We start from the raw sequence: 71358 nt of genomic DNA on the forward strand, positions 1-71358 counted from the left end.
ATTTCAGGTAAATTACAAATACAGGCTTCTGCTTTGCAGCAAATAGGTCAAAAAGTTGTTCTGCACAATGAATGAGTGACGTAAAAATTGCACCAATAGCTAACGGAGTAACTATCTATAGTCCCGCCCATATCATGTCACTTGTCCAATCACAGCACTCCGTCCGGAGAGGCTGGGCGGGACGGTTACATCCCCGACAAAGGTAACAGGTTGCAGTCGCCGCATAATGAACTTGTTGCTGTGTTAATTTGCGTAGGAGTCGTGTTTTTCCACCCACTGTTTCGTGTGAACTTTGATGGAAAACGCTTGAATTATCATCGACATCAAGGAAGCGGAGTGTCAGAGAGGAGAGGAGGAAAAACTTCAGAGAAAGAGGTAACTTTGCGCTTGTTGTGTTGGACTTCACATAGCCAGACAGCTAAAACCAGACAGACACGACCTGTCAGTCAGTTATGCTCCTTGTGGGATGTTTTTGTGTACTTTATGACGTTTATTACTTCATTTAAGTTACTTATTTTATCATTTCTAACAGTATTGTGTCACTATACATTACCTGGTTGCCAGTTTAGCTTAGTAGCTAACGTTAGTTTTATAATGTTTCGAGGGCTCAGCTAACGTTGACTCAGGATAACTTACCGCTTTATGTGATGTGAAATACACGTGAAGGATGTCTGCAAATACTTCTGCTAAATGTGTAAGTACTCTTAGGTTCACCACACGTATATGCAAGTTAAATGAAGACTTTTAAAGGCAGTTTAATGCTGAAATACTTCATATTTAATCGCTATTTACCAGGTAGCCTAACGTCACCTGCTACCAGGGGGACTGTGCTCCTAGAAACGGCGTTAATACCTCTGAGGCAGTGTTTAATAACCATTTAAAAGTCTGAGCAGATTGGCTTGATTGCTTAAAAGTTAGTATAAAAAAAAGGTACAAGAAAATTTCCTGAAAATAAGTAAAATAAAAAAGAAAGCTAATAAAAAATATAAAAAGGAACAGAAAAGACCTTCAAAAATGCTTAAATGATAATTATTCTGCAACATTTTTAAATATGTAATCTTGAAAATTATATATAAAGGTTTTCATTAGCTTTTCAATTTGCAATTTGTGGAAAAGGTCCTACCATGTTCCTAATTGCCTTTTTCCCCCATGTTTTTGAATTCAAAGGTTTAAATTCTTGTAAAAGCATCTGAATGCAGTACAAGTACAGTCCACATTTTAAAAGGGTTAAACAGTATGTGCATTCAAAAGTATTGTCAGTACATTGTACTTAAAGTATCAAAAGTAAATTAACTTGTTTTGCAGTAAAATTTCCCGTGTGACTGTTAAAATATTAAGACCCAAGAGGTTATATGCAACCTCATTTCAAATGTTTTCAGGCTTTTAATCTATGCAATATAATGATAAAATAGCCTGACATGTATTCTGTGCAACCCCTCAAGGATATTTCGAAAATGAGAAAGAGATGCTCTCTTCAGTATTAATCTTGACTCAGATGAAACTGATGATGCAAGCAGGAAAGAAGTGCAGATTATAGTTTTGAAGTGTGAGGAGAGGCTCATGCATTGTGTCATGAAATTGAATAATTACAGCATTGCACCTGCTAAGCCACTGACCATGCTGACAGTGCACTTTTAAAACAGAATGAACATGGGAGGAAAAACTGGTAGCACAATTTAAGGGGCAACTTTAGTATTTTTCTACCTGAAGCCTTTTTTCCCATGTTTTTCGTGTCTACATTTGCAATGGAAACAGTACTTTTTGAAACTGGTCCAGTGTGGTATACCACTTTTAGGATATACCGTGATATGAAAACTGAAGATTATCATAATGTGAACATTTGCTTATCTACGATATTGAAAAAATGCAACTGGACAGAGAACTTCACTTTTAGTTATTTTCAAAATTGAGATATTTTTCATATATTTTCATTAAAAAATGTCAGGTTTTTATTATAGTGATATACCGTGAAATTTTCTGAGACAGTTATCATACCGTATAAAATATTATACCGTTGTGATCCTGGTAATGAGTGAAACAGGCTGCCATGTAACCACTCTGGGCATCTGTGCACTGTTAGTGTACGTCCACCAAAAGTGGTTGTTTTGCCACTGACAGGCTCACATTGTTATTCCAAGTTAAGTTAAGTTAATCCTACTGAAATAATACATTTTTTTGTAAAGAGCAGGATTCTTTTTGTTCAGCCAGAAACAGCCATAAAATCACCACCGCCACAAACACCAGACTCTATTTAAAGGGCAACTTTGTTTTTTTTTTGTAAACCTGAATCCTATTTTCCATGGGTTTTTTTGTGTCTAATGAATATAATATTTTTTTTTAACTGATCCAGTATTGAGTGAGACAGGCTGGAATTTACCCACTCTGGGTATTTTTGGACGACTAATCTACGTCCACTAAAAGTGCTTGTCTTGTCCACTGACAGGCTCAGATTGCCATTCGAAGTGTCTGACAACATTATAGAAAGGATCCTGCATAATTAGACCTTTTGTTCAAGAATAAGATCCTTTTTATTTAACCAGAAACCGCCTTGAAATTACCAATGCCAAATCCACCAGTCCTTTTAAATAAGTAGTAATTTTAGCATGTATAACCCAGTGTATTTTCACATCTAACAGGTTGAATTAAGGGTTTATTTCAACCAATCGTTTGAATAGTGGAATAACTATAAGATGGTTTCTGTGAGTTTTATTATGTCTCTGTTGACTTTGAATGAAGTGTGTTGTACATTTTTAAAATTACTGTTGTTCTTTTAAAATGGAGACTGGTGGGTTTGACAGTAGCTATTTCTGTAGGATCATTTCCATTATGTTGTCAGACACTTAAAATAACAATCTGAATCTGTCAGCTGCTAAAACAAGCACTTTTACATGGTGTACATTGTTGGTGCCCAATTGCCTGTTAATGTTACTGGACCAGTTTCAGAAATTCTTGTCTCCATTAGTCAATTATTCACAAAAACATGACAAAATAGGGTCCAAGTTGGAAAGTAACAAAGTTACCCTTAAATTCTGGACAAAGTGTTTAGTCTAATGTTACAGGTACAATTATGTATTGTGTAGATAAGTTCCCATAAATTAATCTTTCTTTAACACAGATGTACTCTGGGCCTGTGTGTGAAAGGACAGAGAGAAACAAGTGTCTGGAATGTGGGTTACGGGAGGGGTGTATTTATGTGCTCCTAATATGGTGTCATTTGTTTACTATTTGGTAACACTGAAGTATCTCTTTGTTATGCCAATGAACTTCTTTGGATTTGAAAAGAGGCATAAATGGCCGTTTGTTTGAGCGTGAAAGAGGAGCAGTGGCAAGTTTGGTGGAGAGATTGACCGCTTTAGAGAGGAAGAGGGCCTGGTTTTAAGTCAAGAATGTAATAGAGACGGAGAAAATACCCTGAGGACTGAGAGGCGGCCTGCCCTTAAAGGACACAGGAGGCTACTGCTTCTGTCCATCGCTGTTACTAACACCCTCTATTTTCTAGGTCATTATACCTGTACAACTTAATGATTGAAGTGGAAGAAAAGGAGCAAACTACTGTTTTACATCATTTCCATTTTGGCGTAATATGCTGTATGCTAAACAGTTGATGAAATAATTATTCAACCAACTAAAATTATTTGAACTGTTTTGGGGATCAATTTAATTTTAAGAAACTTCCCACAGGAAAGGAAATTTCAAAATAATTCATTGTCCAGCTTATATCTCCTAGACATAACTGAGCTCAGTATAATATTAGTATTAGATTTTTTTGAGGTGGGGTGAGGAGCATCAGATCAGAATTTAGTCATCTCCAAGTAAATAGCTGATTTATTTGTCAGAGACAAAGACAGAACTATAGTGAGCAGCAACATTAACCCCTGGGTTGTTGAGCAGAAATAGAGATAAGATAAGACTTTATAAATCTCACAACGGGGAAATTCACACATTATAGCTGCTCAACAGAAAGCTGCTCAAGAGAAAAAAGTGACTGAAGTGCTAAGAATTGTAAAAATATCACAGAAATATAAGTTAAGTTAGATAAAATTAAATGAAAATAATATGAAATCTGTGTACACCTTTCACTTAAACAGATACTGCATGTACATGATTGATAGTTACACTGGGTAACTGAAATACAAACACGGTGTGTTGTATATTTACTGGAAAAATGTAGAAATATAGCCCATAAATATTATTGTATTGTATTGTATATATAGGAAATTGGTAAGCCTTGTTGAAAAGTATAATACAACGAATATGGATATGTACGTACAGTATATATTCAAAAATGTGTGACACATATTAAAGGTTGTTATTGACCTTGAAAACAGCAGTTTGACATAAAAACCTTGACTCAAGGTCCACTTACTTGCTTTTACCGGCACTTTCACACTTATTTCACTCCATCATTTTCAGCAGACACAAGATGACAGCTTGAGAAATTATATATAATGATTTAAAGGTCCAGTGTGTGTGATTTAAGGGATATGTACTGGCAGATATTGTAATTAATACTCTTAACTTTTTTTTTTTAAAATAATCACATGAAAATAAGAATCACTGCGTCTTGGCTGCCTTAGAATGGTTTGTTAATATCTACATACAGAGCAGTTCCTCTTCCACAGAGTCCGCCATGTTGTTTCTACAGTAGCCCAAAATGGAAAAATCTAACACTGGCTCCAGATGGGGCCGCTCACGTTTTCATGTCTCCACCGCAAATTTCCTACACGCTTGGCACATGAGAGAAGTTTCAGCTCTGCAACCTCAGTGCTAGATGCCACCAAGTCTTACACACTGGATCTTTAACTATTAATTAACTGGAAAAAATAATAACCAGCAAGTTATTAATAGATAATAATCAATCATGGTCAATTTCCATATTGTTAATTCCATACTAACAGCTCAGAACGTACTGAATATTACATAGTGTAAGTACATACAGTTCTGTGTGTTTTATTTTCACATTATATCAAATGAAGCACAAACAACAGTTTAGACTCGGATGACCTCCAGTCCAGCCTTTTTAGCTCTCTCCAGCTGTATTTGTTTTAGTCCAGGCCTGAGATGATTTGATCACATGAGCTATGCTGTGAGTCAGCAGAGGCACTTTCATGACTCCACACATTGCTGTTGTTTCATTTCTCTCCACACCCGCTCTAATCTCCTAATTATATTTTCCATTCCATCTCGGATCTTAACAGGGAAGCGGCTCCAATTCAATTTACTGTGTGGGAATTCAATTTGAGACCCGAGGCAGAGACCCCGTCAGCATAACTGCAGGGTAACATGACTGGCACCAGAGTCAAAAGGCACCAGATAGCTGGGCAAGCAAGCCAGCAAGAGCTTGTTGTTAAAAGTCACATCCTATTAATGACACAAGCGTGGGTCATAAACCTTTGCTTGTGAGCCTGTAGCCCACTGAAAGAAAACAAGAGCTGCAGTATTCAATTTATTATTCCTTTGATCTATAAATGTTCGAACATAACAAAAAAATCTTAATTTCCCGAAAGCCCAAGGTGACATCTTTAGATCACTTGTTTTGTGTGACCTACAGTCCAAAACCCAAAGATAATCATTTAGGCCTGTTACATAACATTACAAAAGCAACAAATTTGCACAATTGAGAAGCTGGAACATGAGAATAATCACGATTTAATTGGTATTTGATAAACCGACTATTGTTTCAGCTGTAAGGGATACAGGGTCACACACAGTGCTTCTTTCACATAAAGAACATTAGGCGTGACCAACATGTTAATCTGACAGCACTGACTTTGTATAATCAAATGAATTACAGAAGAACTTGTTTGATATCCTACTTATAATCTGGATAAGGATATTTGTTCTACAGAGGTGTGGGAAGTAGAATTTTGGAGAGAAACCTAAAAAGGAAAGTGTAGGGTTCAAAGTTGCCAGAGTGTGGGGAAGTAAAATGTCCCGTTGGGTTAGGAAATCTAGCAACTCACTTGCCTGATCAGGCAAGCAATAAAAGAGAATTAAACACATTGTTTTTTCTCTCAGAAATGATGACGGTAGAAGCTATGTGAGGAGTTAGGCCTCGATTTGTCTGCAGCTCCAAAGAGTGGCCTGAAAGTCAAGTGCACTCACTCTGAGGCAAAATCTGGGGACAAAAACGTCCCCAAAACTCTGCACAGCATACAAATGACTGAGGGTGTTTGAATTATGATTCAAATCTCCAACTTTCAAGGGTTAGCCCTACAATTATCCAGGAAACAGGAGTTTACTTAGGTGGCCAACTATGTATTGCGCAGTTTGCCACAAGTGTGAGAGCAAGGTGGATAAAAGGAGGTCATTTTTTCAAAGGAATGTGAAGTTTGTATTTGTTATCTTCCAAAAGATTGAATACTTTGTACAGGGGCGAGTAATAATTGGCTTTGGACAAGTAGATTTCTGACTCACTTCCTGCACCAGGCAAGTGAAAAAAGAAAACTTTAGCGATAATGTGATGAGGACAAAAATGTCAGTGTGGAAACAAACTTGTTGTTATGAGATAAACAGTGTAAGGGATGAAATGAAAGACCATCGGGATGGTTTTGGCATTCTCAGAATTGCTGCCCTCATTTTCCGCCCCACATCAGCAGGATAATAGGATGGGTCCCCCCCACGCCTGCCCCTCTTCGGTGTTCTTCCTCACTGACAAATTAAGCTGATGAAGAGATGCAGATTAACAGATATTAGAAGAGAAACGTCTTCTTACTGGAGGTCAGTTTGGCACTTATACAACAAATCTCCCTTGTTCATATTCCCATGAAATCAATAGACATCGCCCTCATATGGCACGGTAGTCAGTGCATGTCATGCTTGACCTTGCAGTGAAGACAGTGGGCTGCAGACTTCATGCTCGACTGCACAGATGCGTTGTGACATGGTGCTTCCTCTGTGGTTCCCAAAGGGTGGGGGGAAAAAATCGACTAGCTGTGCACATCTGATGAGCAGGTTTATCTGCGGACGATGCTTACGCACCACAAGCACACAGATATCCTCAAAGGTCATTCATGTCGTGTTGCTTCGCTCACTGCCAGCCCAGACATTTTTCCATCACCTATTCCTGGTGTTTCATGTATTCATTTTCGCTTCCACAGCAGACACATATAAGATTATCCGTCTTGGCTCACTTTGCTGACTGTATGTTATTCTTTGCTTGGGTCTGTGCTGCGTCAAACATCCTCCGAAATCTGTATGGAAATGTAAAAATCTGTGTAGGCGTTAAATAATGTATAGGTGCTTCTGTCAGAGTTGTGTAGTTGATGGTTACTTTAATAGTCAGTTTTGTGTGTGTGTGTGTGCAGGGGGGAGGGTTGTGCACAGAACAGTTTGACTTTGTATTTTATCACACAATGCACTGATAAGAGAAGAGTGTTTTCTCTTTCTCTGTTTCTGTCTCACTTCGCCCTCCCTTTCACTCTCCCAGCCCATTTTCTGTCTCTCACCTTGGAAAGCTGTGGAGAGGAAATAAAAGGTGCAGAGGTCACGGAGGGAGTGTTGTAACAGGTTTGATGTGAGCTTAATGAACCATACCAGTGCAGTGGACATGGGGTGAGATCTTACAACGTGACCTAACCCAAGGCATGATCAGTCAGTCAGTGTAGCACCAGGAATGTTCAGTTCACCACTTTATATTACTGACAATGTAGGCTGACAGTGACTTATCACTATACAGTGACGTAGGTGTTATCGGTTGAAATACAAATAGTTTTAGAATTACTCATCAAGGGCAATCAGAGTATAGAAAAATGGGGGATTAGGGAGTCAAGAAAAACACAAAAGTTGAGTGAAAAAAATGAAAAGGTCTTGTCCCTGGTCTGTATTCAAGCTGTCACAGTTTTGAGGAGGGAATTAGGTTAGGTTTAACTTCCAAAAGTTGGGAAAGGCTTTGTTGGTCCTTACAAGTGGAAAGTGATATGTGGGTGTGTGCTTTCAGGTTAATGACTAATAGAGTGCACGAAGGACAAAGTCCACACAAGCAGTCAAAGAGACAGAAACTAAGTGTTACTGCCTATAAATCTGTGTCCTCGTTTGTGTTCAAAGCGTTTTGTCCGACAAGGTTTTGACATTTCAGGGTTGCGTGTGAATGAGTATCTTGGTATTGTTTGATTTCTTAGCTGTTACTGAACTGTTTTATGCTAATCTGGCTACTGATTGCAATGTAGCATTCCTGAACCTGCTATTGTGAGTATAGCTTGAGCGATGGATTTGTTAGGCCAGTACTTGTCTGACTCACCAGATGTAGACTATTACTATGGGCCTGCCATTGGCCAGTTATTGAGGCTGGCATTTTCCCCTCCATCTGCTATCTATTTGTTACTGTTTTCAAATTCCCCTTTGCTACAGGAAACCTCCAAACTTACAGCCTACTTGCTGAAAATGGCAAGTTTTGGCTTAGATTTTGATCATGCTTTGTTTGTTCAGTGAACTGTTGTAGAAATCTGCAACAAATAGTCTAAAACAACTTGATTACACACTGCAAAGCTCTGTCTTGCAGGAATCCTCTGCCCGATGTTGATCCGTTTTCTGACACAGTCAGTCGGAGTTGATTTGCCACATATTTTTATCCTGGCAACGGCATACCTCAGTAACACTGACTCCACAAATTTATCCATCCACTCCACTTCACAAGAGATTCGTCTTGTGTTCTGCAAGAGCAACACAGAGCTAGCAAATGGACTGTGGTTTTAATGGGTCAGTGACCTCCTCCAGAGCTAATATATAGCACAGCTTCACCCTTAGGGCACCGATGATCAAATTATGTTTCTCTGTTTAACAGTAAAGGTTGAATCAAACAGTCAGCATACATCTGTTAGGCCCACTGTTTTTGTTGATAATTTATTTTGCGGAGACTTAGCCATTTGAATGACTGTGCTCACCTCCCCATGTGCCCTCCTGACCAAGACAATTCGGTTTAAAGAAATAAAAACAAACTAGAGCATTATTCTCCTTATAGCAGAATTATAATGTGTTTCCAAACCTGTCTTAGTCTTAGTGTCTGTCTTAGTGCTCACACAAAGCTATGGAAATAACAAAACAAGGCCAATACTTATATCAACATATAGAATTTTTAAAAATTGGATAATGATATCTAGGCAAATAGTAACACATAAACAAATGTTGGTGCAGAATTGTAACCAGGAGAGATACTAGGTAAGGAAAAAATAAATTTGGTGTCAGTGGGCAGACTACGTGACACTAATTAAAATGATCTTAAACCTGGTTTCGCTTAGCTGTACTGTAAGTCTTTGTTCCTTAGCGGCTGAGATAGACACAAAGAGTAATTGTTCTTTAAATTCAACCAAGAAATGTTTAAAATAACCAACTTATTATTTTCGTCTTTCATTCGGACTTTCATACAAACAAGAAACCAACTGTTTCACGTGAGACAGCACTTGAGTTAAAAAACAAAAGACTAGAAACAGTAAAATTACTTGGTTGAATGCAGAAAACTAACCAAAAGCTCTCTTCTTATGTGTGATCTAACCACAGCGTTGCTTTCTTCCTCTCCTTACTCTGCTCCCTGCTGTGTAACCAGCATGAGCACACCATCCTCAGGTCGGAAGACCCCAGTGGACTACGGTGTCCAGATCCGCTTTATCAATGACCTGTATGACACTGGCGGGGGGCAGCCAGCGCCCCAGCCTAAGACCAAGACCCAGACTTCCAAGTACGGTGTGGCGGTACGGGTGCAGGGAATTGCTGGCCAGCCGTATGTGGTCCTGAAGGACGGAGAGAAAGGAGACTCGTATGGAGTTCAGCTCAGGACCCAGAGCCACTCTGGTTACAGCAGCCTTCCTCGGAGGAGAGACAGGGCCGAGCCAGGAGCAGAGGGGGCAGATTTAGGAGGAGGAGGAGGGCAGGGAGGGGCGCTACGCCGAGCCCAGTCCCATGGGTCACTGCTGGACAGGGACGGAGAGGGAGGGGCAGGTAATGGGGATTTTCAGCTGTCTAGGCCACCGGGGGATGGGAAGTCTGGGAGTTATGGGAATTTGGATGGAGGAATAGGAGTAAGGGGGGAGAGGGGGCAGGTTCAACATGTCGGTGGTAGAGAGGGGGTTGTGGAAAGGAATATGTGGGATGGTTCATACAAAGCAGGGCTCAACGGGTCAGCGGGGTCACTGAGGAGCAGTCAGTCCTACCCTGATCCTCCTCAACATACAAACCAGAGACAAACTCCTGTCAACAGACTGATAAACAGGTTTGATGATGGCAACACTGGAGGCCAACAGAGAGGACTCACTCCTGAACAACAAGATCCCAGATCTACATCTCCTCTTCTCACCCCCAACCCCTACACCTCACCTCCGTCCTCAACTCATAGCAGCCTGGGACGCAGCCAGCCCGCTGTCACCAAATTTCCAGGACAGTCTGCTACTCAGTGGACTTCACCAGGGAGATACGCCGCTGCGGAGACACTGCAGACCACTCTGACTGAGGCACAAGTAAGAATAAAATATTTAATGTGTGAGCATTACCGCTGATTTTTTTAGTGAGCTCCAAACACCACATAGCATGCAACATTGCAAGAGTAGTTTTCTGATCTATGTCTCAAGGTGACTCCTGACCTTTTGCTGGACCAGGGTCAGAGCGCAGAGACGAGCAGTGAGGAGGAGCAGCTCATGCAGACTATATACAACATCCTGAGACAAGGGTATGGACCTACATGTTATCCTGGCGTAGCACATAGCGGTTTTATTTAGTTGTCAAAATGCAGTAGTAACAAATGATTACACCTTTCCATCTTTACTCAGGAGCAGTGAGAGTGATGTTGTCATCAAGCACAAAGTCAAGGTCATCCTTCAGAAGATCCAGACTCTAAAGGTTTGTCGTTGTTGAGATGATATAATTCTGTGAGAGTTTGTTCCTTTGTATATGTCAGCTAAAGAAAACTGCGTATATGTATGTTTCCATTTATCTTTTTCTTTAACAGCCCAAAGAAAGACCTCAGGGGGAATGGATGAGAGAAAAGAGAGAGCTTGAAAGAAAGATGGCTGAGCTACAAACTGCTCTGCAGGAGGAGAGAAGGGTAAGCAAAATAGACAAGGGCACTGATATTTTAATGATAGCTGCTCAAATACTTAAGAGAGTATTTGCAATGCAAGTTATCTCTGTGCATTTCTTTACTGGATGCGACAATTTTACATTTACACTAAACAATTGTGGGTTTTCTAATTTTGATACAGTACCTTAAAAAATATAAACATTCAATATCTTGTTAGATCCTAAAGTTGAGCTTTGATCAGGCCCAAAAAAACAGACCTGACCTGCACGGTTTCTGTCCAAGCCTGACCCCGGTGGAAGCACTTTTCTTCCTCCTGTTATTTCAATCGTCTGTCGCCTGATGCACGACAGTATGTCTGAGTGAGTCTCCATATTCAAGTACGCCCGGTGGTCAATGGTGATACGGCGCACAGATGGTGATCAAAGCTCTCCCACTGCCGAGGAGGCAAAGGCAAACACTACCAATCAAGTCGCCTTGCAGCCCCTCTGTCTCTTTTAGTCATTTCCGTCCTTTTGGCGTTTGCGCTTTTCCTCTCTTACATGATTCTCCACTATATCGTACCATTGTTCCATCAATTTTTCTTTGTTTTTTTCGCAAGAATTTGTTTATTTTTTCTTGGTGGAGTTTTGCCTTTTTTTGATATCACAGCATTAGTATGAAAGGGGGAGAGCCAAAAAATCAGCCCAATTCAGCCCAATACAACTCCTGCTGCTTGTCATGGAGAACAACCAGTTTCATTTATTAAATAAAAAAAAAAAATAAGTAGACTATTACAAAATTATGGCCTGGCCTGAATGTGGCGGGTTGGGCTGGGTCCAGCTGTGCTCGGGCAGAAAATCAAAGCTCTATACCACAGGAAAAAAATTGACACCGAGGGCATAGTTAAAACAAAAATCTTTATAGATAATTAAAACGAGGCTATAACATGAGAGTGCTGACATTTCTTTCTTATTTAGTAGCAGACAACAGCAGAGCCACTGTTGAAAACATAAACAATGGGAGAGCGAGAAAGTACAGCAGGTACTGGTGTATCGACACTGCAGAAAATGAATCGTGAACCGTTTAAAATAGTCAGAATCAATAAAAATCAATATTTTACTAAACTAAAAACATGACGAGAATGAGTGCAAGAGTTTTGGGTTGCTGCTGTGTGCTCCAGTGCCTTGGATAACTCACCAAACCCTTTTTAAATTCACTCGGCTGATTGGAACTGGCTGCAACCAGACGACGTTAACATTCAGAGAGTAACCTGCCACTTTAAATCAGCTCTGATTACACGGTGAACATGCAATACCACACACATCCAAATGCTCATCCAAGTCTCCTGAAAACGCTTCACACTCCTCAGCTATCAAGTGTAGGGAGTAGCTGGTTGGTTGAGAGTAGGAAACTGTCCTCTGTGTTTTTATTGCTTTGCTAATCTAAGGAGGAGGGCTGGGGGTTCCTTGGAGTGCGCTTCAGATTAATCCTCACATTAATCCTTAAAGCCCTGTGGCCCGGTCAAAGGTGCATGCACACAATAATCTAACTTTAATAATGACTCATTATATGTTGGCTTAAGGAAGGTGGGCAGGTCTTAATCTCTAATAGCTCCTAAGAACTTAATCCCTTACGCATATTGATCGGTGGGCAAATGCAAGCTCACTTTAACATTTCCTAAAAGCCTATTGTTAATGCCACCAGAGCTACCTGATGTCTCATGTTTCACCGCTCTCATTTATTCATCGTGTCTGCTTGTGCGTAGGACTCTGTTAGCAATTCTGATCCCACTCTGAAAGCCGAGCTGGAGTCCTGTCTGGATGAAAATCTGCAGCTCCGAGAGATGCTGGACCGGAAGAAGAAAGAATTAAATGAAACACAATCAGAGTGAGGACACGGCAGCATACACACATTCACACACACAGAGGAGAGCAGGAAGGGGCAGGGTACTATTGTCTGTGAGTGTTGGTGGTCGGGGGCGAGAGGGCTGCCTGACAAGCTCACTTTGTTTTCAAGCTCATCGCAATTTCATAAAACAAGCAGTTACTGTAACTTACTCACAAAACAAACAAGCATGCCTCAGTCGTGTTAATTCAAAGAATCATTCAGTGGTGTTTATGTCCTCTTTTCCTGGCAGGCTGACTCAGCTGCGTATGGACAGGGAGAACGCAGAGGCACGGGTCAGAGAAATGGAGGACCAGCTGGCTGAGCTTCAGGATGACCTGAGAAGGGAGAATGGCAACAAGACGGTATCACAGAAGCACACTCGCACAAATGAACCCACACAGAAGCACAGGGAGAAACTGTCTCAACCCACTATTGGATTTTTTAAAATTATTTGAAACTTAAATATAGACTAAACTCAAAATCTTTTGCAGTTAAAATCAAGATTAAATGTGTATCAAAAGAGCAGGTCAAGCCCGAAATTAAAAATACATTTTTTTCCTCTTGGCTGTAGAGCTATTTATCAATCTAGGTCTAGCCGAAGATAGACTGCCTTCTCTCCAATATAAAGGAACTAGATGGCACTCGTCTTTTTGTGCTCCACAATGTCTCTCTCCGGAAATCATGACTCAGTTACACACTCCAAAGACTTTGTTGTAAGCAGTTTTATGCTGGAACTATTTTCTCTCTACTGAACTATACCCACCAACTGAATCACTGTGCCGAATAAAGCATGCATCTACTGCTAGTTCACCTAGCAGCTCAGCTGAGGAGGGTGCCATTAATGTTTACATCTCGCACTGTCTAGAGCAGGAGCCTCTCATCCATAAGGAGATGCACGCTTCCTTCTGCGTGGTGATACATTTAGTGGTTGTAATTCAAAGAAATTAGTTCCTACATAAATCTGCTCACAACAAGGTCTGTGGATTATCTTGAGTAACTGGGTCATGTTTTCTGGAAAGAGACATTGCTGTGGAGTTTTTTAAATGTAGTTTTTGACGCTTTTTAGCACCAAAAGCCATGTGCTCTAGTTCCATTAAATTGGATAGAAGACAGACTTCATAGGCCAATATCTCCAACACTTGATCTGAAACTCATACCAAAACAATTTAGATTGATAAATAGCACTACAGGTAAGAGGAAAAATATGTGTTTTTGATTTTAGAGTTAACTATCCCTTTAAAGAAAAGCTGTATAGGATTTGTGTAAACAAATGAGCAATGTTGTGCAAATGGGAGGCTGAGAGATCAAAAGCATCAAGTTAATATTATGCGTACTCTGTGTCTGCAGGACCTGATATCCTGTCAGGCACAGCTGATGGAGGTTTGCCAGCTGAAACAGAAGCTGGAGGACACACTAAGACAGAGAGAGAGAGAGCTAACAGCTCTCAAAGGAGCTCTGAAGGAAGAGGTGGCCACTCACGACAAGGAGATCGAGGCCCTCCGAGAGCAGTACAGCGCCGACATGGAGAAGCTCCGCAGCAGCATGGAGCAGGTGTCTCAGGTGTTTTACGCAGACACCAGCTCATCATCACTTTCATTTGACACGACAGTGTTTTGAAGTTGAGGACAAATAGGGAAAGCAGTCTCACAACAACAGACCCCATCACCAAAAACCACAAGTTTTTATGAAAATGTTTATATTTTCTTATTGAGAGCGATTCCATGAGTCAGTCTAAAGAGCATCATCAGGATACATGAGCGCTGTTTAGAGATAAATCTGAGCTCTGCAGATAGAAAGATGGATTGATAGATAGAATAAAATATGCTTCATTTATAACTATATAATTTCTGTCTATAAATACCTGTCTCCTCCTAACATTAAATGAACAGTGTGTAGGTTTTGGTGGCACTTAGCAGTTAGGTTTGCAGATTACAACTAGCTGCAGCTCCTCCCATGTTTGAAGCTTGAACTCCTGGTTAGCTCAGCTAATGTGTGCTCACCAATTTTTCTTGTTATCCACATGTTCAGGAGGTTGGTACAGAGATACCATATACAAAAATAAAGATTTCACTACCAGTGTACTATGATGAATGCAGAGGAGAAGATGCATGCACAGGTGCATTGAACATGCTCAGTCTGAATCTAAAGCAGCAAGAAACAACATTTTAAGCTTGATCTCTTCAATTAAAAGATGCAGATGTCTATGAATCCACATATATATTTATGTCTATGAGATGGTCAGGATTTTTTCGACATGCCCCCAATTGTTCTGTCTCCTGTTTTAGTCTCACGCAGGGATTGAGGCAGAGCGATTGCGTGTGAACGCGTCCGTTCGCTCCCTGCAGCAGCAGTTGGAGGACTGTAGAGACGAGAGCAGCCACTGGATGGAGCAGTTTCACACCACCAGAGACGAACTGCGAACAACCAAACAAGAGTGAGTTTATTATTATTAATTATAATGTTCTCAAACTGTATTAATATCACCCACCTGGATTTTGGGCGCTTAAATGCGTACTTGGACATGGTTTTTGTCACCGTCTTGTCATGGTTTCTCTTTGCACCTGCTGTACTACTAATGTGTGTCCATCTCTTCTCCTTCATTCTACCTGGTCACTGTTTCTCCCGCTCTCTGTCAGAAAGCCACCCAGCAGCACTGAAACACCGTGAGAGTCACTAATAGAACAGCATTTGTGTTTAGACATGCAGCATGTAGATGTGGCTAGCTGTGCTAACAACTGTCTGACTGTAGTTCCAAGGACATCCACACTTACAGCCCTGATTCACCACTGCCTGTATGATCCACATTTAAATATGTACCATGAACCCCCAATGGCAATATGAACCATATTTTGTCCTGAGGTTGAGCAGAAATGGGACTGAAAAACAATAAGCAGGGTTCCTACAGGTTCTTGAAATCCTTGAAAGTTTGTGAAATTTGGCATGGAACGAACTTGAATGTTTTTAGACGTGAATATACATCAGTCGCTGAAAGTGCTTGAATTATTAAATTTTGTGCAAGAATAAAAAATGTAATTTTTCATTCTTTTGATATATTATTTTTGCTAAACGTTAGTAAATAGACTATGTTCCGCTTTCTGCATGTGTTGCTCCTGCAGTTGCATCATTTCACGCTCCGCCTGCCTCGAGAATCACAGTGCACACACGTGTGTGTGTGTGAGTGATTGAAGTCAAATGATGCTTGTTAAACAGCTGCAAGCAAGCGAGAGAGCTAAAATTAAGTGAACCTTCAGCATGTAAAATGTAATATTCAGGACTCGTGGCTAACATAAGAGATTTACAAAGACTGGCTTGTCAAAGAGTTATTAGTCCAGCTCCAAAAATCTATTTGTCATCCATATGGTCGAATGTAGAGACTGCAGCAGATCAATAATGGTTCAGTCCATGGGTGAAGCAGCTCTGATGAGCTATGCTACTGGAGCATCACAATGGACAGCACGCCGCAAATTAACAGTAATTAACTTTGATCCATGTCTCAAACTGTGCTGTGTCCTTGGATTTGAGGGAATTGGGCCTGAAAAGTCCTTGAAAAGTCCTTGAATTCGACATTTAAGAAGGTGTGGGAACCCTGAGTCACAATCTGGACGTTTTTACATTTGGCTGTTTACACCTCCATTGTGACAATACAGTGTAACACTATATGTAAGCAGAAACTGTAGGGATTGTGTGGATGATCTTAATTTCTGTGTTTAGCAAAAACGTGTTGTTTTCTGTGAATATGTCTGACTGTTATATGGTTAAATGTAAATGCTGATTTATTTCCTGTTGTTTGAAGATTAAATAATGACTTATTTCCTTGTTAATGACAGTAAAGTAAATTAAGTTCACTTGTCATGATTCACCTGTTTGATCCAATTGCTGCGGATCAGATAATCAAGCAGTACTTACAACACGTTAATAGAGTACAACTTGATTGGATCAGCTGTATTTGATCTACATTTTTTAGACTCCTGCAAGCCCGTCTGGAAAAAGAGGAGTTTGAGGAGGAACTAAAGGAGCTCCAGGATAAAGTGAGCACCATGAAACAACAAATACCGGACCCTACTCACACACAGACTCTCAGCCAGGTGAACATGCAAAAATTATCTCTTTTTAACTTTTTAATTAATTCTAACTCTTTGAACCTGACAAAATTGGCTTAATTTCTCTCAAAAACATGGGAAGAAAGCAATGAGCAATGAAAGAAGAAATGACCTAAAAATAAGCAAGACATAAAAAAATTACAACAAAAAAATGACTTGAAAATAAAAACAAAAGACAGAAAAGAAAAGGAAAGTTAAAAAAACAACAGGGAAAAAGTGTTCAAAAATAAAATATTTTTTAACATAATCTTAAATATAAAATAAATAAATATTTAATATTTTTTGATTTTTTTCCCTAGACGTTTTCCCCTAGCTTTTTAAAAAATATTATTTACACCTACAAATTATTTGCAATTTGAAAAATTCCTACCAAGTTGCTTATTGGCTTCTTTCCCATGTTTTTGAAAGAGATCGCGCCAGTGAGGTTCAAAAGTTTAAATACTTTTGAAAAGCATCTGAAAGCAGCACAAGAAAGTGATGTTTCTCTAGGTTCCTGAAGGTTAACCATCAGATTTTCTGTGTTTCTGTTTAGGAAATTCAGCGATACACTGCTGATCTACAGAAGGCCAAGTCTGAGGTGGAGAAGCAGAGGACTGCATTTGACAAGAAGGTCATGGAGGTCATTACGATAAAAAAATCTCACCAGGATCAGGAGGCAGAACTGAAGTATGAAATCGACAGGCTGAAGGACCAATTACAGAGGGCGAGAGAGGATATTGCCAAGGCGCAGGAGAAGAACAAACGGGTTAGTTAAATCTCACAGAAAGAGGCTAAAGCACCCAAAAGCGATTATTTAATCTTAGTGAGGTTTAATTACCTGGTTAGCACGACAAAATGCGGGTATGTGTATGCGGTAGTTTTGATGGTTTTCTTGTTTAATTCTCATTTTAAAACTCCATTATCTCTTTTGTAGTTTTTAGATAGCAATTTTTAAGCACTAAAGCTGAAATACATTACTAAGGGAACCCAAATCGTACTGATAAAGCAAATAAAAACAATATGTAATATATAGTAAAGATTTAAAAAATCAGTGTGTAATGTGCAATGTGGCTTATCTAAAAACAGTATAAGCAAGTATATACATATATAAATATATTAAGTATATGCAATAGCATCCATAAAAATACAAAATATAAAAATTTAAAATGTAAAGTATATCCGTATAAATAATATATAAATATATGTGCACACATCTACAGAGTATAAAGTATTATGTTGTGCAGCTGGCAGGAGAGACTTCCTACAGTGTTCAGTCCTGCACCTTTTTTCCAGTATCACTCCCTTGACTTTTTCCCTACAGCTCCCAGACCCGGCCGTCATCTCGGAGCTGGAGCAGAAGCTCAGTGACACATGTGCTGAAGCCACCCAGCTCAAAGAGAAACTCTCATTAGCTGAGGAGGAAGTGGAGGCCACCAAAACGCGTCTCAATAGAGCTCAGATGGACATTAAATCGCTCCAAGATGCTCAACAGGAGCAGGAGGAGGCCAACACACGTCTCAAAGAGAAACTCTCAAGGTTGGAGGTAGGTCACACACCATCAATGTGTAAGATACACTAAAAGCCGCAGACACATTCAAGCATTATTGGACGTCCTCCGGTGTTTTCTCAGGCTCAGCTGCAGGCCAACGCTACAGAGAGCTCAGAGGCAGAGATCGCCCTCCACGCTGAGGTGAGAAGTTTGAGGTCTGAGCTCGAGGAGGCCAAGAGAAAAGCCTCCAGACTGAGCCAGGAGCACCGCGACTTTATCCTGCGTGTTGAGGATACGGGGAAAGAAAAAGACACACTCAAACAGACCGTCAACCAGCTGGAAGAGACCAAACGACAGCAGGAGAGAGCTTTGGAGAAACTCAACAAAGAGGTAACAAAAAAGATCCTTTTTATGCCTTAACAAACAAATGAGAGCTCCCGCAGCATGGAGCAACTGCTCATTAGAGGAGCAAGAGCAAAAAAAAATTCACCCTCTGTTTTTTTTTTTGTTTTTTTCCCCTTCTCCCTCCCGGTCTTCCTGTCAGTATGAGTCTCTGACCGTGTCCTCAAGAGAGGAGGCACAGACTCTCAGGGTTCAGCTGGAGGAGCAGAGAGAGAGGGCACGCAAGGAAATGCAGGAGGCCCAACGTCACGGAAACGACGCCAAGAGTGAACTGGAAAGAAGTCACATAAATCTGAGGAGACTGGAGGAGGAGGTGTGTGTTTGTGTTTGGAGTGTTTGTGTGCATGTTCTCTCGCTTGCTTGGCCTGGTGGTTGTTTGTATTATGATGGTCTGGTCTGAGTGTTTTCAATAGTTTTGACACGTAATATTCATGGTGCATGCTTGGCTGCTTGTGTTCATGTGTCTGTGCGATATAAACATGCAAAACCACACATATTCATTTCATGATGGAAACTGAGTCTGACAGCACTGTTTCTAATATTATTACGAATCTAACTAGATGTCACGGCAGAAGAAGGAGCTCCTGCTTGCATGTGAGGAGAGAGACAACCACCAACTGGATAAAGAGCTCCTGAGCAACAGACTGCGCCACCTTGAGGGAGAGATGGAGGCCAGCAAAAACGGCCACAATGAGAAGGCTCGGGAGATCCGCATTCTGGAGGTAAGATATGTTTATCTGCCATTGTTTGGGACAACAGACCATGACCTCAGGGCTCTCTGCTCTGCGTCCATGTGTCTGCACATTTCATGTGTAAATCAGACAAAAATATGGTTTAAAGATTATAGTTATTAACTCTTAGGGTCTGCTTTAATATTACACAAACTTGTATCACACTGTGCAAAAAATGTGCTTTTCAAAATCAAATTTTAAAAAAATTAAACATTGATATTATTTTCTACTTTCTTTGAGTTGATTTTTTTAACCAGCATCAGTTCTAATCATGAATATTAAATATTCATGCATTTTCAGAATTGTAATAATTCCTTTAAGTGCTTGCTAAGGTTTATGTTATGATGCATCTATGTTTTTAGATGAAAAACACAAAAAATGAATTATTTTCAATATACTACATGCTAAGTGGATCATTAATTTTTGGATTATCACAGTCCAGGATATGTCGATGATTAGCAGCAACACCGACTTTTAAACATTGTCATTTTTTGTGCAGTGTCAAATACTCACACGCATACCGCTCTGCACACAAAATGCACTTTTCAAAATCAGGCTGTAAAACATTTCATACTTCTTTTATCTAATTTCTGTCTTTCATTGAGTTTATGTTTTAACCGACATCAGTCTTAACACCAATCCTTAAGTATCAAATAATCATTTATTTTTTAGATTTTTAACCCTTTTAAGTGCCAAGGTTTTGTCATGATGCCACTATGTTTTTAGATTTTAAAAAAACAAAACAAAAAATAAATTATTTTCAACATACTACATTCAAAGTAGTTATTTTCTAAAAAGATTTTTTTATTTGAAAGGTTATTTTAAAGACTTTCATAAATTTGTATGATTTGAACGTGTGCTCATTCAAAGATAGTATAATGAAGGACTGAATGACTCTAAAACAGTTCAGTAATTTTTAGAATTAAGATTTCTTTGTCTCCCTGGTACAAAAGGGGCAATAATTAATAATAACAGCAAAATAAACAATAACAGCAACAAAAACATCTGAATCTCTTTAGGCCAAATTTATTTTAAACATCGGTATCAACCCTGAATTTCACAATTGGTGCATCCCGTCTGAGCATCTAGAAAACGGATCTCATCTTATCTCCATCAGGACAAGCTGAAGCGTTTGGAGTTGGAGATGGAGGAGGAGAAAAGCAGCGTGGAGATGCTGACAGACCGAGTGGCGAGGAGCAGAGACCAGATCGATCAGCTCCGCTCAGAACTCATGCAGGAGAGGTCCTCCAAACAGGACCTGGAGCTGGACAAGAACGCCATGGAGAGACACGTATGTAACACATATACAACGTCTGTGTTTGTGATCAGCAGTAACTGATCTGCCAAAACATACCCACCCTGACGCTGCGCTAAAGTGTGTTTTGGGTATTGTTGACCTGTTTGTATGTGTCGGTCCTTGTAGCTGAAGGAGCTGAGGAGTCGTGTGGCTGACATGGAGGGCCAGTCTCGCTCCTCAGCAGGAGTCTCTCAGCTGGAGAACAAGATCCAGGAGCTGGAAGACTGCCTACGGAGTGAGGAAAGGTACGGTGCAACAGATGAAAAACATGCTGCGGTCCAGTAGATCTTCATTCTAAATCACCATTTTTCACCCTGTGTGTCTGCGTCATTGTTTTAAAAGACTAAAGTCAAGTTCAGACCAAAGATTCACAATGTGAAGAGTTGAAACATGCATCTACTTGAAATGCGCTGGTCTGTAATCTTCTAAAAACATGCCAGTTCACACCAAAGCGACTAGATGAGACAGTATCATCTCCATAGCAACTACTCTCTGTGCTTTAGTTCTGACTTATTTTGTGACTGGATAAAATTTGTAGCTTCTTAAGACATAATTGGGGATAGCAATAATAATACCTCTCTTGCTACAGTTGCATTTTAGTGATGAAACAGTGAAAACAGGAGTAGTAAGGGCTCAGGGTGTAAACATAACAATAATTACGTATTTTAAAACAAAAAATAGTGGTGTGGATGAAGCCTTAGAAAGAGTGTAGTTTTTCATCAACATTCTGCTTCACATTATTCATTATGCACGCACACACGCACACACACACACACACACACACACACACACACACACACACACACACACACCTGAGAGTCTAGTCCAGTAAACCAGGCTTTAACACCCGGTTATAGAGCATCTTCATGAAAGCAATGAGGTGGTGAATGTCTTGCTGAGGGGCATTTTGGCAGCAGCCAAGATGAGGAGAGTATTACTCATTAACATGCCTGCACATCTCATGCTCTTCTTCTTCTCTTCTTCTTCTGTGTGTGTGTGTGTGTGTGTGTGTAAAGGGAAAAGAACTCTGTGTTGGCGTCTCAACGACGTCTGGAGAGGAAACTAAAAGATCTCAACATGACGCTGGATGAAGAGAGACAAACCCACACGGAACAGAGAGACCAGGTAAACACATTTACACCCTACTGTGTGTCAGTATGTACATTTACTCTAGAGACATGGAAATATATCATTATAGAATGAAACACAGTGACACTACACTACAACCTCATCCTGTGTTGCAGCTCACTCTGAGAGTGAAAGCTCTAAAGAGGCAGGTGGACGAGGGAGAGACGGAGCTGGAGCGGATAGACGGACTGAGGAGGAAGGCCCAGAGAGACATGGAGGAACAGATGGAGCTCAAAGAGACCTTGCAGGCCAGAGTCACCGCACTGGAAACTGAGCTTAAGTAAGCCCTTTCCCTTTCTTTGTATCCAAATTTGTCTCTCATCCAATTTGTTACTCACTCTGCGCTTATGCAAGACTCTTCCTGACGGCCAGATTATCACAGAAACGTGTGTGAGTGAGTAAGAAGGAGAGACAGCATCTCCTCCTTCTTGTGTCACAGAGTGAATAGAACTGCATGTAAATGACGCTATTACCAGCAAACCCAGATTCCTTTTCCGTTACACACAATTACACACACTAGGTAGGGACTCTCGCAGCCTCCCTGAGGTGCAGTATTTCTCAACTAATCAGCAATCACCCACGTGTGAACAGGTATTTCATTAAACTAAAAAGGCACATTACTCATGTACCACAGGGGAAATTTAATTCCAGACATGCTCCCACTAGTAACGCTGAGAGGCATGTTGTTTCCTGCAGAGGGAGCACTATGATCACTTGGCAGCACAAACATTTGTGAATACAGTAACAGATAAATAAATCAAATCAAATTTATTTATACAGCAAATTTAATTATTTGTTATTAGTTACATTTTTTAAATTCTTGGTTTAATAATAAGTTATTGTGTATTTCATAGTACAAACTATATTGTGTTTTCTGTCCAGTGTTCATCCACTGTCTGTTCTGGCATCTGCTTTTCTTGTGCTCAGTATTGTAACTGTATGTACTGCCGTCTCTTAAGTTTAGGACAACAGATGGAAATTAGCATCTTGCTAAATCTGGTTAAACCATGTTTTCAGTTTTTGTAAATAATCAGTGTCATTGCACACTGTCCTGTTTGATAAATCAAATACCGTAAAACTTAAGTTAATAGCCCGGGCTCAAATCATTAAACTCAACAGGCTTCTGTTTGGGACATGCGTCTACATGGGAGGGTTTTTTTCATTTTTATTTAACCCTTTGAAACCTAGGCAAATTTGCTTTTTTTTTCAAAGACATGGGAACCCAGCTAGCAAGAAATCTGTGAAAAGAACAAAAAAAATTACCTGAAAATGTTGCCAAAAACCCTACATAAGGAAGAAAAAAAGAGAAAGTACAAAAAAATAAAATGTGAGAGATTAACAGAAAAATTGCTTAAAGAATATACAAATTCTGTAAAATAATTTTGAATATATAATCATGAATACAGTTCACTGGTCATTTTTCCTTTGCTTTTTTAAAATAATCTTCTACTAATCTCTTTAATACTATGCTGCTAATTCTGTCTTCTTTGGGGCTCACGGCGCCAGTAAAATTAACTGAATGACTGAATTGTAGAGAATCATACCAAGCTAACGATGTGTGTTGCATGTCAATATTGACAAGAGTTTAAACATATATACGTAATGTATGCCTGATCTAAACAGCTAATTAATGTTAACTCTAGCAGGAAGCCAACAACCCGTTTTTATACATCCAAAGAACTTCTGTGAAGCTTTTGGGGGAGACAGGAGCTTTTGTGTCAAAATGTGTCGCCAAACCTGGGTAGTAAAAAGGACTGAGCGTCTAATTGTGATTAGGTTTATAATTGAAGCTTAACAGTAAACTAAAGTAAACTAAAAACAACCAGAGTTGTACTATAAAAATTAAAGTGAACGGCACTCAAATATAAGTTAAATTTTAACAACAATAAATGGCAGCAGAAAATACAAAGCAATATATGTACACAAATCAATTTGTGTACACAAATCTAAAACAGACACAGAATAAAGCTGTTAATAATAACGCTCATCATTATATGTCACAGGAGAAAAACACAGGCAGCAATGCGGCCAGCTCTGGATTCATCAGCCCTCAGCTCAGATGACGACGACAGCCTGTATGACCCCTCCACCATCACCTCCATCCTCACAGAGGGCAACCTCCAGACCAGCTCCTGCTAGAACAGCACTTCAGGGACGAGGTGAGGGTGGGATACGTAGCACAGGAAGTGTAGGTTAGCTGCTTTATAGACTGGGAGCTAAAGCCAAAAGGCAGAGTGGTACACACTACAGACAATAGGGGAGGGCTGCAACGATCTAATGATATATTGTAGATGTTAAATGATTTTCCACTCCAGAGTGAATGGAAGGAAATAAAACATCCTCCGCGTTTCAGGGTATTTCCTTCAGCGTACAATCTACGCTGACATACTCCATGGTACAGTTGGGAGTACTCCGACATACAAAAAGCAACTACTGCACAAAGTCTGTAACTGGATTGCGAGGAGAAAAATAGGTTTAGAAGCAAAAATATACAGTACTGTGTAAAAGTCTTAGGCCACCTTAAACTTTATTTTACAAGGTTACAACAGTCATAAATATTTATTTCCCAGTAGTCTTGTTACAAAAATATAACCACAACATACAGGAAATCTGTATTCAGCATTAAAAACACAAATATTTTGGAATAAAACAACTTCAGCGGGTTGAAGTTTCAAGTTTTAGTGTGACCTCATTTTCCGCCTAGCATGTCTTGAACTCCTTGGGCAGACAATTTGAGATTTACAAAACTAAACTTCTGGTTTATTCACATCAGGTTGCATTCAAGACCTGTCAAAAGCTTAATATTGATTGTTTTAACTACCTTTTGCTATGCTTGTACAATTCTATGATTCACTAAATATTGACTTCAGTCCAAAGACTCCAGTTTGTTCTGACTTTTTTGGTGTTTGTGTGTATTCTTTGTTTATATCTTAATAAAGAGACTGAATAATGTATGATACATATCCACACTACAGCTTTGCTAAAACAACAAATCTGTGTTGGCCTAAGACTTTTGCACAGTACTGTATATATAAATGAAAAATACCTCTTGCATTTTTGGTATAATTTTAGTATGTCAAACAATTTCAGAGTTGAGATTCTGGGTCGGGCACTTACGGTACCAAGTCTGCTTTTGACTCAAAAATGAAAAATCATTTCTCAGCGTGCACAGTTTACCGGTTTGATATTCTCTTTAGCACAGCCATCAACTGACTGAACTCATGATTTCTGCACTCCAGCGTGCACAAACATTAGATAGAGGTATTCACAAACATGGACCAAACACTGACTTTAAGTGCATTCATAACTGATCTGTAAGAAATATAACACTATGAACTTTATGCTGATTTTCTGAAAGTTAATTTGCTTCACCAAATATAATAGTTTAAGGAATGCAAATTATTCGCATTGGATAAAATCAGGAGTTTGTTTACGTAAAACAATTTATATTTTCACATTTTTTTCTCTAAGTATACAATATGTGTTTATTCCACTGTCAAGACTTTAATGGTACACTGTCTAGGAAATTCAAAATCATTAAGTATGACACTTATAGCATCTGAAATGGGTCCTCTTGAAGAGAGGTGCATTATTAAATACTATAAATGTGAAAGAAACCTCATGTTGGTGTGAGGTTTTAGTTTTGTTATCAGTTTGGTAAGTTACTTAATTCACTGTCTCTGAAGCAGTTTCCGGGTGGAGGTGCAACAGACTTTTGGTTCTGTGGGGTCTATTTTTGAGGACAGAGGGCTTCTTTGTCAGAATATCACATACTGTATGGACGGTTATTGCTATTCTGTTGCTAGGGCAACAGCATGGGTCCCTGTTTATTTCCTGTCAGTTACCAAGGAAACTATAGTATAGTATATTATAGTATAGTATATAGTTTTCTTGTTGCATTGAAAACATTCCAATAGGAAATTCACTTGGACACATTTAGCGTGTTTATTTTGTGAAGTTTAAAACGTTCTTTAAAAGTGGTTTTCCACTTTTAAAGCAAAATAATGGCCAAAATATTTTCTCGTCTGCAGTCAAGGAAGTTAATAAGGACACAAATCACGGTGTCATTTCACGCCATATCAATTAGGTACAACACATGCGCAGTAAAATCTGGTCTGCAGCTGCGAAAGGCTCAATAGCTGGGCGACTATCATAGAACAAAATTCGAACAAATTTTTTCTACATGCAGACGTTTATCAAGTTGAACGTACCTAAAAGTTTTGTCAGCCCGAGAGCATCTAAGGAGGCTAAAAAGAGCACACTTACAGCGCACCTGAGACACACCGTCCTTTTTTTTCTAGCGCTGTCTGCTGTAACCTCCAACATCGCAGCGCCAGTCACAGTGCGCATGTGTCATATTCACAGCCGTCCTGGGTCAAAAAGCGCGTCCCAGCCTCTTTTCGAATAGTCTTGTCTGCACTGGCGCCCCTAAAGGGGAACCTGGGGGGCCAATGTGAGAATCGTAAGATGCCAACATTACTGAGTACTAGAAAACATAAAGCCTGTTTATGGAAGGGCAATTGACACTTTTAAAAAGTGTCGCTCGGCAGAAATGACATCATTTCGGCAGAAAAAACTTTTCTTTCAGGACTCACACCTGAAGAATTTTATTATTTTGCAAACAACATTATATTTTGTCATGCTATGTCATTGGTGGTGTCATCATCATCGCCATGGAGATAGTAGTTTCCAATCCACACTGACTCCGACCGGCATTCAGCGTCTGTGGCTCCGACGGATTTCTTGGGGCCCCACTTCCTGTGTGATTAAACTTCACAAGTTTATTTTTAGACGCTGCACACTTTCTATGCATTCCTTTATAGCAAGTCACTGAAATATATTTTCCTTATTTCATTATGATGCCTTAAAATTGTTAAAGAATTTTGTAACTGTAATTCTTATTTGAATGATTTTTGTAAAATGTTTGTATTTAACATTTGTAGATTATTTTTTTGGTTGAGTATTGAGTTGATTTTTGGATACGATTTGAACAATCAGTCAGAGGGATAATAAATGTGCTGCGATGTTATATTTCTTCCGGTTTTCAGTTAAACTGGAAAATGGTACTTAATTTGAGATTTTTTTTTAGACTGTGAGTATAAAGATGTAAAATTTAAAGATGCTGTAATTATTAACTGGAAAAAATCACACTGTGACTGTACTTCACAATATAGATGATTTTCTATCGCAACTTTAGCCACAATAAAACTGGTAAGTTGATGTTTTTTGTCCTTGTAATGATTACAGGATGTTAATCTGCTACTTTAACTGCATTGTTTTGTTTTTTGCGCAGTTCAGGATTTGTAATTTCCTCATAGTTTAGGACAGTTCCCTTTAACAGAGGGACGTCAGATGTTTCTGGCTTCATGCCCACTGAAGCGTGAGAGATTACAGTAGACCGTGCTTCCCCATTCTGCTAGATTTCGCAGGAGGCTCAGATGGCTTCACTGGAAGTGATCACTGATAGAGGACGTCAACAAATGTTTTACCCAGATAATAAAAGCTGCACCTGCTGTTTCTTACTTTGGTTAAAATGTATTTTCAAACGTGATCAGTGCTGTGTTCCAGAGTCCTTTATTTTTTCTTTTTTATTTCTTTTTTATTTTTTTCAGTTACATTTTTATTGTTTACAAATATTTAGTTTTATTTTTGTTATTATTAGTTTCATTATTACTTTTAGTTTTTTTCAGTTATTGTTTTATTAAAAGGGTGAGAAGAAGTTCAGAATGGGCATTACAGTTTAGTTTCACTTAGTTTTCAGAAGGGGTTTGTCTCAGTTTCATTTTTATGGTTTACAAATACTAATTTTAGTTTGGTTATTATTAGTTTCAGTATGAGTTTTAGTTGTTTTTATTTTAGGATTGGGGTGGGGGCTGTTTGTCGGGGGGGAAAGAAGGTCAGAATTGGTCTTACAATACAAAAAAAAAAACCCTTTTGTGGAGGCAATTGACTCAGTTGTGTGGAGATCCCAGCTGCCTCCTGATGCTTGTTATTTTGACAAAGTTGACCAAACTAAAGACATTCAATGTATATTTTTATTTTATTTTATTTTGTAACAACACGGTATTGTTTCCTGAATCCTAAATCTAACGTTAATAACCTCGGTGTTCACAGCTTGTTTCTACTGTCTCCTCAAAAGTGGCCGGAAAATAAGTTATGAAAGTTTAATATTTATTTATTTGTAGCCATCAGGTGAGACTTATAGCACACACCTTCCAGAATTGCAGCTCTATTCTTAAAAAAGGGGGGAAATGTAAAATCTTAGTTGTATGAACAATCTGTGTGATGGGAAAAAACTAGCTTTAAGAATTATGTTAAGGACCTAAGTAGAATTAAATACTGTATTTTCTACCATCCCCATGTTTGAGGGAGTCTGTGTGACAGGATAATGGAGATGGATTATGTTTTTGTTTTAGCGTCAGTGTGTTGCTTCTCTGGAACTAGAGATCTGTTGTAAGTGTTAACTGTTTCTGAATAAGCTTTCCATCACCACCTCCAGGAGCTCGCTAAGCGTATAATAATTATTATCTCTGTGACAGGGACTGTGTGTGTCTTGTACCCGACATCGTCTGATTACAGCTTTGTCTTTTTCACATCTCAAACACTGGTGTTGAGCAGACAAATTACTGTGTGCAGCAGACATTTTAACATGTCACAGCAGGATAAGCTCAGGTATAACTAATAACATTTATTACTGCTTGTGTGGGATTGATCTTTCCCAAAGGTCCTGATATTGTGCACGCTGCATTACCTACTGGAGCATTTATATGAAATGGAGCCATCATTAATGTTTTAATCATCTCTCTGCTTTCTGCTGTGTCGTTATGTCTGCTCTGAGAAAGGGATTTATTGGTTATTTATCTCTTATTTCTTTGTATGTTTAGATTTTTTTTTCATAGTATAACATTTAAACTACTTTTTGTTCATGTTGCATTCATGTGGTGTTGGAATAATTGGAAAAATGTGTTCCCGACTCAGAAAATTTGTGTAAATTCCTCCCTTAAGTCAAAACAACAAAGTCAGCAAAAGGTTCAGTACACAGTTTGAGGTGTAACATCATATATGCAGAAACAAATGACAACAGAGCGAATCTTGCATTAATGGCGATAAACTTTTTATATATTTAATTATAGCACATTGGTTTTTTGTTCACGTCATTTGGCCTAGGGGCCCCAAAGTATCAGGGGTCTTGTCTTGTACCTGCAAAATGTCTATCAAATTAAGACTTACAGACCAGGAAGAGACTCAAAATGACCACAAACAGGTACACGAAGACCGGAAAGAGATTCAAAGGACCAAAAGAGACAAAAGACCCACAAAAAGATGCATGACGACCGCAAAGAGATGCAAAACAAAAACAACAAAAAAGAGCCAAAACTGCTACAAAGTCTGTATGTCTTGCTTCCAGGGTTTCTGCAGATCCTTAAAAAGCTTTAAAGGGCATTGAGGCTATTAATCTAAACATAAAGCCATAATTGAAATTAAAATGTCTTAAATCAGTCTTTCAAGTCTTAAAAAATGCTTAGACATTAGAGGCAGGATTTTTATTAACCTTTGCAAAGCAAAAGCTCAAAATAATGGATAACTTAAAAAAAACCCCAACATATTATTATTATTGTTATTATTTACCAAATGACTTTTGCATTAACATCACCAAAGAGTCATGTTTTATGTTACAATTAATATTTAAAAATAAATAAAATTCACCTTAACCTTAACCTGACATTAATGTCAGTACATTTTTTTCATTAAGATGGCTCTTGAATTTCACTAAAAATGGCATTAAAAAGTCTTAAATCCCACTTGCGTTAAGCTGTCAAAACCCGTTTGCTTCCATGTAGGAGAGGTGGTGGGGCCTTTGACTAATCTGTGCCCAGTAAGCCCATTGTCTCATTATCCGCCTGTGGTTTTTGGTTTCTGGTGCAACAACAAGTCTGGGTAACAAAATTATTTTGTAATGTAAAGCTTCAAACTGTTGAGCAATAAAATACAACACTTTTTCATAGCACCCTTGTTGTTTACACTTAAAGACTTAAAGCTCATCAACACAAAGTCAGAAGATCGCCTCCCAAATCAGGAAATAGGATCATCTTAGGAGCACGTGAATGCAGCATGTACAGGTCATCCAGCAATGCAAAATTATTTATCTTGTAGCTTTTCGTGCGTTGTAGAAAATGAAGCATCCTGCAGCAGCAGAACGCTCCATTACCCTCAAAAAGCGACACTACCTGACCTACATGTTATGTTTGTGTAAAGTGCTCCAGCAGAGAGGCAGAGCATGTGTGCGTGACAGTGTTGTTGTTTTTTTCTTATCTCCTGTTGCACAATTATTTTGGTTCATCGTAACTCTGTGATAACCATTGCGCAAGGCAGAAATAAACTTGTGATAGCAGAGGCCTGCATCCGTTTCTGTGGACGGATTCACAGATTTACACCCCAACAGACACAAATGCACAGGCACACTGTTAAAAAAGCACGAAAATAAGAGTACTCATTAAAAAGGTGGATAAAAACCTATAGAAAAAAGATAACAATAAATAAATCTATTCTTAATCGAAGTCAAAATTTATTAAATATATGAATAAATAAATAAAATATTCTTAAGTAGTGGATAAGGTATATAAAAGGATAAGAAAACAAATAGATGAAAATGTAAAAAACGTAATAGATAAAATAATATATAATTTAGTAAAACAATAAAACAGAATAGAATGGATAAATAAATAGTAAATAAATAAATAAATAATTAGGTAGAGTTTAATTGAATAAATACACCAGCTTCTCCTTGACTGACGTAGAAAATAATAACGATCCCACACCCTTAATAGAATTCATTCAAATTAATAACGTCTGTTTGTTGAAGGTTGAACTGCGTAATTATAGTTTTATCCCATGAGACGCGGCCTGTCTCTTGTAGTTGGTACCGCAGGAAGTGATGGATGGTTTGTTGCTGCCAGCAGGGTGAGGCATGTTAGGAATGCGCAGGGTCGACTGAGATCTGTGTGAAAACAGGTGGAAGGAAGCTTATACAGAACTACAAGATGTTTATAACATAAGATCTTATATCAGAGAACCTGATCCAGCTCTCAATCCCAGAAAAAACTCTACGCTAACAGGAGTAAATCCACGCCCTTATGATTCATGCCAAAACATTTCTATGGCTTCAGGCATTTGTTTCTCCTACATTTGGAAAAAAAAGATAAAAGTCAGCACCCTGGAGGGAGACTTCACCAACTCCCTGCATTATTTATGTGTTTGCATCCTTTTTGGCACAAGATTGTTTTTGACTATTTTTAGGCAGCAGCGGCGTCTATTCCTCAGAAGTGTCCGGGTCTCTTGCTGATTTTGACAGACTTACAGCACCTCCCGTTGTGCTATTGTGTGATTGATCTACAAAAGACCTGAAAAAAAGCCATTTTTCTCCCCTTGTTCTTGGGTGTTGAACTTCCTTACCCCTGAACAAATATGTTGACGTGAAGTCGCACCTTCAATATTTTCTGTAGAACCAGATGCAGCGTCCATGATACTACACCTCCCATCCAGTGTGACCAAACCTGTGCAGTGCTGACTTGCTGTGTACTGTACCTGTTTTTCTAGACTATAAAGCACCAGTGAACATACTTTCCGTGGGTGGAATCGGGTTTCCATATCATTCCAGCTTTCCCGGTACAACTTTATAGCCGAAAGCTGATTTGCTGAGAGCTGGGTGTGTTATGTTTTGAAATCATGTTTTGTTTGCTATTACATATAGTTACACAGAGAGAATGCGGCCCTACTGTAAAAATATTTCCATTTGCCTCCCGGTGTTCAACGTGTGAGACTACAGGTTTTTAAGGCTTGATGCTGTATCGTTCAGACACGTTCATGATGCTTCTTCCAGTTCTGATCATATTTAGAATATGTGTCTTTAATGAGCACAGAGAAATCCTTTTTTTGATATTCCCCGTATACATCCATGTTTTTTTGAGTAATCCAGGTTGTATATTTGTATGGTGTTTACCTGCTACATAAACACATAAACGGGATATTTAAAAAAAAAAACATTTTTATAATTTAATCATGTCCATGTAAACACACTCAATGAAAAATGTGTTTTAGTCATTCTTCATTAATTAAGATTTAAAAAAAAAAAAAGATTTGGAGCTGTCATTGCTATAAATATCTTATAATATCTATATTGTGTGTTCAACAGCGCATGATAGTCAGGGCGGGCTGTGGCCAGGATTTCAGAAATACTCGGGTTTTAACAACATAGAGAAAATCTCTAAAAAGTTTATTTTAATTTCTTTATCTAATTTAACAAAGCTGTGGATTTTGTGCATATTTCTTCTACTCATTCCAGGAAACTTCCCAGGAAATTATGAGGAAAGTACAGATTCGTAAAATAAATTGTCATGGTTTTAAATCCTTTAAAACCGTTTTTACATGCACTGTCCTGCCAGGAATTATATTTTAATGCCAAAATTAAGCAAATTTAAACTGACCAAGTCTAAAAGAAATTACTTGAGAAAACTGTTTTTAAATTTAGTAGTCCAAAACACCAAAGTCATGTGATTTGGCCTCGAGTCACGAATTTAATGACTTTTGACTCAATTCCATCAAAAAAGACTTTTAGCTCCACCTGGACCTTAACACCGAAGACTTGTGACTTCACGTGGAGTTGAGCCAGTTGATTTAAAAATACTTGATAGGCTGCATTCCCTCAAGCCCAAATATTTAGCTCCCCAAACAAATGGCAGTATGCAAATCACGTGGGATGCCGATGCACAACTTCCGACTGTTCTACGTTTGAAGTCGCACAAAGAACAGTGAGTCTCGTGATGCTTAGCTGCCGATTATTATTACCCAAACAACTTTTTGACAAACTTGTTTTACCAAATAATGCAAATTTTAAAAAGCATCCAGGATTTTTGTAAATTTAAAATTGGCATGACTTCTCCTGAAGAGCATATTATGACTTGTTTAGAACTCTTAATATAATGATTTTAGATTTGACTTAAAAAATCAAAAATGACTTTACAACTCAGTTTGGCCTTAAACACCAAAGACTCGTGACTTCACATGGACTTGAGCCATCTGTTTAAAAAATACTTGAGAGGTTACATTCTCCCAAGCCCCAAAGATTTAGTTCACCTACAGACAAATTGTAGTATGCAAATCATGTGGGTCAAAAAAACAGACGCCGACGCACAACTTCAAACTTTGTTCTACCTTTGAAGTCGCAGCGTAAACTATAAGTCAAGACTAATATGAACATAGGTTCATGACTTGTTTTGGGACTCGAAACTTAAAGTTTAGGACTTGGGATTTGAGACTTAAGGCTTGTGAAACAATGACTCAGTCCTACGTCTGTTCAACACTCCCATCTGGACTGCTAAAAGGCTGAAATTCACATAGAAATACCACTGACGTGACCTCAGTGTCATCAGTAGTAGGTATGAGCCCGATGATAATGACAAATGATGGAAAGAACAGAAAGATGATCGTTAGGTCGACTATGCTAAACCTGAATAAATGACTGCAGTTACAGTGTCGTCATTGTTTTCGGGAAAGCACCATCATTGCACCACATGCTGACTCTGTGTCACTCTAACTTGCACGTACGAACACTTGATCATTTGTTACCACATAACAGAAATATGAGCTTTTTTTGTCTTTTCCTGTTTACTGGTCATTGGTCATCGGATTTGACCTTTAACCTTTTAATGTTCCCACACACAAAACTCAATGAAAACATCATTGGTATTAGCAATCCGACTGTACAATACAGAACTGAATAAAACAAAACACAGATAGCTGAAGTTTTTGGGGTTGAGTTTTGATGTTGTAGAATTGTATATTGTTGTTTTAAGGGAATTTTAAATGTATAGATGGTTGTATGTAACCCATGATATATAGTGTGCATGTGTATAAATGTATGGGTGCGTGTGTGTACATAGATATGTATAGTTTTAATATATAACTTTATATAATTATTTTCTTTTTTTCTTTATTTTCTTCTTTTATGAAATCCATGTATGGATATAGTTTTTTTTTCTTATTGTAAATTATGCATTTATTCAGTTGTTAACTGTGAGCACAACTGTCAATCAACTCAACAATATTATTTAAATTATTTAAAGTAATATTTTGCAAAGAATGTATTTATTCCTTTTGGGCAGTGACAACAAAAAATATTTTTCAACTGACCACATTTAAAAAAATATATGATCTACTGTGAAACTTGATTTTCTTTAACAGTAAAAGTACACAATCAACATTCTGCTTAACTATTCTCTCCATTCAATTGTAATTAAAGATATTTTATCACTATTTATCGCTGTTAACAATGTGTGAAACTTAAGAAATAAAACATTTCACATATGATAGAAACATATGATGTGGATGGATTACTGAAAGGGTCTACCAGGCACAAGGGGCCCAAAGTGTCAGGGGCCCTCTTGTCCCTCACCTGCAAAATGTTACCAACACGCACCGATGGGGAAGAGGCTCACAATAACCACAAAAACACAAAAAGACCACACTGACATGCAAAGAGACACAAAATTACCTCAGAGAGACACAAAACAACTACAGATAGATGCAAAACTACCCAAAGGAAACACCAAATTACCACAGAGACACAAAACCACAAAAAGATGTAAAACAACTAACGACATGCAAAACAACAACAAAAAAAAAAAAAACGAGGTGGTGGGGCCTTTTGCAGATCTGTGCCCAGGGGCCCATTGTCTGTAATCCACCCATGAATATAAATATTACATTACTTAAATGAAATTTAAAAAATCAAGAACTAATGATCATTAAAAAACAACAGCTGACTTGTATTCATATACAAAAAAAAAAACTTTGAAAAGTAATAAAGTATTTCTTATACACTTCAGTCTGGATACACATCACAGATTCTTCTATCCTTGAAACACTTCAAAAGAGTGCTATAGATAGCTCATTCATGTTAAGTATAACTCATTTTAAAGCCACTGCGACTCAAAATGTGTGCCGCTTTACCATGAGAAGAGGCCGAGTGTGAACGCAGGGCGGTGACTCACACCGTCGTCTCAGACGTGGGCGCACATAAACACACAGACCTCATAACCGTCTGATCTGTGGATCAGTGTGTCTGAATGTGGTCCGCCGTGTGATGCAAACACATTATTATGACAGTTGTTCTGTAGTGGGGACACATGATGACATACTGCACTGAGGTTTGGGTGTGTTTGCTGCATGTGTGTTAACCTTTAACCTCATTCCAAATGATAGATCAACCATTAAAAAATAACACCCACTGATATAAAAGTTAACCACATTCTTGGTTAGTGATCTATTGCAGATAATAGTTGACTCAGTGGACATTTAAGAATCGTTCATTTTTATTAGTGTCTGATTAATGTGAGACATTTTTTCTTAATGCGCACATTCTTTCTGTGTGCTTGTGTGACTTGTTTCTTGCTCCGGGGTTCAAATTCAGTTAATGTCATCATCCCTTGTATGCCACCGCGAGCTGTTGTTTGCTCCTCAACAGCCATTAATGCCATTAGAGTCTTTATCCAATTTGAGGTCTGTGCAGCCTGGAGCAGCTGCTGCTGCGATCAGCTGAACGCCAGCAGAGAAACGCTCGTTCTGTTAGCTGTGCTTTGTCAGCTTGTTGCTCGCGTGTGACCTCAGTCAACTCTTGAAGTATGTTGCTTATCATTTGTAACTTTAATGGGTTGTAAACACTTGAAATGAATAGATAAAACACCAATAACTCTGATTAGTTCAGCATGTTTTTGCCTGTTTACCCGACAATACGGCGAGCACGCTACAGAGTTTTTTTTTTTTGAATATATCTTCCTACATTTCCTGTTTCGACTGGTTTTCATTCATTTTCCTTCTGTGTAAAAATTTGTTTCACAGATTGACTTGGCTTTATAGGTCACAGTGAGCAAATCTGCATTTATTCTTTGTTGCATTGTCATTTTTATGATTATAATTTTGAGAGTACAGACTGATTTGAAATGTCTGTGCCACAATAAATGCAAAACAACAAGGTGACTCATTAAGTGACAGTTCAGACTAAAATGAGGAAGAGTTTTGAGTTTGAGTTTATTTACATTCCTGCTCACAGTTAACGATAAGATAAGATAAAGTAAGATAGAATTTTATTAATCCTGAAGGAAATTCTTGTGCCAGATTGCTCCAGAAAACCGGTAGCAAAAAAGAATATAACAGAGCATCAAATTAGTGAAAATAAAAAAAATAAAATACAAAGTGTCTGAAATATAATAAAATAAAATAAAATGTGTCAGAAATAAAATAAAATACAAAGTGTATGAAATAAAATACAACGTGTCTAGTAATAATAATGTTTAAAAGTTAATAGTTAATAATGTTTAAAAGTAAAAATAAAAAAATAAATAAAAATAAAGAATAATAATGATATTGCATGTGGAGTACAGTACAAATAAGTTTAAGTATAAACAAATAAGTATAACTATAATAGATAGTATATAGTATATACTATAAATAAGTATAAACTAAAGTATATATAGTATAAAAAAATAAATATAAATAAAATATAAATAAAAATTTTTACAATAAATAAATAAACGTGTTGACCTGTGAATTGAGGGAAAGAGAAATGTATAGTTGTGATAATGATAACAACAATAATAACAATATTAATAAAAATAAAAATAGGAATCACTCATCAACTCTGCTGGAAAATACAGCGAATCAGAAATAAATAGTTTTTTGGCTAATAAACACTTTCAGTAGGCCTAATGGATTTAAATCACTGATTACAATACTTTTTTTTTTTTCCATTGCTTTGTAAACTAAAAGGAGACACTTCAACAGGTTCAGTCAGGGGTTAAACCCTCTGAATTAATAATTCATCTGTAAACTGAGCAGCTGACCGTCTGCAGTCCAACTGTGGTCAACTTTAATGTTTAAACTATGAATATTTATAAACTGAATATATTTCATCATGTGATCATCATAATGTAAAGATACAGTAGTAGTTGTACCGGAGACAGCAGGTATGTCCATCACCCCTCCCCTCTCAGCTATTCCCAGTTTCCCCAGTTCCCTATTTGGCTGTTTCGGTCGGTCTGTGGGCGTGTCGGTGTGCGTGGACCACGCCCACTGTGACGTGGTGAGAAAAGTTAAGGAACACACACACATGAACACACCGGTCTGCACACCGGGCTGAGGACGGAGGACAGCAGCAGCTACCGTGGACGGAGTCACAGAGAGCTTCATTTAGTTCACTTTAACTTATTTATTTGTTTATCTTTTTGTGTGACGAGTATTTATTAATATCGAAGATGAACGGAGTGTCGAGGAGTCTGTGCACGTTTGAGGACATCAGGAACCAACAGCATGGAGTAAGTTACTCGATATTACTCACACGTCTGTCGGATTTCTTGCTTTTGTCCGTTTTGTGGCGAAGAAAATGTTAAAGTAAGCTTTCCCGTGTTTCTGTTTACTTCCGGTGTGGGTGCAGAATCAGCAGTTTTTGAATCACCCAGAAAAACAAACATGAATTTGACTCAGGGACTGTTCTTTATTTATTGGAGGGGAGGCGGTGGATATTCAACTTTAGTTTGTCATATTTTGTTTTTATTTTAACCCTTTGAATCCAGGGCAAATTGGCTTGATTTCTTTCAAAAAATGGGAAAAAGGCAATGAGCTGCAACTTAAGAAGAACTGACACAGAAATTAGTTTAAAAAAAAAAAAAAAGAACCAGAAAATTGTGTGAAAATTAGCACACACAAAAAAATGGAAAGTAAAAGACAAAACAGAAAAACAATAACACCTGAAAAACGAATTAAAATTTATAGTATTTCTGTAAAGGTGTCTTTTTTTTCAATTTTTAAATCTACTAATTTCTTACAATTTGTAAGACATTTCTTGCCAAGTTGCTCATTATCTTTTCCCGCGTGTCTTTGAAAGAAATCAAACCAATCAAAGGGTTCACAGATTTAAATCCTTGTGAAAGGTGTCTGGATGCAGCATTTATCAAAGCTAGAAAATGTGAAATATGTTATTTTATGTTGGAGGGAAAGTGGCTGATGAATAAAACACAGCCCCTTAATATTTTTGCCAGCTGTCATTTTTTTTAATGTATTGGTTCCCTTTTTCAGTTAAAATATTTTTCAGCATAATTGTTTCTGTCTCTACATAAGTTTACGCACTTGTGTGGACTATTTCTTTGTGTGATTTAGTAGTTTTGTCACAGATCTTCAGACTTCATCTCCTCTAAGTGGTGTATTTACCATTAAGTCTCTGGCCTTTTGTCATTAAAGTATTACCCACTAACCCTCCAAAGTCCCTACTCACACATAAAGGAGCAGCTCAGAATTAGCCCAGATAACATCTGTGCCGTCTCAGGTGCCTTCTGCCCACATCATCGGAGGGCTTACAGTTTCACTTGTGACAGACAGTGAAGGCAGCTCAGGAGACAAGCGCTCTGCCACCTGTGCACGTCAAGTTTTCTTAAACAGATTAAACATTCCTCGATTTGAAGACTTTGCTGGATACTTGTTCAGTAAATGAGTGACCATCAGCGGCTGCTGGTGTCACGGACAGTCGATGGGCTCAAGTCTCTGGAGGCAGCAGAGGTTTAATCATTTACCTGAAAGGGTAAACTGTTAACCTGCGCTGTGGTTTATGAGGTTGCGAGGCAACATGACACTTTCGCCTTATCAGCTGCCTCCTGCTGCGACAGATTCACTGAGCTCATATCAGATGGTTTTGTCCAAAGAAGGACACGACAAAGAATAGGCTCAACCAGGGGCGTAGCAACACATTCTTTGGCCTTTTGCATGAGCTGTCTCTGTGGGCCCCCCACCTTTAGTTCTTGGTCCATATCTCTCTCATGCACCTTTTTTAAATTAATTTATTTTCACAATTCAGTTTGTTTCCTTTCCCTTCCTTGCTTTTTTAAAATGGGAAGACAGCAATGAGCAACCTAAGAAGAAATGACCCCAAAATTTGCAAAAACTCAGCAAAAAGTACAAGAAAATAACCTGAAAATTAGCAAAACAAAGAAATAAAAAATTTTAAAAAAGGGAAAAAAACAACAATGGGAAAGCAAAATTACACAGACAAAAAATGACCTATAAAAGTGCAGAAAATTCATTGTGATTTGGTAAAATAATTATAATTATAACATTTTTCTTGCTTTCGGTTAATTCCACAGTTTGCGACTCACTGAATATGTGCAGTTTTGTTTCTCCCGCTGGCCCTGCCTGCGAGTTCCTGCTTGGTACCTGTAAAATCCTCGTGCAAGGATGGACTAAACCATTTTGTGCATGTAAGGGCTAAAAAGGGCCCGCAGAGAGCTTCCTTTTTTTTTTTTATACAATGTTTGGTCTTTCTATCGATTTATTCAGCCAGTTTTAATTTAGATATGGCACTTTTACTTACTAAGTCTCAGAAATAAAAAAAAAAAACACCATGCCACCACTGGTGTCAACCATGACTGTTTAAATTAAATGAAACTGAACATGATTAGCAGAATTTGACCTCCAGATTAGAGCAGAATTTGACTGCCAGCTTTTACATCTGGCGGACATCTGTGTCAGTGGTCTAGACTGAAATATCAGTTGTGTAACTGTACAGAAAGGTCAGAGTGTACAAAGGGCAGCTCCACTCACACACCTCATGAACTGATTATGGGTGTTGAGGAATGACGTGAAGTAATATGTGAAACTCCACATTTGTTCAGCTTCTGTTTAATCTGTCATGCATTGCATTTTAACATACACTGATAACACATTTGCATCAGCTTCATACAGAAAACAAATTTATCCTTGTCAAATTCAAATAGTCACCCACCTAGAGTTATTTACATGTCTGATATGGTTATTCAGGTCAGACTAAATAAAACTGTTTCACCTCTACGTGCAACATTTCACAATGACTTATTAACAAGAAATGACTCTTACTGTTTATCAGGTCTATAAGGATACATGAGAAGAGGAAATGTGCCGATGTGACAAAAAAGGGACTTTTCTGGATATTTTGTTGATAAGTTTCCTGGAATAAAACAAGCTTTGAAACAAAATGTAACTTTATAATAGCGACCAAAAGTTCAGTTTTTATTTCATTTAAAACTTGTGGCAGTTTCACTTCTCTTAAAATCCCAGCATACTGAGGAGAGGTTTTTTTTCTGCTGTGTGGCCACTTTTTAAATAATGCCACACTTGTCCCTGTAGACGTTCAGTTTCCCCACGTTGTGTGACTTAAACACATTCCTTCTGTCTCTCCTCATCCTCAGACATCACCTCAGTCAGGAGTGTGTGACGTTAAAGGCTGGGAATGAGCCAAACATGACATATATAGGCATCAATGTAGAAGAACGACTGGATTTTGCCGTATCACACCTGGTTGGCGCGCCCCACGGGGCAGGAAAAATCCAAAGAGACCATTATTGATAGCTTGTAAAATTGTTCTGATGGCAGCTTTCACGTCATGATTCAGATCCCGGACTTGCTGTTTACCGTCAGCATTCAGGTTCTCACATGACCGTGATATACACGCAAACTTCCCAAAGCCTCTCCTCACACCTCCGCTGGTCTCCTCCCTTTACAGTTTACTTAACCTTTAACTTAACCCCTCAGGTTTTAATGAGTGCTGACTGACTGAAAAGCCCGACAGTCAGACAGTAAACAGTCTTTACTACCCTGAGAACAACCCCGGCTAACAGGGAACGTTCCCACAACATGTTACCTATATGTTTCAATAATGTTTTTTTGTAAGGTTAGGTGCAGAATGTTCTTTTATAAAACGTTCCCACAGCGTTACATGAGAACAAAGGAAGAACATTTTCCAAGCAACATTCAGAACATGTTATAAAGGACTGAGATTACAGACCATTTTTTAATGAAAATGTAATGTAATTTGATATGTTAAAAAAAACAACATTGTTTTGATGTTTACAGAGAAGGTTACTCTAACGTAAAGAACATTCTGGGAACTAAATGAAAACTTGCAGCTGAAAATGCTACTAAAACATTTTTAGAAAGTTTTAAAACCAAAAGGTGCTAGCTAGGACAGCTCCATACTAAATGGTTCAATCCCAAGACAGTACGTACTTATAACTAGGGCAGCAGTTAAAAGTTATTTCCATTATTTCCTAACTTGCTCATTAGTTTCTTGATGAATTAGTTTATTATGTAGTCTATGAAAAGTCAAAAAAAGGGTAAATCACAATTTCCCAGAGCCTTAAATGACCTCTTTAACTCTTTAAAAGTACTTCATTACCTCTCGTATACATCAGTGGTTCTCAACCAGGGGTCCCCAGAAAAACTGGAAATGATTTATTTTCACTAATTATTATATTTAATTTAGTGAGCCCAGTGTGATTTAGTCACACGAATAACTTCCTAATTGCATCTAACAACCAAACAAAATCTGTTAATGTGAAACATTTTAGAGGTCCTTGACACGAAAAAGGTATAAAAAAAAAACAACGCTGATATATAGCACAGAAAAGAAAAGAAAATTCTCGTATTAAAGAGGCTGGAACTTGTAAACGTTTGGCTTTGTTGCTCTAAAAATGATTCGAGTCTTGAAAAGAACATCCAGTACGCTGCTCATGCTCAGCATCACAATTTGTTGGTCTTCTTTTGAAGCCTCGAGTGATGCTTTCCAGCATATACTTGCATCTGAGATAGTTGGATGTGTGGACAGCTGCTTACAAATTGCTTGAAAATTTCTAAAACAAAAATTCCTAAATCAGTCTATCAGTTCATCAGCTAATCCCTGCAGCTCCTGTTGAGCAGTTGGATAAAATGTGCCGACACTTGAGTATCAGTCGAAAGCTGCCGTCAAATGCGTAGATTCTTTGTCCTGTTTGCTTTTTTTTTAATCAAATATTTTATGATGTTAGTCATAACCTTAAAGTTTTATTTCAGCTGTATTTCTTTTCAGCTATTGAAAGATATATTTGTTTATCCAAATCCTTGTTTTAGTAAGGTAATGAAACTCAGGTATCGTCCTGGCGCTGGTTGGGAAACACTTGATACCTGCAGTCAAACGCTCTGGCTCCAGTCGCTTCACAGCTGCTGCCTCAGAGGTTTAAAATGCAATAGTTGCATCTGTGCAGCAGGTGTGGGAAAGCAGTGCATGAGAGGGATGGATTGATTTAATGCGCGATGACGTATGCACACATTTTGTTTTCTGTGGAATGCAGGTACAGCACCTGGAGGCAGGAGATGTTTTTCTGTTTATGACACCTGATGCTGCTGATCTGAACATCGGGTTCTCCTTTTTTTTAAGCGGCACGAAGCTCAAAAACTTTTTTTTTCTCCATATTCAGCAGCTCGGTCAGCAACATTTCCAGTCACTTCTCAGCTTATTTAACCTGCATGATTTACAGGCCTCCTGATGCCAAAGTCCAAAACAAAAGCGTCTTCATACCCTCTAAGCCTCTCGGCCTGGCTTTACCCCGTGATCTTTTGTGCTCATTGTCGGTGCACCCAGCAGTGTGGTCACTGTGTGTGTGTGTGTGTGTGTGCTTAGTTTCAGGTTTCTGCCCTGTTAGAAAGGTAGTGTGCACACTGAGTTATTGTGTGTATCTGTGTGTGTATGTGTGCTTGCATACGTCACAGAGCACATCCAGTCTCTTTGTCTGTGTTCCCGCGAAGTCTAGTATTACAGGTTATCTTTGAAGGTGGTACAGACGACATTTTTGTATGTGTGGATATAAAAGAGAAAAACAGGCAGAGAGAGTGGCGTGTAAATAGTGGATGGCAGAGCGAGGATTAACAGAGTCTTTGTTCGGTTGTCTATAAAGAGCCAGAGAAGTTGTATAACGATGGATTCCTTCTTAACAACCCTCCCACTGTTCCCCCTTTTCTCCTCCTCCTCTCCTCTCCTTTCTCCTCCCGTAAACGCCGTGCTTTCAGGTGTCTGTAATCTGAGAGGAAATCATGTTGAACAAGAGGGGAATTTTTTGGCTTTCGGTTCAGTTTTGTTTTGACGTAGTAGTTCGACCCTCCACCCCAACTATTAGGCGACTTCCTCTGCTGTTTGTAATTGTTCTTGTTGAAGATTTAACCATCTGTCCCTCTCTGTTTTCTTTTTCATTACTGCTGTACTTCCTGAGCAGATAACCAGCGACTCAAATAGGCCTTTGTCCAACACATGGCCTTTATTTGATAGCCTCTCACCGCTCTTTATCATAGGATTACATAACACACCCCAGTTCATTTCCCCTGTCAGGCTTACATCAAGGCCCGGGCATTCTGCATGACAGACACGGTTTCTACGCAGAGGCAAAGAGTCACTGTGTTTGCCACTGTCATCGTAAACTGCACAAACAATTGAGTTTAAACATAGGGCTGCAACTAACAGCTATTTTATTGAACAGCTATTATCGTTTGGTCTGTAAAGAACAATGGAAAAAAAAGTCAATCTTTTTTTATAATGTTGTCAATAAAGCTGCAAATGATGACTTATATTGTCTTCATTAATCGATTAGTTGTTTGGTCTTTAAAATGTCAGAAAATGGTGAAAAAACTGAAAATATCCACATTTAAAGAGCTGTAATAAGAGAATTTTTACTCATTTTCTTAGAAAATTACTCACACGATTAGTTAGTTGACAACTAGTCGATTAGTTGCTTAATCGTTGCAGCTCTAGTCATCAAATTTCTTCTTTTGTTCAACTAACAGTCAAAAATCTTAAGATATTCCATTTGTCATCATGTAAAACATAGAAAAGCATCAAATCTGCAAGACTTGAACCTTGAAATATTTGTTACTTTTGCCTGAAAAATAATTAAAACAATTACTAAAGTAGTTGTCAGTGTTTTTGTCTGACTAATAGATTATTCAATTATCTAGTTTAAAAGTCCATTCTTATTGTTGGAATCAGCAATTGGCAAAAAAAATCACTTTCAGTCACATTACATGATTTTCGAATGATGATGAATGTGTGTGTGTTTTTTTTTTTTTAAGGAAAATCCTGCATTATATCTTTAAGTTGCCTTTAAAATTGACCTTTTTCAAGCTTTATAAAGCTCTGAAAAAAAAGTAAATTTGAACATGTTACTCCACAACAACTGCCAAACTTTATTTGCCGACAAAGATAATGTGGTATGATCGAAACTCAATAAAAACTAATAAATGGACTTTGAGGTCAGACTGTTATGGCAGCGTCTTTGGCAGTCGAAACAGGAAATGCAAGATAACGTACAGTAGCCAGGCCTTTTGTGCTGCAGGTTATGTACCAAAAGAAAATAAAGAATTAAAAGTAATACTGCGCACAGGGGTTAAATCGGGACAAATGATGATAATGTGACTGTGTGCATTTTTGTGTAATTGCATGCATGTGTGCATTTGTTTGTGTTTACAGTGTTTAACCGCAGAAGAAAATTACAGCCATTTCTTCTTCTGTCTGTTCAGTGTTTTTAGAGTCAAGTTTCGACACCAGGGGGAATACATCGGGGAAAATAAACAAGTTGTGTTGGGCTGGAATGAGTTATATAATGTCTGCGACCTCCTCCCTCACATCCGCATACTCACACTTACACACACACACACTCACTGGATATCACTTTTAAGGGGGTTCCCTGTGCAGGACGGACACACACCCGGTCACATCCCGGACGAGAGTTTTCCTCTTAAAGCGTCCTCTCTCTGAAAGAAATAACTTGGAAGGTTTCAAAGCGTTCTTTGCATTGTCTCGTCTCTGCCGTCCTCCCTCTCATATTGTTTGCATGCCAGACAGTTTATGGCTACTGTGAGGATTTTGTTACCATGGAAATGTTCTGTCTTGCTTGACATGACATTTTCTGCCCACTTTCCCAGAAATCCAGCCAGCGCTTCCAATTGGCTGAGAGCGCCTGGAGAGTTTCCGCCTAAAGTCCCTCTGACGTCCACAGCACACAATTTTAATTCAAACAATCTGTCTCTGTGCAGCTGTGAAAAACTTTTAGCCTCCTCTCTGACGCTCATACCTCCTCTCTCTCCCTCTCTCCCTCCTTCTCTGGTCCTCTCAGTGAGTATGACTCAGTCTCTCCTCCTCTTTTTTCTCCCTGTTCTCCTCCTCAAAATAGTCCTCAATCATTTTATCCATCACATAACGGTCTCTTTGTGGCTTCACTTCATCGTCTCCGTTCTTGGTTTTCAGGAGGGGTGCAGGCGACTGCGGCTCACACTGCATGACCAGAGCCAGGCAGCTCGGAGCTCGGAGCAGCACAGGGACAAGGTAAGACCTTCCTGCACCTGATAACTCGGGTCATAAAACGGACCGTAACACCAGTGTAGAGAACCGACTAACTCCTGGGAGTCAGAACTAAAGGAGGTAGAGGAATATAGCAAATGGAAAGTTGCATGAAATTACAGTTTTAGATGCAAGTTTGGATACTTGTGGGTGAAGGATATGATGCTGTTACATTTAAATTGACTTTTCATCTTTTAATGGATGCACCTGGGTTACTTTATTGTAGGACACAAGGGAGAGTAGTCTGCATTTTATTTTGATGACAAAAAAAAATTTCAAAGGTGAAGATGTTATCGTTCAGGCCATATTTGGATACGCAGGTTCAGACAGTTAATCTGCTTGATGATTCTGAGGAATTACCTCAGAGCTACCGCACATTCACACGCGCATTCCTACACCCAAACGGTACAGAGACACCAACTGCTTGTAAACATGCCACAGCTGCCATCAGCTTTTCATTAGCTTAGTTCCCACACAAGGCCACTCAAAAGACAACCACTGTTCTCCCAAAACTGGTGCCAAAGTTAGATAAAAAAAAACCCGGACCACCAGCAGTCGTGTTACATAACGTCCCTCCACCTCCTTCTGTGTGTCTCTGCTTATGGGATTGACCAAGTCTGGACGCTACTTCCAAACCAGATGTTTATGGGTTAGTCACCATAGTGATTACGGTTAAATGAGACTCGCAGTCAGTCACACACACGGGAATAATTTTCTCAGGAGTTAAAGGGATAGTTCTAATTTTTTAAACTGTGGTTGTATGGGGCAATTATTACCATTAGGATGGTCGTTGACGCGTCCCCAGTTTGGAGAAGCAGGCAGGAGTCTGACACAGAAGCTAAACAATGTACTGCTGTGAAAGAGTCATGAGCAACACAAGAACCACATACAACTCCACTTAACCCTCGTAATGTCCTCCCAGTTACCATACACCTTTTGTCCTCTGGGGCCATTCTGACCCCGCCCTGTTTTGACGAGTATTTAAAGCATATTGAATAAATTGTCAAACAATTCTGTGTTACAACTTTAGTCTTACTTCAGCCCAACCCATTACCACACATTTTCCCCTTTGTTTTGGAATTTAGGGCCAACAGACGTTGTTAACATAAGTATAAAAAACATATTTTGATAGCAAAAGATTTCATTTGGGGTCAGATTGACCCCAAGGACAACATGAACGATCCCTTTCGTAGTTAAAATGCATCATTCATGTCAGACGTTCCAGACAGATGTTTCATAATGATTATTAACAAGAAGTGCTCCATGCTGTCCTTCCAGCTATCTTGTGTTGCAATATCAAAAACATGCTCCAACTTCTCTTCCCGCATTAGCAAAGCACAGTGACCTCACTCATGTTTGCATATGTTTGGAAATGTATCACACCCATCCTCTCGCAGCACAGAGCGGGTTGCATTGTTCACTCCTCTGCTCTCTAATCTCCAGCCTATTGGACGTGCGTTTGCGCTGGTGCAGCCGCCCAGTGACAGGACATCTCTGACTCCCGAACCGCTCAAATCTACAGAGGAGCAGGTCGAGGTTATAAAGGTGGGTGTTGGCTGTTGTTTTGGGGGAAAGAAACGTTTGTTGTGGTTGTTTCGTGGTCGTGTTTGACATCTGCGCGTGTGTGTCTCTCTCTGTTTAAGGTTTATCTGGAGGCCCGCAGACAAGAGCAGCAGAAACACCAGCAGAGCCTGAAGATGTTGTCAGATGAGGTTTCACAGATACAGGAGGTCAGTCTGTGGATGGTATCAGCTTTAGCTCTGACAGACATTTTAAACACACTACCATGACTCCAGGATTATGTAATAATTTGCATGTTAACATCATGTAAATTCCTCCTCGCCTCCAGGCTTCTTCTTTGAGTTTATCACATCTGAAACACACACACACACTTATTAAAACACTGTAAAAATACATGATAATATCGCTGTAACTCACAATGTTTTTATATTACACAGGTGAGGTATTGCCTTAAGACGCTGAGGGAGCAGATGGCAGCCAAAAACAAGGTAGGTCTATTTTGAGCGGCTTTGTTGTGCCCTCGCCATTGTTAACTCCACATCCTGTGTTCTTAATGGCATTTCCTCCGCCTTTCACATCTCCGTCTTTCACTCTTTTCCCTTCTAACTTCCTCCTTTTCTCTCTCCAGCCGCACACAAATGGGTGGAAAGTCGGTCTCCCCTTCCGAAAGAGCACCTCGCCCGCCCCCAAAGCTGACGGACAGGTGAGCATTCAAAGTTGTGAATATACAGCGTATCAAATGTCTCGTGCGTATCATAGCCGCAGACTACTGCCTGTGTTTGCAAAGCGATAATCTCCCAGCGGCACACAGAAGAGGCAGAACCAGATATAAAGTTAAACAGAGAGACAAACGGAGTTGTAGTGTGAAAAAAAAGGACAGCATCAAATACACTTATAGCACCCCGGGGTGTATGAAAACGTGTGAGAGAGCACACACTGTTCCCTCCATGTGTTATTGTGTTCAGGCGCTCCTCATTGTTCCCAGCATTCCACAGATACCTCTCCTTTAATAGTTTCGTCGCACGCTTTTTCAGCAGCCACTACTATCATCATGCCAGTAATGTTTTTACAAACACAAACAGAGATGACACTGACGCTGTGTTTGGTTGAATTGTTTTTATCGGCAATTATAGCATTTATCTGTGAGTCATGCCACGGCTCGCTCGCACAAGTGTTGCAGAAATCAGGAGGGAAAACGCTGGTCATGATCCAACCGCTGCAGTGACGCACACAGACACGCCTGTTTCTTTATGACAGCCAAACCCACTGAGGTCAAGCAAAATGAAAACAAGGGTTTACATTAGGTCCTCACAAAAGCATCTGCACGTCTGTCTCACTCCATCATAACTTTAGGGATTTTAAGACAGTACTGCGTACAGTACAATCAGCTCTAAAGTTTTTTTGTTTTGCAGCATTGAGGTCCAGTATTATGCTATTTTTTAGGTTCATACTTGTATTTAAGATTTCTACTAGGTGTTTACATGCTTTTCAAACCTGGAACGACATCACTTCTCTTGTGCTGCGTTCAGAAGCCTTTTAAAAGCTATATGTCCCTTTAAAAGATGAATAAATTTACCTAATAATTTGTTTCAAAAAAGAGGGGAAATTAGAAAATAATCCCCAAAATTTGGAAAAATGTCTAGAAAACAAAATTTATAATAATTATTTTATATTTAAAATTATGTTACAGAAAAAAATCAAATATATAAAATAAATATAAATAGCAAGTAAGAGGTAAGTGTAGGTTTATTCAACTCTGATTAACAGAAAAACCCTTTAAAGTCAAAGGGAAAACAGATCTATTAAGTGATCTAAATTGATTACAGATTAGAAAATAAAATATTTGCCTGCATAAGAATTCACTCCCTGTAAGTCCGTATTTATCTGGACGTTTATCTCAGCATCAAATTTCTCTCATACTAGAGATTCCTTATTCACCAATTTGTGCATTTGCACCAGTTCAAGGTTTAAACATCTTAAATTATGTGAAAGTAAAAGTCTGCTACTTTCATGTTTTTGGGGAGACAAATGCGTATGTTCTAAATATTAAGGGGGACCTGTCTCCTGCCCTGCATACCCCCCGAAATCTATCTAAACAAGTTCAAGCACAAACAAGTTCAAGCACAAATACTCAACTGGATTAAGATGTGGACTCTGACTCAGCCCCTCCAGGACATCACAGGATCTATCTGCTAATCTCAGGCTCCATTCTTTTCCCATTTAGGAAGCAGATGAAGAAGCGGAGAGAGCCAAGCTGAGGGAGGTCAGCAAGCGCTTATATGCTCAGCTACAGGAGGCAGAGAAGAAACACCAGGAAGACAAAGAGAGGCTGCAGGTAACGCACGCATCTTTACATTATTTATACATCATAACTGGGGTATTTCAGTTGAGCTAAAGCCACATTTTAAATTAAAGAAATTAAGCATCTCTGTCTTTTTCTCCTGTCTCTTCCAGGTTGAAAGCAACAGGCTGAGGGATCGTCTGAGCAATGAGGAGGAGAAGTTGAGGTTGACAGAAGAAGCGAGTGAGAAGAAAGACAAGCGCATAGACGAGCTCCAGAGGTTGCTGGGAGGGATGGAGCAGGAGAGCGCCACGCTGAGGGAGGCGATCCGCAACCGCGAGGAGGAACTCCGCGAGCTGCGCAAGCTCAGAGAAGAGGGCCAGAAAGGGGAGCAGAGGTCAGCAAACGCAGAAAAACATTAACATAATGAATGTTTTTTTTCGTCAATCAGTGACATTTAAATCAGTAGCACCGTTTTCTAACTCTCTGTGTGTATTTTTAGGACCGAGCAGTTGGAGAAGGAGGTTGCTATTCTCAAAGAAAAGATCCACCATCTGGATGACATGCTGAAAAGTCAGCAGAGGAAAGTCAGACACATGATTGAACAGGTGAGGCGCACATGTGTGAGAATCTCTAAAGCAAACACGTTGTCTCCAAGTTCATATTTGTGCAGGATTTACTGACTGTTTGACTGTGTTTTCTCGTCTTCAGCTCCAGAACTCCCGCATGGTGATCCAGGAGAGAGACCGCGTGATCAAAGAGCTGGAGGAGAAAGTGGCTTTCTTGGAGGCTGAGGTAAGGACTGCTTATTGTCTACGCCTAGAAAAATCATTTTATGGCTTTTCAGAGGAATTTAAATAAAGAGTCGGGGTTAAAGGCGTAGATAGTAACTTTAATAAAAAACACTTTTTGCTGTATTTGTTGAAACTGCCAGTAAATCCACACAGAAGCACATGAGACAGATAGTCTGTGAAAAAAAAGATGCCCTCTTGTTGTGCTTCTAATGGCAGCAAATTTTCTCATGTTACAGCTAAACAGTACACTAAAATATGTTTCTGAAATCACATAAGGTGAGAAATGGGCACTGCAGCAACAGTTTTGATTCATATTTGATCAACGCTGCCTCGTTTGACAGTTTGACTGCAGTCCAAAAGCAGTGATTGACATGATTGACACCTGCGTTAGAGACTTCTCAGCTCTGATTGGTTGTTTTCCTTCAGCATGGTTGATTCTAACAAATGTAATTTGAAGCACTATGAGGGGGAGGAAAATGATTTGTTAACAGATTTTATCATGTTGTACTGTGTAGATGTACTGACAGTTTCAGCAGATACGACAAAAAGTTATTTTAATAACTGTTACCAACTGTAGCTTTAAAGAGAAAGTGAGGAAAATGCCATAAAATCTCTGCAGAGGAACAGAGGAAATATGAAAGGGAAGGGGATGACTGATGTCTGTTTGGTGTCCCCCTTAATATCCTTTTTTATTTGTGTTATGTGAAATGACCCTAACTTCCTGTGTGTGCAGAACCGAGAGATGCATGACCAGATGGACTACTTCCTGGGAGGACAAAGGTCAAATTCCTACCTTTCATCAGAGCGCAACCCCCAGATTGTCTACAGGTATTTTGCACTTCCTCTTCATACTCGTTTTGATAATAAATTTGCAAGTCCTACAGCACAGATACTTAACTTGCTTTGAGAGACACTTTTGCAAAATGACTGGAGGCCAAGGGCCAGATAATAAACAATAATTTATAATCAATATATAAATAATTTGCCCAGACCTCTGATGGCGCTCTGAGGGATCCTCTTTTGGCACTTTTCTGATTAAAAAAAAAAGCTCTATTTTGATTTTATTAATGCACTCTGGCACTTAATTTTACATTTTCTCAAAACACAAAAAAATCCCGGGGTGAATGAATGTATTTTGTTTGTGAATTAGAAAAGGGTCAACGGGTCGCCTAACACCCTGTCATGGGCCACCAGCTGAGTATCCCTGTTCTACAGCGCCCTTCATTACTCCTGCATGGCTTACAAGTGTTTATCTTATATTGTTGTTAATTTTTTATCCATGAAATTTGATTAAATTAACACAATAGCCAAAGATCTCCTGTTGCAAATCTGAGTTTGCAATTTGGTCAAAATATGTTTCTGTAAACATAAGATACAGCACACGCAAACTCACAAACGCTTAAATATTCACCAATTCTAGTCGTGCATCTGCATAAGATCCTTAATAATGATCTGTTTTTATGGTGTTTCAACATAAAACCCACTAATTCTTTTCCTCTTATCCCCTCAGTAAACCAATCAAGCCGACCACCTCATCTAACAAACCGCTCCCTTTCATCAAAGTCATCGAGATCAAGTCATGAAGCGACGGCAGAAAGACACGGTGATAATTGAGGTGGGCTCATGACGACCAAACCTTCTCAATACAGACTGAAACCAAACAGCAGCTCAACAAAAACATCTGATCACATTAACAGTTTGGATGTGAGAGTTTAGCTTCCTGGACTGCAACTCCATCAACACTAAAACCACAAACACTCTTGAAGGAAACAATGTGGCGTTTGGCGACAAACACAAGCATAGGGGCGTGTCTGTGCATAACGAACGTGTGTGTGTGTGTGTGTCAGCTTTAATGTAGATAAATGAAAGCGTACTGAGTCAGCTGACGTGCATTTGAAGTTGATACTGTAAACAAGTGTTTTCTTTGTGCTGCCCTGTTTTGATCGCTTTTTAACCTTTGAGTTTATGACAGTTTGGTGTTGACAGGACTGTTGATCAAAGTGCAGGATGGAAGACCTTTTGCCAAGTGACGTTATAAAGTCCTTATGCCGTCGGTAATGTAGCAAACATAGATAACTAAGCTAACAGTTTCATGTTAAAATCATTAACCAGATGGTCTACATCCTGCACCCTTATTCGTCACTAATCCATGACTCCGTTCACGTCGCTCAGTGAATGGTATGACGCTTTAAACGTGTAAATAATGACTGTAGCATATATGAGGTCAACACCCTTTTCATGAAAAGAGCTAAGAGTATTTAAATAAAAATAACAATACGGCACTTAATGATACTGTGAGGAAGCAGAAAGAAAAAATGGCGTCAGTGGTGAAGTAATTTGATATGTTCCTGCTTCATAGAGGTGTCATTCTTCAACCGATTTCTTGTAAAACATTTCAGTTCCCTGCCATGTGTAAACAGTCACCTTGTTTTGTACATAATATTGCTGAATGTGATTTGATGTTTTAATTTCTAACAACTTTCCAGTTTGTATTTATTTATATTAAATCAAACCTCTAGACATATGTGTGTATGATAGCAGTTTTTTTTTTTAAATGAAGTACACTCTTATCTATTATTCGTGTTTGTGGTTCTCTGAATAAATATCAAAATAAATACAGTGCTTCTTTTGACTCTTTGCAGAAATAAAGCAGCACTTTACATAGGTTATTATGTAAGGAGCGCCCTCTGCTGGAGGCTGCACAAAAATACTGACCGACATTTTTATTCTATGACACTGTTTTTATTTGGAAGGCAACTTGTACTAGAAGAACCAAAGAAAATTAAATTATTCACCTGATGGGAGCCCTGAATAGCAAAAAAAACACCACAGTTAAGACATCTGGTGGCCAGGCTACCTTTAAAAAAAAACTTCCCCTGATGCAACATTCAGAATGCATTAATGCACTGGAATACTGTAAAATACATTGCACTGAGTACTGATTAAATCCAAAGAGCACTTATTTGTCAAAATTCATTAAATATGGCTTCTGTGAAACACATTTAAGGCGACACAAATACAGAAAAATTCAGCAAATGAACAATAGACACATACAAAGATGTAAACATAAGTGACATAAACTGGTTTTTTTTAACCATTAAATGGGAAGTTCACCCCAAAATCAAAAATTAATATTTTTTCTCATACCTGTGGTGCTATTCTCAGTCTAGATTGTTTAGGTGTGAGTTGCCGATCGTTGGAGATATCGGCCGTAGAGATGTCTGCCTTCTCTTCAGCGTAAAAGAACTAGATGACCCTCGGCTTGTGAAGGTCAAAGCGCCAAAAAATACATTTGAAAAACTCAATAGCAATGTCTCTTTCCAGAATCATGACCCGGTTACTCGAGATAATCTGCAGACCTTGTTGTGTGCAGTTTCATGTAGGAACTATTTTCTCTCTACCAAACTTCTTACACCAAATACATCACCATATAGAAGGACGCGTGCATCGACTCAGTGGCGAAAGGTTTGTGAAAGCATAAGAGTTAAACATTATTGGCGTATTCCTCAACTGAGCTGTAAAGTGAGCTCACTCAGTGGTGCTAGGTGTAACGTGCACCATCACCCCCTGCTGGTTATGTTGTGCATTGCATAGATTTTGACTGCGTAGTCCTCACAGGTGGAGCTGATTACCCTGATTGAGGGAAACCTTTCAGGAGGAGGGACAGGGATATCTGCTCATTTTCTCTCATCCTCCAGCCTGGCAGGAGCGGCCATGTGGTGACGATTATGAGTTAGTTTGTTATATTTCTAGTTTTTGGTGGGACTGTCTTGTTTTTGTGCCTTTATCCCTGTTAGGTTTAGTTGTTTGGGGTTTTAGGTTAGAGGAAGGAGCCCAGGTATTACCACCTCTTGTGGGCTGGTGTGGGTGTCTTCCCTTCAAATTTCTCTTTCTGGTCCAACCCACCAGTTTTGTGTTTGTAGGTTTTGTTGAGTAATTTGTTTGATGGTAACCTGTCTGTTTTGTAAAGAGTTGAATGTTGATTTCTGTTGATCCTGACTGTTTAATTATTTTAGATCTCTTACAGTTTTGAGTCAGGCTGGGGGTTGTAACACTATATGAACTTGCAGTAGATGCACGCTTCCTTTGTGAATCGATACATTTGGTGGATGTAGAAAGAAAGTTGTTCCTCCACGACTGTCTGAGGATGATCTGGAGTAACCAGGTTATGATATCTGAGAAGAGATCACTGTTGAGTTTTTCAATTTTATTTTTTGTGCTTTGAGCTCCACAAGCCGAGTAGCTGAGTTATTTATATGTTCTCATTCTGTAACAATTTTTTTTAACATTTTGTGAGGTGTTTTTTAAAAGTTACATGTATTAAGTATGTAAGTTATATGTATATGAATCTCAAAACTGCTCAGAATGCAGATAGACACTAATTTTAAGGTGGCAACTCACACCAAAACAACCCAGATTGATAAATAGCACTACAGGTAAGAGGAAAAATATGTATTTTTGATTTGGGGGGGAAGTATCTCTTTTAACACTGGTTTTCTCCACAAATATTGTTAACTAACTAGCGTGTTTAAATACAGTTGGTTAATTGTAACAAGTTTGCATAGGCTTTTACATTGTGCAAAAAAAACTGATTGTCTTATGCTGTTGCATAGCCTCGTAGCTCTGGTTGCATTTTGGTCAAATCAACCCTACGTACTATAGTCACTCACTATAGTCATTTTTCTACCTGGTTAAAGCGCTCACGCATGCATCAATACAGGATATAGGCCAAAGCTACACTGAGATAAAGAGCACTGAACCTGATATGCGTTAAACCAGGCAATATGTGTTAGTACATGAAGGCAGTATTTTTGTCATTTTACTCTAAACTATCCGGTGACGGTGACCCTTCATCGTCCATAGGCACTTTCATTTCTGGCAGCTATACCGCGTCTTTGACCTTTTTTTTTTTTGGACAGGATTTTCAGAACGTGCTGTCCAGAGTGTTGTAGTTGTCTTTGAAGTTTTTCAGCTCCAGGAAGTGTCTGGGCCGCTTGCTGCGCTGCTGCATTGAAGATGTGAGGTAGGTGGTTTGGGTGGGGGAAGAGGACGAGCTCGCAGGCTCCACGCTGCTGGTCAGGTCTTTGGCTGCAGACTGGTGGTACTGGCTCGGAGTGCTGCTGCTGCTGCTGCTGTTGTGAGACTTGACGCTAAAACAGTGAAGGGAGAAGCCGATTGTGCATGATTAACATTCCAAGATGGGATTAGCATGAAGAGGAAAAGTGTGAAGGAACATTGTGAGAAAAAGGTTGTGTTTACTCACACGGAGGCCAGTTCAGTCAAAGCTTCTTGATATTTCAAAAATTCTGCTTCACCAAAAGCCTGCAGACAAAAGACAAGACATCAGCACATTTGTCAGCTTTTTAAGCAATCACAAAATACTATGCACACCAGGATGGGCTCTATGGTAAAAAGGAAAATCATGCTCAGCATAAGGATACAACATAAATGTTATGTGCTACATATCAACCACAGGTACCGTTATAAAACAAATGTGACTTTTCCAAATATTATCTTTTTTAATTTTACCATATGTATATGAATTAGTCCATTCTTTTTTATCTAGTTTTTTTTTTAATTAATTTTAATTATTTTCATTTAATTTTATTTTAATTCAATTCACAGCATCAAATGACCAGCAGAGACATGCAAAGATGTAAACATTAGTCATAAAAAAGTGTGTTTTCAACCATTAAATGGAAGGTTTACCCTGAAGTCATTTATTGGTATTATTATTATTATTATGATGATTACAACCATGGAATATTTTTTCTCTTACCTGTGGTGATATTATCAGTCTAGAGTCTTATTCATCATTTTAATATCATCATGACGTTTTTGAATTTCAAGCACACAAACAAACAAAGAAAAACGTACCTCGTCCCCACAGAGTGCTGGATGGGTACCATAAAGCACTCTGTCGATGAGCGAGTTCAGGCCATCTCGGAACATGCACTCTGAGTTTCGTAGCCGTAGAAGCCACGTCCGAAGTCGTTTACCCGTCACGGCGGTGGATGTGCCCCCCCAATTCACGGAAAGGGAGATCTGTTGACAGAAAGCACAGGTGCTGCAATCAGTAATGACAACAAAACTAAACTGTGCCTGATAAAAGTCCCCAGAAAGATCACCTGACCCACCTGAGGTGGGGTGGATAAATCAAACACTCCTGCCTGGAAAGGCTCCACCTCCTTCAGGTGCAATCAGTTGACTGATTCAGAGGTTTTTGTTTTCTCTCCTGCACAGGAGCCACCACGTTTGTGTCATGATGCTTTATCTGTTGATGCCTGGTTTATTGTTAACACATTGTTTTCTCATTGTAGAGTTAACACCACACACAAACTAAACTCCCTTCCTTAAAATGAACTACTTGGCTGCAAATGGAACATGCTGCCTGCTTATCCTCCCCTGCTCGTGTCGTCTATGTCAGAGCCAGTGTTTCTTCCCAAGAGTGACAGCAAAGCTTACCAGTGTCTCTGATGGCATCCAGTGCTCTCATCCTGTACAGGTAGTCATGGGAACCTGCAACACACACACACACACACACACACACACACACACACAGACACAGACAGTCACTTACATAAAATGTATTCATGTAGACAGTTTCAGCACTAGCGTGTATGCATTTGAATTTTATGTCTGTCTGACCAGGCTGTTCTCTGTGCTTTAGTCGGTCATCATCTGGAGACAGCAGACGAGGCTCAAAGTGGATTTTCTGGACCTGGCTCAGTTTGGCTTCAATTTTTTGTCTCAGCTCCTACAGGACACATAACAAGAGACATCCAACTGTAAGAGGTACTTCATTATTAATCCATCATCAGGGAAATAATAACATAAATAATCAGCAGAACAAAGCACAGCATCAGGCTTCAGGTTCATTATGGTGTGTGTGTGTGTGTGTGAGAGTGAGAGTGTGTGTGTGTGTGTGAGTGTGTGTGAGTGTGTGTGAGTGTGTGTGAGTGTGAGTGTGTGTGAGTGTGTGTGAGTGTGTGAGTGTGTGTGTTAGTTACCTTAGGAGCATTGTGGCCAAGAGGAACATGTGGCCCTCTCCGAGACTTCATGGCAAAACGCATAATTTGTCTTTTGACAAAGATGAACAGTAAAACAAACACCTAGAGAAAAATAAAGAGTGGGTTACACTACAGTTTAAAGTTTTCATTTAATGTATTTATTTATTTTTTGTAGTGAACAGGATGCCAATAAATGGTACACAGAACCAAAGATAAAGGAAATGCACAATATACTAGTGCATATGTTAAAAAAATAAATAACAATTGATAAAATCGTTTTTTCCTGACTTACTACATACATGGGCACTCTTCATTGCTTTTGCATTTTTTAAGTAAGAACTGCTTACATGTATTCTTGGACTTCCTTTTTAGAAATGTTAAAACAGAGCTTAACTTAAACGTTATTTTGTGGTTAGGAACATGTAATTTTGATTTGTTTGTGTATAAATGAAACCCAGACAATAATCTTTATTTTTATTTTTAACCTTTATTTATTCCAGGAGGTTAACAGCACATATGAGAAACTCCAACTTGTATGAGAAACAAGTAACTTTTTTAGCAGTTAACTAAAACACATTTAACATGTAATTATGTGTGGCAGGTGTAATAAAACATTTTATCTGTTGCAACTAATTTGTTGTTTTTGTGTGTGTTTGGTTCTGTTTGTCATCTGCTGGCAACCTGTTTACAATATTTGAAAAAGTTTTTAAATATTGACGGATTACAGTATTATGTAATGTACTATAGATAATGTAATATCTTATGTATGACATAAGACTACATTAAATCTTTAATTTTAAAATGGCAAATTGATGCGTTTTGTTGCAACAATACACTTTTTCTGACAATGAAAATATACTGTGTATTTCAATTACTGTCAGTTAACAGTATTAATAGTAACTAACTGTTTGACAGTAAACAAGAGGACATGGATGTATAATAATGGTGGTGAGTAGGTAAGCAGTTATGTTGTAGGGATGCTCACCTGGATTAATAAATGCTTGCAAATCCATGTTGCAATAATCTGGTGATCTCATAGTCTTGTAAACAACACTAAAGTCTTATATGCTGTGTTATTGGATTTTGCGTTTTGCACTTTAAGGACAGTATTTAAGTGCTAACAGCTCAGCTATTTGATCCTAAGTTTTGCATACAGTGTGTAAATTAAGCTAAAGCAATGGTAAAAATACATAACAATGATTTAAACTGGTTATAACACAATAATAAAGTGAAACAGACTCACCAGGCTGCCGTAGGCCATAACGAGCACCACATTAATACTCGACAGAAGAGAGTCATTCCGCATTTTCAAACGTTTTCACCAAACTAACTCACCTAAACGTTACGACGCAAAGTACGTCCAACACTTTCAGAGGACAACAGTTTCATTTAAGTGCTCGTTTTTAAAACGCATGAAGCAAAAGTTAAACGGACGACAGAAAACGGGGAAGTAAAACAAAGTAAAGTGCTTTTCGTTGTAACATCTCTCTCGTCTCCAGGTTTGTTGACTTCCGTGAAAGTCACGTGACCGGTACAGGCAGGCGTGACGTCAGGTTCTGACGTTTCTCTGGCCTCTTCTGCCACCTGCTGTTGTCAGGGACTTCACAACGACAAATAAACAAACAAATAAACAAACAAACACCAGCGACGGAAAGTAGTGAACAGTGAATCCTGTCATTTCCAGCTTTAACAGTCACATAAACACCAAGATGACCACAGCAGGGGCAGATATTTAAACATGGGCCCCAGGGCAGATGTGCAAAAGCCCCCCCTCCTCTCCCACATAGGAGCAAGGCAAACATTTAATAGTTGTTTAGCCTATTTTTTGTGTTGTCGTTTTTTAAAAAAAATCTTTTCGTCATCTTAGTTTGTCTTTTTGTGGTTTTGTCTCTTTGTAGTATTTTTGTCTCTGGGGTAATTCAGTGTGGGTTTTTTTTTTGTTTGTTGTTTTTTTTTTTTTTTTGCTCGTTTTGTGGTTGTTTTGCCCCTATTTGCATTTAGTTATTTTTAATTTCTTCCTGGCCGGTACCATAGACCAGGGGTGTCAAAGCTTTTTTGAATGTGAAAATACCATGGGGCCATCTCCTTCCTGTGTCGTATGGGTTATTGGAGGGGAAAAAGCATGCAAATGACCCAAATGCAGTTATTTCATCTTTGAGCAAAATAGTATTTAAATTTCCACTACTCCTGGAAGCCGCAGCTCTTGCTGTTGACTTTACACCCCTGTGCTGTGGCCATATCTGCTACATTGCAGGAAATATTTGCTGTTAGGTAACTGTTCTTTAGCTTATTTGCTTTCTGTTTCTGAAAACACAGAAGCCTTGCCCACGGGGTTCCTACATGGTGCATGTCTACAAACTGTACTGTGGTCCTTCCATCGTGAGGTGAGTGAAAATATCAAAAGTGATCTTGTTTGATTAACCAATATTGTGTTTATCATACAATATGTTTGGAAAGACAAGCCAGGGGCCGCTGAAAATTGGCCTGGGGGCCACAGTTGGTCCCTGGGCTTGAGTTTGGACATGGCTGCCAAAGACCGTATAAATTAAGGATGCAGGTACTATGATGTCACCAGGTGCATTAGGAACAAAATGCTACCTATACCCTATGCTACCCAAATTCTCCAAATATCATATTCTTGCAGTTTATTTTTGTGTAACGTGAAACTAAATTGTAGACTATTTATACCCCGTGATCTACTGATTAAATACCATAAACTGCCCTTCCTCACATTATCCATTGAGTCCTACACCCCAAAGAATGAATATGCAGAACCAGCGTGTCTGTGTGAGCAGGACAATCATTTGCATCCTGCAGAGACACTGAGTACCATTCTTCTGTCAGGGACAAGGGTGGGTGTCTGTGGAGTCGCAGTGGAGCTATTTACCCCTACACAGACTTATCTCTGTCCTGAGAATACCATGCGACCCACCAGCCCTCTTTTCTGTACGGCTGATCACTGATTGGATCACTGCGATCCCAAGACTCGATCTGAGATCAGTGTCTCAGTGTAACTTTTGATGGGTACAGAGACACATCAAGACGTCTCGTTTTTTGGTCTTGCAGCAGAGTGATGTAGAAACCACAGCTTCCTCTGTCTCAACGGAAGACAGTAGCAGGTGCATGCAAAAGAGAAGCAGTAAGAAGAGCTTCTGCATGACAACCCAAACTGTAAGTACTGGTATTTTTATTTTTTTTTATATATGTGTCTGCTCGCTCTTTGTACTCTTGCAGCTCTTCTTCTTCATCTTCATCTTAGATCTTTTTCTCCTCGACATTATACTCACATAGATTCTCAACAAGCACATCTACAATTGAGTTTTGTTTTGTTAAACATATGTCATACGAGAGGTGTACGTTTAACAATATTAATCCCTGCTGGTATTTCTGGGTCCACGTGACCTCTTTGTGGTCTCTGGTCCCAATTAAAGGTGCTCTGTTATTATGTATTCTGATACTTGCTCAGCCCAGATGATGCCTTGAGGTGGGGTGATACTATAAGTTGTGAAATTGCGTTCTTGCTGCGTTTCACACAATTATCCGAACTGTATCTCCTCTCCCTTGAGCTATGAAGTTCTATTGTGAGAAGGAAGTTTTGAAGTCTGAAGTGTCAGCAGGGCGTGTATGTAAGCATATGTGTGCGCGTATGTGTGTGTGTGCACTCCCTGTTGAGCTGTTTTAGTGGGTGACACATTGAACTGCAGTCAGGAATGCTACCCTGTGAGAAGAGGAAAAGAGGGAGAAAAAAACAATAGGAGGGGGAGGAGAGAGAAAGAGAGACAGACAGAGAGAGGGTAAGAGTGAGACAAGACTAGAGGATAAACCAGTGTGGCAGGTTTGCGTCACTGTACACACTCCATCATGCAAAGCTGATGGAAAAAGAAGACAGACAGCGAGAGGAGCTGATGTCATTGCAGAGCGCTGCCATCATTATGAATACATGTCAACACGATGGTTTTAGGGCAAGCCAAGAAGTCCTAAAGAAGGTAAGGCACATGTGTTTGTGTGTGTCATTAATAAGCTATTTTGGAATCATCTGAGGGAATTTGAGGGGAATTTTGTGCTTGATTTCTTGATGCATTTGTTGCTTTCTTGCCCATCAATTGTTGTTTAAAGCAAACTGTGCAGTTTTGCCCAGGCTACACAGATGGGAGGCTTTGTGACCTAGCAGAACAGGTGTTTCTGTAAACCGACACTCAGACTCACCTGCGTTGGAAAGCACCGCAGAGTCTGTCGCCCAAAGTTACAAGCCATATAATCACACAGGCAGTGTTTATCTGATATGGGTTTCTTTTTGTGTTTGGAAAGCTTATTTATGTTTGATATCAGTAGAGATGTAGAATTCTTATTCTGACTTGATTAACGCTCAAAAATGGTCCAACTGGCTCACTGACAATGCCTATCGTGTACTGCTGTGAACTCCCTGATGAGCCTTTGTCCATCAGTAATGCTATCTATCTCTCAGTGTATGTAAATCAAAGTGACTTTGTTCTCATCTTTGTCCATCTTATCTGATCACTTCAATCTACTGTTACATAGTTTCAGTGGCTCTATGAGACCGATACGTGCTGCACAGAGACTAATGTGGAACTTTAATACATTGTTTTACTGGGGTGGATTGCAGCCAGGTGAGTTTTTCCAGTTTTTGGTTCAGGTTTAGCTGACGCTGACAGGTAGTCATGAGTATGTTGCTTGTGTAAACAGCCGTTATGATGTGTGTGCAACACAGTACACTATCTCGGTCCCACTGTTCTGTGAATGGGCTTATTGAGTCATTGTGAGGGGAATGTCATGAGGGCAGGGACGCATTACAGAATGACATAACTGACACAACTGACTTGTTTCTCTGGCCCTCTTTCTTTGCTCCTATTTTTCTGTCTTATCATTTTCATATCTTCACCATTCACTGTCCACTTTATGCTTCTCATGTGGAGTTCAATGTCCTTAACCACTCTGTGATTCCGTTTGACCATTTTGAGGAGCCAGAGCGACCACAATCCACATATCACAACATTCCAGCCCAATCCGTTCTCAGGATGGAAATTTGTACTTTTTATGTTTGGCAGGCAATGGGAGCCGTTTGCTGAAGTCGTGCTGGAGAACTGAAGACACTGAGGGACAGAAAGGCAAGAAATCAAGCAGATGAGCCCTGCGGACTCATCTGTTCTACTCTGCAAAACATAATCATCAGGAGAATCGCTGAAATATCAAACTTTTTAATGCAAGATTTGTTTCTGTGCAAGAAACTAATTAGGCGCATGTAATTGTGCTACTGGTTTTTACACACTCACAGCTGCAGCACTCAGACAAACCGCTTACAGATTGCAGCCAAAAAGACAGTTGCTTGGACTCGCTTAAATATCAAGTTCACTCTTCCGCTCTCTTTTTGGGATTTGGCACTTGACAGCAGGTCATTAACTTTGTTTACTCTCAGACAATGGACTTGTCCATGCTCCCTGCTCCAGTGAGCGAGTACAGCAGGCAGAGGACAGGAGCACGCTTTACTGTCCGTTCAGCTAACTCTCCCTCCTATAGTCTCACTCGCAGGCCAGGTGTGAGGAAACCACGAGGTATTTCAGAGGAGGAGAGGGAGACTACAGAAGAAATCAGCAAGAGCGAGAGATGTGGGACGTACGCTGGCACAAATGGGACAAACAAGGATGAGGATTCCGTGGTCACTGGTTATCAAGCCAGGATTGGGAGCAGTGTCAAAGGTCAGAGTGAGGGGAGGGAAACAACAGGCCACAAGCTGAACCAGAATGACGCAGGAGGCAAAACTATCACAGAGTTTGGCACTGACCGAAGCCTAAGCAGCAACCCTGCATCTGAAAGCCGAGGCAGGACAGACTGGAGAAGATACGACCTGCCGAGTAGAAGTAAGAGTTTAGATTGGAGATCTGGAGCATTAAGCCCTGATAACAGCAAAATGGACATGTTGTCAAGCAAAAGAGATTTGGATGAAAGACGAACAGGAGTTGAAGGCGTGAGGGGCAGAGTGATGTTCTCAATACAGGCCTATAAGTCTGCAGCTACAAGTAGTGTTCAGGAGAAAGGCCCATTGAGTCACAGGAGTCAGACTTTGGACAGGGCCAGTAGGGGTCATTCTCTCCCCACTAGGCTGAGGTCCTTGTCTGGATCTGTATCTGGCTCTGTCGTAAGTGGAACATCGTCTTCGTTTGGGCCCAAAGGAGGTCAGAGTATAACGGAGCGGATAGAGAAACTCTACGGGTCATCTGGTTTTGGTAAAACTGAGGATTCCAGTAAAAACTCTACATATGAGAGGACGTCGGGGGGAACCTTCCCCAGGCATCTCTCATCTAGAGAGAGAGGCAGCGTTAGTCCACTGCAAAGCAGGAACTCATTCACCTGGACACAGAAAGACACTTCTGAGACTCTACTTTCTCCAGGGATGAGCAGGACTAGGGAGAGACTGTCAGGGATTCAGTGGCAAGGGCCGATCCAGAGCAGGTATTCAGGGGATGGAGGAGTTAACTGGCATAAAGGATTTGAGGAAGTTGGCACAAGGTCTCTGGATAGAGCAAGAAGCAGGTACTGTGTAGCAGCTCAGATAAGATCTGCAAGGGATGCAGCAGGAATTACTCAACCTCTGCAGTCAAACAGTTTCTTAGAAGAAGGGAGGTCATTTTCTTTGAGAGATTCGTCCCGTTTGAGAGAGAGAAGAGCAAGTGGGAGTTGGGATTACAGTGGGTTAAAAAGTGAGACTAATAGGATACATGGGACATTGACAGAGAGTAATGAGTGCCTTGATGAGAAGACAAAAGAGACACGTGATGGAGCAAAAGAACTGCAGAGTAGCAGCACTGATGAGGACGTGTTTGAGTCAAACCCACAGAAAATCACAATGAACACAATAGAGAGAAAGAGATTCCCAGAGAGGTCATCCTCTTCTTCAGCCAGTGTGAGAAATAAGATCAATCAGTTCGAGGCTCTCTCACAGAGAACTCAGGGTTTGGCAACAGGACAGGCCCAGATGCCCAGACGGGCCTTTTCTGTGCCAACACAGCTCAGCAGGGCTCACGACGGAGTGAAAAAGAGCGGGTCAGCAAAAGGGATTGGTGGATTTAGAGACAAATGGGAAGGGTTGAAAGAGGGAGATGGTGACACTGAGGAGAAAGGAACAGGAGCAGGAAATAAGTTTGGGTCAAACAGGTCTTTTTCAGTGGACGAGGTTGGACTAAGATTAGAGAGAAAAGTGAGAGAAGGGAGTCATTTAGTTGAGAATGAAGGGAAAGAAAGCAGTAACAATTGTGCTGAAGATGCAGATAAATATTCAAAACTCAAGAGTACACTAGAAATACCAATAAATGGAGGTCAAGGGTACCGTAAAAACTTCTACATTGACGAAACAGATTTCAGCAAAATCTCAAGTCCTGAGACACCAAGCGAGAGACCACCATCCTTGCTACCATCTGACTCAAGTGACAGTTCTGCTAGTGTGCAGAAAACATCCCCTGAGGTTACTTCACCTGTTAGTGATGAAGACAAGACTCCAACAAACTCTCCAAAAAACTCTCCAAACAACTCACCTTTTCTGACACCCACCAAACAAATGGAAAATGTCATTCCCATTGCAGACAGTAAAAATGAAAGTACCTCTGTCCCAACACAAGCAACCAAAACTCCACCAAAACAGGATTCTCCAACTCTCCCTTGTCCCCTTGCCACTTCGTCCCACAGCAACCTCCCTGATCTCATCTCTCCAGATGTCGACAAAGCCAATCGAAATAGCAAGAAGCAGGTGTTGGACCTGGATGCTTGGATAGCTGGCCTAACTCCTCAGGTTAAGGTCTGGGATGATGAAGAAGATGATTATGAGGACGATGATGAAAGTACACAGAAGGACGAGGATTCAAACTATGACTCAGACTCTGGAGAGTCCTCGGTGACCATCACGAGTAACACAAGCCACAGGAGCTTCTGTGTCAGGTTTGTACTTTTTATCTTAACACATTTCTGCTTTGCCGCAAGTATTCGTAACAACAATTCATCAGTTTTTAACCCCAGAACTTGACTTTTCTTCTTGTAGTCTTTCAGACCTGTGTAACTTTGCTGGAGTGGACTATGAGTCGGAGAATGACAGCGATGAATGGCAATCTACAAGCCATCGAACTGCCTCGCTGAGCTCAGACATGTCGGCCCTGTCCTGTGTGTCCGTGATGCCCAGTGAGGAGCTCGAGAGGCTGCTGGAGGATGTCAGAAGTGTGGGGGACAACAATTTGCAGGTACAAACAGCAGCAAAAGTAACTTTTTGTGGTTTTGAGCCAACACACCAATGACATCCGTGCACTAGTGGAGATGAAAGCCCCCTGCTGTGTTGCCCTCACTGTGCTGTGTCTTGACCATAAACATGCACATAAATGCAAACCAAAATACAATGTTCTGCACTTGCGTGAGAGGACATACCCCTCCACACCAGCAGACACCGGCCGCCTGTATTCATCATTGCAATGGGAAACCCGGCCGACTGCTGGCTTGGTGTGCCATTAGCGTTTCCATGAAATATCTCACTACCATGAAAGTACATTTTCTCTACCCTCCCTTTTTGCAGGACTATAATGATGTGCAGGTGGTGGTTCTCCATAAGGACATAGGAGTAGGACTGGGCTTCAGTGTGGCGGGAGGCATAGACCAGAACAAGCCTGTCACTGTAAGGAAACACCCCTTCCTGCTTTCTCCTGAAAAGTATTTAAATAAATTGTCCGCAGTCTCTTCATTTGTCCCTCAATGTCCTCTCAGGTTCACAGGGTGTTTCACTCAGGTGTTGCAGCCAAGGAAGGCTCCATAAGGGAAGGCGACCAGGTTCTGTCAATCAACGGCACAGCTCTGTGCGGCTACGCCCACTGGGAGGCCTTGAGGGTCTTGAGGAGAGCAAAGACTCGCGAGATGGGGGTGGTGGTCCTGAGGAGGGGAGAGATTAGTGGTGTCTGTAAGGGGGGTGCACAGACAAAGAATCAGGCGCCAACACAGGAAGGTGAGACATTGTACTTTTATGTGTTCGTTTATTTGTCAGGGTTCCCATTATCTGTTCCCCAAAGAACAGCTAACCGTCCGGCACATTTAAAAACATACATTGAAAATTTTAGTCCACACAAAGTAACACATTTAAAAACATGCTTTAAACATGACTGTGAACACATAATACACATAACGCATTTAAAAAGATAGATTGGACAAAAGTTCAACACAAATAGCAAACATAAAACATGCAGTTGTATAAGACAATATGATATGCGATAAATGTCTGTATTCCTCTATGAGTACGTGTGTATGTTTGGATCAAAAATTTTAGTAACATACAATATAGTTCGCAGCAAAAACTATAAATCTCCAAAACACACAGTATCTCGCTAATTTGATTTTCCAAGGTGTGTTTCCCTGTTTGCTTTTTAAACAGTGATTTCTGTGTTTGGTAAAGACTCCCATGCTTTCATTGCTCTCTATGATACTGTGCCTTTGAGGAAATTAGTGTTTGCTTTAGGGAGTGAAGACTGTCTTCTTCTGTTGCCTGTCTGTCTGCATATACAGATGATTCTAAATTGTGTATTAACTGAATTTATTGATTACATTTACATTAATCCTAAATCTGCAGCAGGTTAAAGTAAGATAACTGTCTCTGTGTTTTTCTGCTTTTGCTGCTCCTTCAGGTGAGCGTCTGTGTGTGCGTCTGGAGAAGAACAGCAGAGATCTGGGCTTCAGTCTGGAGGGAGGTGTCGACTCCAGTCTGGGGAACAGACCACTGACTGTACAGAAGATTTTTCAGGGTGAGGATTTACGCTTTGCATTTCAGATCTCTAAAGAGAAACAGAGATTTGAACATCACTTGAAAACTAGACATTTGGTCTCTCCTCAAAAACATCATATAATAGCAACCCTATGTGGATCAAGATTTTATACTTAGAGGGATACTGTGAAGGATTCTCCCTACAAGACAATGTGTAGACTTGTGCAAAAGTAATCCTGCTGTCATCACTTAACCCCCACTAGATGTGTATTTATCTGGTTTTCTCATGTTTATTCTCCCGTTAAATCTCTGACAGTTACTATGTAAGACTTTACAGGGCCGTGCAAAGTTTGTCACTAGAGAGGTGTTTCCACATTCCTCAGTTGAAGGGGACAATGTCTGTGCACTTCCTTTAAATCTGAGATTCAAATGTACACCAGACTAGCTAGATGAGTTGCATCACTGATATGAAAACCAATCACTGCCAATACAGGAAAACATATTGACTCGGGAACAGACATCCACACACCATGGGCAAAAGAAAAACGGTAAAATCTGCGAGTCAGCGTGGACTTGTCAGTATACAGAGGCCGAGAGTTTGCATTAGCACAGTGAGGGTACCGCTCATTGTTCCGATGACTCAAAATCCCAAAGTCCCATTAGCATGAAAAATGTCCCCTGGGACCAAAAGCCCATTTCACAGAAAGCCTATAATCCCCAAAACAAATGCCCATGGTCAAAACTACACACTCTCAGTCACTGGACAACCCAATTACCAGAAAAAATGTTTTCATTGTCCATTTCTGTAAACCTCAGATACATTACGCTTGTCAACAATGCTGAGGTCAATGTGTGGTTAAGTTCAGGCACAAAAAACACTTAGTCATGGTTAGGAAAATCTAATTGTTTTGGCTTAAAACACTCACATTTGGTGGCACAATAGTTGCTGATAAAGCAGAGTTAGGTCAGTAAAAACGCCCGGGATTGGTGGCTCAGACACCACTAAGAAATATTGCAAAGGGTCAGTAGAAAGTCTGGGTTTAGCTGGGAAAAGCCATGAGGGGCCAGTGATAACAATCACAATCAGTGGCTCAAATGATGCAGGGAAACTGAAACTAACTGCAGGGACTGTGTATTTGCAGAAAAACTGGACATTTTGGATAATGGACCATTGTGAAAATGGGCTTTTGGTCCAATGGGACATTGTTCAGAATAATGGGGCATCTGAATTTTGGGTCAGAACAATGCCATGGTGCCCATAGTAAAAGTTTTGGCAGCAAATGTTGTATAGAGTTCACAGTTTTTAGATGTAAAATTGACCAAAGTGAACACCCTGTCTCTTCATAGTAAGTTTCCCAACCACTATCTCTGTGTGGGCCCCTGCCATTTGTAAGCTAACAAGCTAACATACAGAATAAACAAATAAAACACGCTTATCACACTTACCGTTCTGATTTGTCTGCTAGTCAATTATTTTGGTGCACAACAGCCTCCTCATCAAAATCTGACCCTGGCTGAGGCTCAAAGCTGCATGACTGAATCTTTCTGTTTCCCTGAACGCCATTCGTCTGGATGTGCACTACTCTTTCACCAGTCAACCTGGTACATACAGGTTGGACAGATGGGAGACCAGATCCATAATTTCTCATTGTGGGAGAATGAGTAGATGTGTTTCCAGCCTCTTTTTCAGTTTTTTTTCTTTTATGTAAATTGTATAAAACAAAAGGCCTTTTAATCATAGAGTATTTTTCCATACTGAAAAACATGCCTGGAGGGGGACTTTAAATACAGACGCATGCTGCATTACCTTTCATTATGACCACTTTGAGTTGACGTCTTTTTGTATATAAAGGCATGTTAATTAAATCCACTTTTTCCCCTTCAGGAGGTCCTTTTGACAAGGTGTGTCCTGGTGATGAGGTTGAAGAGATTGAAGGTGTGAGCGTGGTGGGGATGAGACGCCTCGAGGCCTGGACGATGATCAGAAGACTTCCTCCCGGGCCTGTGGACGTGGTGCTTCGTCGCCCTCTCAAACATCTGGAAACATGAGGATTGTTGAGGTGCTCTGCACACAGTAAAGTTCAGTGACTGATGACGGACATGAAACTAAAAGCCATCCATTGGTGGCTAGGAACTTGGATGAAGTGAGCCATCGGGGCCTAACACCATTTAAACAATACAAGTCATTATCACAAATCCCTATATAATGTTGGACCCCAAGTCAAAAGTTTAATTTTTCTCACTGTATCTATGGGATTACATCTACCTCAAGTCCTGATATATTTTTGTACCAGCCATAATTTAAGTGCACTGACAGCTCATACATGTATCAAGTCAACCAACCTCTGTAACAGACATTTTTTGTCAGCTAAAGGCAAGTCACGTTGCACTTGAAAATTAAAATATGTTGTAATATATTGTAAATAGATGTTAACTGAATTTAGACATTATATTGCTTTTTAATAAATCCTAACTTAAAATGATGCTTTTTATTCTTATATCAGAGGGAGGTAATGTGATATTATTTTACTATCAGCTCGGAGAAGGGTAAAGGTATCTGTCCTTTTACTGTTATCAAACAGGGATACTCCGCAAAAGTAGATGTGATAAGATTTCACAACCCGAGGATGTGTCCAAACACAATGCTAAGGTTTATGTTGAGGAGAGACAATCATCATTCATTTTTATTCAAATCTCCAAACTCAAAATATGTCTTAACAGTCTGTTTTCAGGTTAAATAGCAATAAAAATAACAGTACTCGAAGCAGTGAGGATGTGGGACTCATATCAAATGTCTGTTTATCTTATCTGATGTCAACACATTTTTACCTGCCACAGTCATGTGCCTCTTTGGAAATTATCAGCAATAACCCGATTGATTACTCCTACACAGCAATTATTTTGGTTACATAATGCATTAGGAGTCCAGAGTTCAGTGAAGAGGGGTTGTGGTGACATCTGGCTCTCTGATGATGAGAGGGGCTTCAACCGCCTCACCTAACACTCACCAAGGAAGATTTCGCCACACCAGTAATCATATAATTTGTAAATTTATTAACAGAATTCATGGAAATCAATTAGGGGATCAGGCAAGCTACCTCTGTATATGTATAAAATTGTATTTAATTCGTTTTTCTTTGCATTTCATTTCATGCTTTTATTAATTTTCTTCTAAAAGTTTTTATTCTTTATCTTTTATCTTTGTTTCCATTTTCAGCTAGATTGAACTTATCCCAAACACTTTGTATTTTATGTTTTTATGTCTGTAAAATCCTCATGTACTTGACACAGTTTAATGACTTAATGAAGATTTAACACAAAGACAAATAAACACAGACGCTTATTTGTCATAAACATCTGTAACCGCTGTCTTAGAAGGAGTACATAGGTTTCCGCTGTATATATAATGGGATTTATTGCCCTCTATCAGTGCCATCAACACATAATCTCACTGTTTATGGCCTCTGTTCAATATATGCAACCTCTAACAGCTGAGGCACATTACGCTCTCTGAAGCAGCCAATCCGGCAGTGTGACTACCCAATAAATGAGCAATAGTGTTTGACCAGCTGTGGAGAAAGAGAAGTGGAAAAGACAGGATACAGCGCACCTCAGATGCTCAGGTGGAAGTTGTGAAAGGAAACTTTTTTAAATAGCATCAGTATTGACACCTCCTCCACTAACAGCAACATTTCAGCTCCTTGACAGACAGCTGGTCTGTCTGACAACAGAGACAGAGTCCAGTGTGAGATGAGAAGAGGGATTTAACTCTAACAATGCTGAACCGACGCCTTGTGAGAGTGAGGAATGCCCTGGTGCGAGAGTGCATGGCTGAGTTCTTGGGAACTTTCATCTTGCTGGTGAGTAACACTGGTGTTTTTGAGTTGACTTTTGGCTTTTTTTCTTTTTTTAAAAAAAAAATTTTTTTATTTCACTTATTGTCTAATTCCATTTACTGATAAGATCCAGGCTGTTTTCAGAGCATTTTGAGTTTCTTTAAATCCCTTTAAAATGCCATGAAAATACTTTTAAAAAACTCAGCAGTGTCTTTCCAGAAATCATGAGCCGGTTACCCAAGATAATCCACAGATCTTGTTGCAAGCAGTTTCATGTAGGAACTGTTTTATTTTAACAAAATTACACCCACCAACCAAACCATTGCGCAGGAGGAAGCATGCATCCACTGAGCCAGCAAACATTACTGCTCAGCCCAGGAAGACGCTGTTCATGTTTACATCTCATGCTGTCACGAGCTCGAGTCTCTTAAAGAAAATAGTTCCAACATGAAACTGCTCACAACAGGAACTGTAGATTATCTTCCATTATATTCAAAAGAAGACAGACGACGATCTCCAACACTTGGCAACTCACACCAAAACAATATAGATTGATAGATAAATCTACAGGTAAGAGGAAAAATAGTTATTGTTGATTGTCGTTATCGTTGATCGTTATCGTTGATATGTTTTAGGTTCTCATATTTATGTATTTGAAATATATATAAATATATAATATATATCTATTTTATACATGTCAACTGAACCACGAGAAAATTTTAAACATGCAAGCATAAATTATTAAATCAAGGTGATATTGGGATTTACACAATGTTCCCAGTATCATTATTAATATGTAAAGTGAAGAAGATGCTTTCTTTATTTTGATTTAGTCAGTATACAGTATTTTGTTTCCTCTAAAAGAGAAATCAGGGTGTACAAAACACTGATGAGCAAAAGATGAAAAATGATAACATAATCCGTCTATCATCATGACCAAACTTCAGTTATCCATA

The 71358-nt window shown here is 39.5% G+C and overlaps 5 protein-coding genes across 7 annotated transcripts in view; 4 read left to right on the forward strand and 1 right to left on the reverse strand.

Annotated features, from left to right (window-relative positions):
• The first annotated feature begins 226 nt into the window (after positions 1-226).
• On the forward strand, positions 227-27220 carry LOC121946007 (cingulin). Of its 2 annotated transcripts, none has more exons than XM_042490407.1 (20): positions 227-375; positions 9542-10448; positions 10560-10657; positions 10758-10827; positions 10937-11032; positions 12753-12874; positions 13125-13236; positions 14222-14434; positions 15160-15308; positions 16839-16959; positions 17507-17719; positions 18275-18496; positions 18584-18832; positions 18987-19157; positions 19405-19566; positions 20693-20866; positions 20999-21117; positions 21889-21997; positions 22117-22280; positions 24004-27220. In XM_042490407.1, exons 2-20 carry the CDS (start codon positions 9543-9545, stop codon positions 24137-24139), a joined length of 3606 nt encoding a protein of 1201 aa, XP_042346341.1. In that variant the 5' UTR covers positions 227-375; position 9542; the 3' UTR covers positions 24140-27220. The 2 variants fall into 2 exon arrangements, with proteins under 2 accessions (XP_042346341.1, XP_042346342.1); XM_042490408.1 differs by having other exon boundaries at positions 10587-10657.
• Positions 27221-37173: 9953 nt separating this feature from the next.
• Positions 37174-52429, forward strand: tuft1a (tuftelin 1a). The gene is made up of 12 exons (XM_042489494.1): positions 37174-37368; positions 45126-45203; positions 46662-46763; positions 46862-46948; positions 47177-47227; positions 47368-47442; positions 48964-49074; positions 49194-49417; positions 49523-49628; positions 49732-49815; positions 50548-50642; positions 51325-52429. The coding sequence occupies exons 1-12, from the start codon at positions 37309-37311 to the stop codon at positions 51395-51397; spliced, it is 1146 nt and encodes a 381-aa protein (XP_042345428.1). The 5' UTR covers positions 37174-37308; the 3' UTR covers positions 51398-52429.
• Positions 52430-52972: 543 nt separating this feature from the next.
• c7h1orf43 (chromosome 7 C1orf43 homolog) lies at positions 52973-58312 on the reverse strand. Its single transcript, XM_042489496.1, is given in 8 exon segments — positions 52973-54964; positions 55078-55136; positions 55692-55838; positions 55840-55859; positions 56280-56333; positions 56463-56571; positions 56825-56926; positions 58068-58312. Coding segments are annotated over 8 exon segments (780 nt in total). The 5' UTR covers positions 58131-58312; the 3' UTR covers positions 52973-54738.
• Positions 58313-59143: 831 nt separating this feature from the next.
• si:dkey-92i15.4 lies at positions 59144-69046 on the forward strand. 2 transcript variants are annotated; one of them, XM_042489492.1, is made up of 8 exons: positions 59144-59208; positions 59891-59995; positions 61891-64771; positions 64872-65067; positions 65394-65492; positions 65582-65816; positions 66490-66606; positions 68452-69046. In XM_042489492.1, the coding sequence occupies exons 3-8, from the start codon at positions 62262-62264 to the stop codon at positions 68613-68615; spliced, it is 3321 nt and encodes a 1106-aa protein (XP_042345426.1). In that variant the 5' UTR covers positions 59144-59208; positions 59891-59995; positions 61891-62261; the 3' UTR covers positions 68616-69046. The 2 variants fall into 2 exon arrangements, with proteins under 2 accessions (XP_042345426.1, XP_042345425.1); XM_042489491.1 differs by lacking the exons at positions 59144-59208; positions 59891-59995 and adding an exon at positions 60675-60810.
• Positions 69047-70342: 1296 nt separating this feature from the next.
• aqp10a (aquaporin 10a) overlaps positions 70343-71358 on the forward strand; it is a 4835-nt gene continuing 3819 nt past the window's right edge. Inside the window, exon 1 of the mRNA XM_042489495.1 lies at positions 70343-70426. Within this exon, the coding sequence (XP_042345429.1) occupies positions 70343-70426 (84 nt within the window). The remainder of the gene's footprint in view (positions 70427-71358) is intronic.

The sequence above is a fragment of the Plectropomus leopardus genome, chromosome 7 (assembly GCF_008729295.1).
Source record: "Plectropomus leopardus isolate mb chromosome 7, YSFRI_Pleo_2.0, whole genome shotgun sequence".
NCBI classification, from domain to species: Eukaryota; Metazoa; Chordata; class Actinopteri; order Perciformes; family Serranidae; genus Plectropomus; species Plectropomus leopardus.

Bases quoted from the DNA above. Each gene is read 5' to 3' on its own strand.
- LOC121946007 (XM_042490407.1), top strand. From the start codon at position 9,543: ATGAGCACACCATCCTCAGGTCGGAAGACCCCAGTGGACTACGGTGTC. The intron at 18,497-18,583 runs GTAGGTCACACA...GTGTTTTCTCAG, and splicing joins AGAAACTCTCAAGGTTGGAG to GCTCAGCTGCAGGCCAACGC. The intron at 21,998-22,116 runs GTAAACACATTT...CCTGTGTTGCAG, and splicing joins ACACGGAACAGAGAGACCAG to CTCACTCTGAGAGTGAAAGC.
- tuft1a (XM_042489494.1), top strand. From the start codon at position 37,309: ATGAACGGAGTGTCGAGGAGTCTGTGCACGTTTGAGGACATCAGGAAC. The intron at 49,418-49,522 runs GTCAGCAAACGC...GTGTATTTTTAG, and splicing joins GGCCAGAAAGGGGAGCAGAG to GACCGAGCAGTTGGAGAAGG. The intron at 50,643-51,324 runs GTATTTTGCACT...TTATCCCCTCAG, and splicing joins AACCCCCAGATTGTCTACAG to TAAACCAATCAAGCCGACCA.
- si:dkey-92i15.4 (XM_042489492.1), top strand. From the start codon at position 62,262: ATGGACTTGTCCATGCTCCCTGCTCCAGTGAGCGAGTACAGCAGGCAG. The intron at 64,772-64,871 runs GTTTGTACTTTT...TTCTTCTTGTAG, and splicing joins CACAGGAGCTTCTGTGTCAG to TCTTTCAGACCTGTGTAACT. The intron at 65,068-65,393 runs GTACAAACAGCA...CCCTTTTTGCAG, and splicing joins TGGGGGACAACAATTTGCAG to GACTATAATGATGTGCAGGT.